This window comes from Poecilia reticulata, linkage group LG5 (assembly GCF_000633615.1).
Source record: "Poecilia reticulata strain Guanapo linkage group LG5, Guppy_female_1.0+MT, whole genome shotgun sequence".
NCBI lineage: Eukaryota > Metazoa > Chordata > Actinopteri > Cyprinodontiformes > Poeciliidae > Poecilia > Poecilia reticulata.
In genome coordinates, this window is record NC_024335.1 from 24,124,700 (window position 1) to 24,196,788 (window position 72,089).

General features: G+C 39.3%; 2 protein-coding genes and 1 non-coding gene across 3 annotated transcripts in view; all 3 read left to right on the forward strand.

Annotated features, from left to right (window-relative positions):
- col7a1 (collagen, type VII, alpha 1) overlaps nucleotides 1-3,857 on the forward strand; it is a 76,974-nt gene extending 73,117 nt beyond the window's left edge. The window contains exons 115-119 of the mRNA XM_017305020.1: nucleotides 967-1,050; nucleotides 2,094-2,222; nucleotides 2,475-2,636; nucleotides 2,979-3,161; nucleotides 3,234-3,857. Of these exons, the coding sequence (XP_017160509.1) occupies nucleotides 967-1,050; nucleotides 2,094-2,222; nucleotides 2,475-2,636; nucleotides 2,979-3,161; nucleotides 3,234-3,262 (587 nt within the window). The 3' untranslated portion in view covers nucleotides 3,263-3,857. The remainder of the gene's footprint in view (nucleotides 1-966; nucleotides 1,051-2,093; nucleotides 2,223-2,474; nucleotides 2,637-2,978; nucleotides 3,162-3,233) is intronic.
- Nucleotides 3,858-23,609: 19,752 nt separating this feature from the next.
- LOC103465231 (probable G-protein coupled receptor 22) lies at nucleotides 23,610-46,195 on the forward strand. Its single transcript, XM_008409867.2, has 2 exons — nucleotides 23,610-24,061; nucleotides 41,688-46,195. The coding sequence occupies exon 2, from the start codon at nucleotides 41,813-41,815 to the stop codon at nucleotides 43,499-43,501; it is 1,689 nt and encodes a 562-aa protein (XP_008408089.1). The 5' UTR covers nucleotides 23,610-24,061; nucleotides 41,688-41,812; the 3' UTR covers nucleotides 43,502-46,195.
- Nucleotides 46,196-49,987: 3,792 nt separating this feature from the next.
- trnaf-gaa (transfer RNA phenylalanine (anticodon GAA)) lies at nucleotides 49,988-50,060 on the forward strand. The gene has a single exon. It is a non-coding gene; the product is annotated as a tRNA-Phe (tRNA).
- Nucleotides 50,061-72,089: the final 22,029 nt, after the last annotated feature.

Below are 72,089 nucleotides of genomic sequence, written 5' to 3' on the forward strand. Positions count from 1 at the left end.
GGATTGTTCATAGGTCGTATGGATGAATGTTATGCAGCAGGACTTGAAAGTTTATAAACTCTTTGGATGTTTCTGTCTTTTTGCATAAATGGGATTCAGAACCAGATTTTTTCTGAAAGTCGAATAAAAAGGATCAAATGAAGTTGAAATGATCCAAAAGACAAAAGTTCTGCTTTTGCTGTATGCGTTATATCATATGAAGAAATGCTGAAAGTTAAATGTTTGCAGTAATTGCTGATTACCTTGGAGGAATTATAGAACAGCTTTTCTTCTCTTTACTTCATTTCTTGCAGCGAGATTTCTTTTGGGTTAAGGTCAGAACTTTAACTTGGCCAGTACAACAAATAAAACTCATGTATATATTTTAAACCCCACATAGAAGACACAAGTGACAAAAAGTAAAATGATTCATGTGCAGTGAAAGATCCCCAAACCATTTCACTTGCTACAAATGACATATCAAATTTAACCTTATATCCATATTTAGACTATTTCTTCTCTTATTTAGCAGCTGTTTGTTTGCGTGTTTTTCATGTCATTTTATTTTATTTTGACTAAGTAATAGTCAGCATTTTTCAGCTTTATAAAGTGTTCTTTTGCATCATTCAGAAATCTGCTTCATTCTGCTGTTTAATTATGAGAAGGGAACTTCAGGAGGCTCTAAATTCAACGTTAAATCAGCTAAAATCGAGAGGATGAAACGGCATGAATAAAATTTCTGCATTTAATTTTTGAGGTCATGAAAATGTAAGAATAATGGGTCTCCTAATTATGCAAAAAAAAATAAATGCAAAGATTACCTAAACTTTCAAGCATCGGTGCTGCCAAAATGTTTCTTTCTTCTTGTTTCCTCATTTTATTTTTCCTTTTCTTGTCTGTGTCACCTACCTGGCCTCTCTCGCTCTCCGGATCATCTTTTTGCTCCTTTGCACCCATGTTCCTCTCCCTCCTGCCCGGCTCTCTCAGGTTCAGGCCCTGACACTCGGTCCCAGCCCACACTCAGGGCTCGACCTACGACAGAGCAAGAACTGGTACTGAACGGTGAGAAGGGTGAGTCTTTGTCCCACGGCTCTGCAGCTGACTTTAGTCCGTTTGTCTGTTCGTTATTAACAAACATGCAAAACCTGGTGGCGAAACACGTGGAGACCTCTGAGAACTGGGTGGTTTTCTGAGCTAGAAAACAGAGGACTCCACTTTTGACCCAGAATGTATTTGTCACGTTATGTGAAGACAAATACAAGAGTACGGTTTACCGACTGTTCTGACCTCACAGTGCCGACAGAGCAATTTAAAAGCTCTGATTAAAAAAAATAAATGCATAAAAAAACAACTAAAAAGAATCCAATATTCATGTTACACAAGCAGCAAAGTTTCCACTTGAATTTAAGGCAGTGATGGCCACAATGAAAGTCCTGTTTTCACTGAACTTGTTCTTCTCAGCTTTGCCACATTACTTTGATAGTTTGAGCCTTTCATTTATTCAGAAAGCTCCAATTTAAACAAACTCCCTGGTGAGCAGCACTTAACTGTGCTTCTTTAAGTTTCTTTGACCTTTAATCAAGAACTCCAGATCAAGTTTACTAAACACAATCAGTTCAAAGAGTCTGATGCAATGATTTAAAGGGAATGTAAGACAAAACTACACACCTTTCAGAACTTCCTTTTGCAAATACCCTTTACTACTGTGTTAGAATAAACTGTCTTAAATGAAGCCTTCAGTTAGATGACTTGATAAGCTGTAAACAAAACATATTAGTAACATAGAAACATGAAGTAACATTACATGTTACTTATCAAAAGTAAACAAAATAAGCAAACACCAATTCCAGTATAAGATGTAGGCCAATGATTGACTAAATTAATGTTTTTTTAACAAGTAATGGTCATCAAGTTTAGTTTCATGTTTCTGAGAATAAGTCTTGAGACTCAATTAAGAGTCTGGAAACGGACTCCGCCGTGGAACACTTGAAAGGCTCAGAACACACACTCTGTTGGCACTGCAAGTCATCATTACTCTTCACTCTGTCTGAGGGCTGGAGAGTTTCAGAGTCAGATGAAGGATTTTGATCAGTGTGATGCCACTCCTGTGTCAGGCCGGGAGCTGCGTGTGGTGGTAAACACCAACGACCCCGAATACGAGCACATCTACTCCATCGAGGCCCTGGACGGCCCCATGGACGACATGCTCTACTTCTCCACAGAGTCTGCCAATCTCACTGAAGGTACTCTACGTTTAATAAAGTTTTGTTATTTGTGAGTCAAGTTAAAATGTATGCCTTTAATTCAGTTTGAGACAGTTTACCATGTCTTCCTAAATGTCTTTGTTTCTGCAGCTGTGCAACGTCAATCATGACGTTGTCTCCATGACTTTCAGTTTTCCATTAGGATGCTTTTGCTCTTAGAATCACTGAAATGTTGGCACGTCTTTGTTTTCTGTCTCTGTAAATCTTTTCTGTCTCTGATTCCATCACCAGGCGAGGATTTTAAAACAAAAGCTGCCAAAGCCGATTCGAGCAAATCAAGCGGCGCTGCCGGGGCTCACAAAACAGCCGCCAGTCAGAAACAAGCAGAAGTCCCACCTCTGGCCGCAGACAAGTCCAGATCAGTCAGGCCCAAGAGGGCTGTGCAACAGGAAGGTAAAGCAATTCATATTATTTTTCATTTTGGGGACAAATTCAGGGTGAATTTTGCTGTCCATGTCTGATGTTTGGTCCTGTTTTTATCTTGCAGTAGGCAAGTTGTGCTTGTTAGTGACAACTAACAAGCACTTTCTAATAGTTATTCACATGAAGTAATTGATTTCATTCATGCATCCAGGTAGCAAAAAAAAAAAAAAGCAGCATCCCGTGCCTGCTTGTCTCAAACCCCCTCGCTTTCACTGCTCTTCTTCCTCTATTCCATTTTACCAGCACCGCGCTCATCCCTCGCTCTGTTGCCATTCATTCATGCACACTTTTTTACACGCGTGTGTTCTGCAGGTCCGACAGACCTCTGTCTGCTGCCCATGGACGAGGGCAGCTGTCAGAAGTACACTCTGCGTTGGTATTTTAACAGCCAGGTTCGAGCCTGCAGGCCTTTCATCTACAGCGGCTGCAAAGGAAACGACAACCGCTTCCTTCACCTGGAGGAGTGTGAGCAGGCCTGCCTCCGGGAGACCGAAGGTACATGAAGGAACAAACTGTTATTAGTCGAATATTAAGGGTCAGGATCTAATTAGGGCTGTGTTTTTGCAGATTCTCAACCCGTACAGACGACACGGTGATTGTGGCTACCTTCTCCTCCACCACAAGAATGTTTTTAAAGCTCATTATGTTTCAGATGTCAGTAGGTCTTTGTTTATTTATTGCCTCTTTACACCCAGTGGGACTTTACACTGTTTTTCAAAGGGCCGCGTTTCTTCCAAGTGGATATTTAGCGAAACAGAATCATTTTTTCAGTATAATATCAAATCCTTATTTGTCATTCTGACACCGAAAATGTGTCTTTGTCAATTTTTAAGACTTCACCACCGCAGAGCTAGTTCTCTCAATTAAACATTGCCGCCGCATTAAGGTGTTTTGGGACCGTCAGTTCACGTACTTCACTGCCAGTAAGACTAATAGGTGCAAATTAAGCAAGGACAAAGGCAAACAACTCAGCTCTCCTTACAGACTAGAGATTAACAAGACAAAGTTTTACAAGTAATTTAAGTTTGTTGATTTTCTTTTTTTTCCCCCATGTCTTCATTATCTTTTAATTCACTTTTGGACCAGTGGATTCTGGTCTTTGTGGCCCTGACACTGTTTCACTTTTTTTTTTTTTACCTTTCAAAAGTATTCACATCCCTTTGAACATTTTGCACATTTTGTCATGTTTAAGCCAAAATCTTTAATATATTCTGTTAGGATTTTATGTAATGAATGAACACAAAGTAGTACATAATTGTAAAATGGAAAGAACATGAGGCAGGGTTTTAATGTTTTATTTTATTTTATTTTATTTTTTTTTCAAAATTACATTTTTGACTTGACTTGGTCTTCAATCCCAGCTGCATGTTTCTTGGGGTATGTCTCTGCCAGTTTTGCTAGATGAATTTTTCTCCTCATCCCTGTTTCCAAATTATCTCAAGCTCAGCCAAATTGGATGTAGAGCATCCAATGTTTTTTAAATCTGGCCATACATACTCTGACTCTGGGCCATTCTATCAAATAGATGCTCTGGCTCCATATATAGGGGGGGGGGTTGTCTGTTGCATCAACCTTTGCCCCAATTTCCAGCCTTTTACAGCCTCTAAAAGCTCAATTATCCTGTATTCATCTCCTTACACTCTGACCAGCCTCCCCGTCGCCGCAGAAGAAAATTATCCTCACATTGTTTTAGGCATATGACCACCAGTTTTTCACAAGCAATCCTATCAGGAGCAACTTTCTTTTTGCTTCAATAGAGGACCGATTTATGAAGAGCACTGCTAATCGTCTTGTCAACAGATTCTTCTACCTGAGCTTAAAGTCTCTTCAGCTCCTCCAGAGTTACCGTGTGCCTCTTGGCTGTGTCTCTGAATAGTAGCAGTCCAGTTGGAAACAGTTTTAGAACCAGTTTAATCCAGTTTTAAATTTCCTCACAAATCGTCGCCGGCATGTGGTCCTTGGTCTTCACGATGCTGTTTGTTTTCCGTTGGTCACTAACAAACATCTGAAACCTTCACAACTTTATTTAAGGTGAGATTAAATTACACACACACAGGCAAACTCTAGAGGACTTCATAAAACAATCAGCTGCACTGGATTTACTTAAGAGAGTCAAGAGTAAATGGGACTCAATGCAAATGTGCACCACACTTAGATTTGAATTAAAAAAGACTAAATAATGTGAAGTCTGTGGTTGTAATGTGGAAAAATGTTAAAAAATTCAGTTGCTATGGAAGAATTTGCAGAGCACCATATGAATCAGGCATGATGGAGAACGCAGTCGGAGAAAAGTTGTGAATTCAGGAACAAAAAGTGAAATAGGTTGAATTTTTTCTGAAATTATCAAACTATTTGCTGATTTTGTAGATAAGACATTTGTGGGTATAATTTTCTAAATTTGCATCCTTTGAGACATTTAAAGATGAGAAAAATGCAATACATTTATTTTTCAACAATGAGGTTGATACAATTGAATAGCAAATATTACCCTGTAATTTTAATTGTGTTAAGTGAAAAGTTTTTATCTCTTAAAGTTTTGTTCCATTTAGCTCCTCCCAAGAAAATCGAAAGGTGTTTTTTATACATTATGCCTTAATTTAATCCTTTTATCTTTGAATTGCGCTAACTAAAAGTAAAGTTATTTTATTGATTTTCTCAATAAAATCTTTTTTTAACTTAGTTTTTTGAGTTTAGTATTCCAGGGTTAGCAAAAGGCTTTCCACCACCTCATTTAACTTTGAAAGCTACAGCATCAAATTGTTCTTACTGTAAATGTCCAAAATGTACCTAGTTTATTTTCATAATACTATCCGACTTAAGTTGTGTGCAGTTTTCTATTGCGTTCGTGATATGGTACTTATAAGAACTCCGATAACTTCAGTACGGCTTTAGTAATAACCGTCTGGGTCCAAGTTTGGAGAGCTTGTGTGCAAATTACATGTATTTTCTTCACATTTATTTTTTATCCAGGGACCAATATATGAGGTTTGTCATCTGCTGTACATTGTTTATTTTTCAGAGTTTTAAATGCAGATTCTCCAGATGCATAAAAATCTAAATTGAACCAGACTGATGCACCGACACATACTCTCTATGTAAAAAAAAAAAACAACAAAAAAAAAAAAAAACAGATGAGCAGGACCAAAATACCCTCCGGTTCGTCACACCAAAATAACTATGCAAGCATGACTATGTTGTTCTGGGTATCGTGTTAACGTCTGTTTTTAAAAATGAAGTATCAAGCACAGTAATTTGTTGTATGTATTGGTGTGTTCATTATTTTGGGGGAAAGTTGTGTCTATTTTCATGACTGCATGTTTACCTGCCAGAGAAAAGGTGCTATTTTTAAAGGTATTTTTATACTGTATGTTGAAGGTGTGAGCTTGTATTTTTGTGGTTTGTCGGTGTTTAACTATGTATTTCTAATAAAGCAAATGCTTCAGTGGTACTGGTGTCAGTTCTGTTCATCCTCTGTTACAGATGTTTTTGAACAGGTGGAAACGTTTCATTAACAAATCAGCACCTTGAGAATTAGCTTGAAACTGAAATCTGACGAAACGGCGACATTGACGAGATCATTTCTCAGTGGAGAATTTGAGGAGATAAAAAAAGAAAATTACGAGTGCGAGTGCAGGAGTGTGACTTATTAGTCGTTGTAATTTCATCAGCAGATTTTATTAATGAGCAGATTTTACGGCTGTCAGCCACGACTCCTCCTCCTCCTCCAGTGTTTGTCTTTGCTCCCTGCCCTCGCCTGATTTCCCCTGGTTCGTGACACACTCGCTCCGTATCTGCTTCGTCTGACTTCATCAGACCTCATGCAACTTTATCAACTCCTTCACCTCAGCCTGAATTTATGTCTTATCAAAGTCATCTCATCAGGTGCGGGCGGTGGTTATATTGGGTAGGACAGGACTGGAGTGCAGGGAGAGAGATGTAACATGTCAGGATGAAGAGGTGGAAAAGCCTCCCAACGCGAATGACAAGATTGAGTTAAAAAGGTCTGAGAACTGTGGGAATGTGTGGGATGGGAAATATTTGCACTTTGTAATGGGCCTCTGTTACTCAACATTGTTTTTGGTTGTTTTTTTTTGCCTTGGTTTTACTGTAAAGGGACCTATTTCACTTCCTTTTAAACTGGAGTTTCAGACCCCTGCTGTAGAGGCTAGATTTATACAAATGGTCCAATTTAACAAAATGCTAAACGATATCAAGAGAATGCAATGGGATCTTAAGTGTTTCATTCAGTGTTTGATTATGTGAGAACTTACTCTGTTATCATAGAGTAGGCATCAATTTTAAGCTGCCAGTTCTTTTATTAGAAAATAGATGTAGGTGGATAGTTATCCCTAAACAGCTGAGCTGAAACTCTGTTATTTTCTTCACGTGGACATATGTAAAATAAGGAACACTGGCGTCAACCCTGAATTACAGATGATTACTAAAGATTTCACTTCTTCTTGCTTAGATATTTTGTCTTGGCAAACAAGCTGCTGATTGTCTCCAGATGGCTGCGACAAAGCTCTCAACGAGAACAAATTGCAGAACACTCCTCCTTGTTCATCATCTCTTCTTCGTTGCTTTTACAATTAAAAGCTTTCATGTGTACTTACGGCCAGATCTGGACCTATTAGTGATTGCTTTGAGTGCCTTCCCATGGTTTTTCCATACAGTGGAATGGCAGATTTTCAATTCTTCTGAGATCTCTTTTAAATCCCGTCCCAGACTCGTAAGCTGCTACAGTTTTCTTTGTGAAAGCCTCGGATATCTCTTTAGATCCCAGCAAGGTGTTTGCTCTCTCTTTAAAAGTCGTACACCAAGCGAAATGTGTTGTGCTTAAATGGGGAAAACCTTCATCAAAACGCTGAGTAACGAGGCTTTAATCATGAGCACCTGTGTGTAACTTTAGTCATTTTAAATGGGAATAAGTGAGGGGTTGTCCTAATTTATTCCTCAGAAAAATTGCATCCTTTAAAAAGAAAATCTATAAAAAGGATGTTCTCTTATTGTATTTGCTTATTTATCTGACTTGAATTTTTCAGGTTTAAGAGGATATTGTATATTTATGTGATTTAAATGTTATGTAACCACACAGGCCATCCTCTTTTTTTTATTGTTTATTGTGCAGCATGTCATAAGTGCAGGGTAATCATTTCAATTTACCTTTTACCCAATGTCTTAAAATGATTTTTATATTTAAAGCACCAGCACCCTACAATGACATGTCTCCATCTACTAAAGCCTAGTCAATCTGACGTTTATAGATCTGCTGGAGTGAAAAGAAAATGAGAAGCTACCGCATGTTTAAATTTGCACATAATCTGACGTCTCACTTTATTTCGGTCTGTAAATCTCCTCATATACTGTGTGCTCTCTGCCGTGTATTTCCGTCCGCCTCTTTGTACGTATGGATGTGTGAGATTGTTCGCTGGTACAGATACATTTCGCATGTTCTAAAAATAGCAGCCATCACTGATTTCAGCAGCCGTAACAGCCGGCTTTATGCAATCCACTAAAGCCTTTTGAGCTGTCTCACAAGTCTTTAAAAGGACATATAAAGATGGTAGGTGCATGTCTGTGTCTGCATAAACACTTGGGTGGGAGGGTGTGTGTAGGAGACTGATTACTAATGTGTGTCTCTGTGGATAGGAAGGGGGGGAGGTAATAACCTTATCTAATTTGGTTTACACTTCTCCACCGGTTAGGAAGGGCTTTCACTGTGACATGCACAGCCATGACATTTTTGTGTCCTCCACATACTAATACTGCTCTTGGTGCAACTTCACAATTTAATTTTGTGTCACTGCATAAATCTACTAATTTGTATTGATGGCTGTATGTTCTAAAATGATGAGATAAAAGTTTGATAGCATGATGCCAAACAGTGAAGGTTTCTGCAGATTTTCTCTGACCAAATTTCCCTCTTCTATGCTCTGACCAGATTTCTTGATTAGAAATAAGTGTCAAAAAAAATGACTGTATTGAGATCAGGGTTTAAACGTAGAATCTTAAAGTACTGGTGGATGGATGAATGGACAGTAATACTAAGGTTTTTGTGATTTACCTACAAGCAAAAACGTCTGGAAATACAAAGATTTTCCAAAGTTTTCTGGCTTAGAAAATCAAATTACGCAAACATTCAACACAAGTTTTGACTTGGTCCAAATTTTCTTCCCAAAACATCTTCGATCGAGACAAATTAAGACTCCATTCTGGTGTGAGCTTGCTTCCTACAGAGACCGTCGTCCCCAGTCAGACTGGCAAGCTTCTCTGAACTTCCAACTTTTTAAACATATTTACATGCAGTTTTCATCCACCTACTCTTCCTGCTGAGATGGAGAGACTGCATATTCACCACATGCTGTTATTAGCAGGGGAGTGATTAATCTACAGAAATATCTTTTTTTTGGGGGGGTGGGGGGGTGACAAAAGTCACAGCGGCATATTGAACTGGCAAGTTTAAACTTTACCAAAATGCTTTGTACAATTACTTACACTCATAATTTACTGTTAGTGGCCATAATATTATGTCTGCATGAGGTATCTAAACTTACTATAAAAGCAGTAATTCTCCTCGGACTTTTCCACATTTTGCCTAAATACAAATAAAAACATTTATGTATTTCATTGCTCTTTCAAGAGGACTGCATGTTCAGTAACAGTGTGCCATAAAACTTGTAGGGGATACAGAAAATGTGAAAAATGATCATCTAATCAGTTGTGACCAATATTAAACTTCTGGCATGCAATTCCCACATCACCCTGAATGCACCATTACCATAGTGATACCCATGGTGGCTGCAGCTTCATGCTGTGGAGACGCTTTTCCTCATGAAATCTGAATAGGTCTGTATGCCATTTAGTTCAAAGTTTAGTTTGTAGTAAAAACCTTTCAAAACTACATAATTTTGCACTAAATGGTGTTGGTCAAACACATAGAATCCACTAAAAATACATTGAGGTTTGTTGTTGTAACGTCCAAAAGTAGAGGAACATTTAAGGAGTCAGAACACTTCACTGAAAATCATTGAAAGATGAAATATAACAAGAAATAAGTGGCGGTTTACTTATTTTTGATGCACAGTGCCTGCAATCCACCTCAGTCCTTCTGCACGTGTGCAGCAGTTCTTGTAGAGAACAATCATGCGCACGCTGTGAGGACAATAGTCTCTCCCTCTGCCTGTATGGGGCCAGAGCTGCTCTTCACACTCTTTCTTGGATACAAACTATGCAGAAACACGTCCAGGAGTTGTTCATTTTTTTCCTCTTCAGTGACCTTGACTGTTGAGGCCTCCGGGGTCTTGAGTTGGCGCAGAGCTGCGTTGGTAGAAGCTCGCCAACAGAGAGGAGCAAGCCAACTTCTCCCTCTCTCCATCACTCCTCTCACTTCAACTCTTGCTCTTTTTTTTGCCACCCACTTCCATCCACAAGTACAAAGGCTGTTGCTATAGTGATGAAACATGTCAGAATGTGCTCTGTCTCACTTTTATCCATTTTCAGATGATCCATATTACTTGTGTCTTGTGGTTGAGTCAGATGCGTGCAAAATGCTGCTCATATTCAAAAAGTGCAGGAAGTGGTTGTGTTTTAGTTCAGCTCAGGTAGTTTGACACTCGGTGTGTCTCCTCTGTCATTATATTGCGAAGCATCAGTTGAGGGCAAATATTAGGGAATTTTAGAGCAAAAGTCCATGGAAACCTTCTCATTGCATCAAGTTACTTCAGCTACAGCCATGTTTTCTTACATGGACCTGATAAAGTCCAACCATCAAGTACAAATGAAAGGTAGCAAAACTGCATTTAATGTTCATTTGTTTGGCACATTAAAGCAAACTAGAAGCCAGTTCAAAGAGCTTTGTATAATAAAAACCTAACATAATAACCAATTCTGGTTGAGGACAGCAAACAATCAATAATGTTTTTCAAGTGCATTTTTTAATTTGAAATGCATTTTCTTTTTCAAATCAGAATTATTAAGAATAATTATTATTAAGTCTAGCATTAATCAATGTTTTTATTAGTCAAAGGAAACTAAACTTTCGCCATGATTTAAAGAAACTCAGTGTTTCAGCTGCTTTGCAGTTTTCTGAAGGTTAGCTCCTGATTAGAGGAGCATAAAAACTGAATCCATGTTTGGTTTGGAGAACCAGATAACCTGAAAACCAGAAAAAACAGAATGACTTTCAATCACACTTATTAGTACTTTTAGACATTAGTGTTGCCTTTCAATTTAAAGCAGTAGGGTGGATTATGTAAACTTAATTATTTTGTTCAAATAGGTTATTCTAGCAAGAGGTCAATACATTGTCTGTGGTTTGTGGAGGTTTTACACAGTAGATCTCAAAGGTCTACAGACCTCAGTTAAAATGGTAAATGAAATATAAAACATATTAAAAAAATTAGTTGTAATAACTTTGATTTAGATTTACAAGTGTTCACTCCCTCAAACTAAAACTTCACTAAAGCACCTCTTGAGTTCACATCTACCATCTATTTCTATTAACCGGTAATAAAGCTCTTTTACCCCAGTAAGATTTTTTCAGATTTTTTGTTCCTGTTTGTAGAGAACGAAAATGTTAAACAAAGATGTCACAATGAATAAAAAGCATCTCATTGTTCAGATCTGTCAGTCAGTGGAAGAATACAAAAAATACATTGTCCATTGTCTATAGCTGCTTGTCAAAGCTGCACTGAGGGGAGCTGGTGCCCATCTCCAGGGACGCACCGTGGAAAGGACACCAGTTCATCACAAAGGAAGCACAGAGATACACAAACAATATGCACACTGAGGGAGGATTGAGGGAGGAAGCTGCTCAGGTTGTTTTGCTTGAGAATAAAATTAACAGTTCGATCAATAACAGGTTCTGATCCTGAAGCAGCAAACCAGGCCCACCTCACACCACCGCCGCCAGGCGTGCTGTCGATATGATGCTTTGCTTTTCTAAAATATTTTTGCTAAATTCTAGGGGGTTATTTCACTCCGAATATGAGACAAGTCTCCATGTCCTTTTATGTCAGCACTATGTCAACCATTCTATTTCTTATTGTTGAGTCATAAATATTAACATTGAATGAGGCAAGTAAGACCTACAGTGCTTTCAATTTTGCTTAATCCTTTCTAACTTTTTTGGATGGCTGATTAGTAGGATATTAGAATATGTTTTTTGGCTGACCGTTCTTGGGACATATCATTACTGTTCCACGTTTTCTCCATATATAGATAGCAGGTCTTATTTTAATCTGCTATTCAAGGTTTTTGATTATTTGCTGTGCCAAAAACAATGCAAAAAAGTGGCAAACATTTTGAACAGTATTGGGCTTGTATGTATACTTTTAATCTTGTGAGAATTGCAAAAAAATAAAAAATAAAATCCACAGTAAATTCAAAGTTGTCAGCCCACATTTTTTAAGTTAGTTTATTTATTAAAGTTGTTTGCTATATAATAATTCCCAAACCACTAAAGCAGCTGATCAAATGCATCATCCTGAAGTGAGTATCTGATTCGTCGTGACGATGAGAGTATCTAAACCTCCGACTGGCGCTGTCCTTTTGTGCGATGAGAAAAGTTTGATAAATGAATAAAAACATGCACTTCAGTGACAGAGCTCACTGCTCACAGCAGGGTCCTCTACTGCTGTGACCCCTTGTTTGACCCTTCTTTTATCTCCCCGGGTTTCAAGGTGCAGACTGAACATCAGAGGTTCTTTCTTCCCTATAAGTCCTTCATTTGAGGACCTTCACTTTGCCAGTCTAGGCATTTTATTCGGTGTACAGATCTTAGGTTACCCTCTGCTGCTCTTGGCTTTACCGACACGTTTCACAGAAAACACTTCACGTCAGAACAGGAACTGCACACAGTCTTGCCTTTGTTCACATATTGATTTATTGATAAGTCCGAAACCTTCGAATGCAGTCCATGTAAGAGCAGATGACAATGACTGCACAGACTCAAACCTATAGGAATAATGTAAAATCTTCAATTAAAACTGTGTGTTTTTTGGGTTGTGGGAAAACTGAGGGAGAAAACGAATTATGCATGAAGACAGCATCCATATTAATGTGTGACACATTTGTGCTTAATGATTTGATCTGAATTTGAGAAAGAAAATGCTAATTGAAGGTCAGACAGGAACACTGCCTTTTTGTCTCCAACATACTAATAGTCCTCACTTTTGTTGTCTTCTCTCCAGTTGATCTTTAGCATGGCAAAAGAGCAACCAAGGTGTTGTTTACTCTGTTAATTTATCCTCTCCCAAATGACTCAGCCTTTTTTTTCTCTGTCACAGCTGTGATGAGCTTGGAGCATCTGTGAGCCAAAGTGCCTCAGCATTATTCCAAAGTTTCCCTCGGGAAACCTCAGCGTTTCAAAATTTCTCATCTCTTCCTGCCGTTATCCAGGTGACCATATTCTGCTTTGGCTCTGGTTCAAGCCTCTGATGGTCCGATATATTTTTCGTAGGTTTTGAGCACCCTCTCTCCATTAATCTCCCCTTCCCATCTTTTACTTCCCTCTTTCATCTCTCTCCCCTCCAGTGAACCACTTTCCTCAATTGACTCAAAGCAAATCTGTAATCTATAATTTTGCAGCTGACTAGGAAGCAAAGAGTGTCAGAAAATGTTAGTCAGTGAGACAGTTGGGGAGATAGAAATGTGATAAGATCTTATGAGGCATTAGGAACTGATGCAGCACCCTGACCTGCCTTCCTGAGGGCAAGATGCATCTTATGATCCTCTTGCAAAGTGGAGGACTTTTTAACTTTAACATTATATATGGCAACCATTTGAACAAAAAGGGCTACAATGGCACTTTAATATGTTTAAGTCTCCAAAGAATTACTTTTTACACACAGTAGCTGAGCTGGGCTGTGTGCATGTAGAGTCTGGAAACAAGAAAACTGACCTTTACATGTACGTATTTAATATGTTGATACAACTGAATATGGCTTATTGAATAACAAATGTATTAAAAAGAAAATATTAACTGCAAAAATCTTTTAATAAGAAGAAATAAAAAGATGCTGTGAAACATTATTCACCATGCTTTAATTTCACTAATGTTCATGTGACGTTTCCAATCAGGTTAATCGAAGTGCTTTACAGGAAAATAAACAAAGTCAAGAAGATCAATAAAAATTTAATGAAAAATAATCCTTGAGGGAAAATTTATGGGTAAAAAGTCCTTCTTGATTTAAACGAGTTCACAATTTTTGCACGGCTCAGATTTTCAGGGAGTTTCTTCCAGAGCTGATTGTTAAAATTTACACACGAGTCCTCATGGCAGGTTGCTTGAATACTTTTTCAGTTTTATCCTAATTCTCTCATGCATTGAGTATAATTGAGCACCGATCTTTAACCCTGTCTGTAGTGTCGCCGTCGTGAGGTTTTTCCTGTGTCTGTGTAGTTTGTATTCCTTCCAGCTGAGCTGGTGATTCTCTACAGGAGGACGGAGCCGAGCAGGCTGCAGCTGGCGCACCTGATTCCCGTCAGACTCATCAGACAGCCTGAGTGCCAACCTGCTGTGATAGTTCCAAGTCAAATTACCTCTGAGATCTTACTTTGTGTGCTTACCGGGCGACGGCGTCTCCCAGAAGAAATCTTCTGAGCTTCTCCTTGGTTTCTTTTAAGAAGGAGGCTTTTCAAGATGCATCAGACATTCCTCATTCATACTCACCTTGAAAACCTGCCACAAAGTGCCGTCTCTCAAACCGATTGTCTTCTACCTTGCCTTGGAGTACAGTGAAAAACATTTTCCTCCCTACTAAAAATACTCATCTCTTTCAATACAATACATGACTCTTGGTGCCTCTCTGGAGCAAGAAGTTAAGACATTGTAAAGTTAAGTATGAACATTTTTTCTTGAAAAGATCAAATTCATTCTGTTGCATTTCTGGTAACTGTATTTGGATCAAAAATGTGTCTTAAATCATGTCATCAGATTTTAAGAACAAGTTTACTGAATAAATGTGGTGACAACAAAATATACAATTGTCATCAGCATGATTATAAGAGATTATGTAATAAATATGTGATCTGAAGTAGGCGGAAGCACACTAAGATTGACCCGATAATGGAGCCTTGAGGGATCCCACATTTGAGTTTTGTTTGGTCAGACTTTTAATTATTTTTTGACTCAAACTGGTCTCTCTAAACCAATTAACTTCCACAATCTCAATCAACGATAAGATCAATTGTGCCAAGCACAGTTATGTTATGGAGCTACATAATCCGGTTCAGTCTGTTACAGAGTAGTTGGCGTGTAGAAAATAATCGACTGGACAAAATGCCCCGGAAGAAGATTTCAACTGAATCCCAGTTTGTAGTGAACAGGAAATAAAACCACGAAGGTGTGAAACAACTTAACTCCTCCAGCCTTGGTGCTCAGTAATACCAGCCCAGTCCCACTGAGACAGACTCGGTTTGTTGATTTATTTCGATCTTGTCAGAGATATCTGAATGTAGCCGGACCTCACATTTCAGCTCGATGTTTAATAGTTTACCAGCTTTTATCTTCATCTCACTTCTATGTTATTTCCCCGTAATGTCTGAAGCTAGAAATCTTTAATATAACTCGGTATTCCCCTAATCGTCATTTGCGTTGTTGTTCCGTGGGATCGCTGCCTGAATGAATAATTATCTCTCTACCTGCTACCTATCCTCACACAACCACTACTGCTTCTTTTGCAATGGCCTATTGATTGAATAAAATGTGCCCAGCTTCAAAAGCTCCCTGTGAACAAAAATTGTGACAATGCTACATTTCAACGTCGTAACACAGATAAAGGTGTGACAGTGACTGACGTTTATTTACCATTTATTCGAAGTGGAGGTTGTGAGGAAGGACAGGAAATTATATCCATCCCGTCTGTGCAGATGGATGTGTGTGTGTGTGTGAGCTGTCTGAAGGGATGCATCAGTTTGGATAACTGAGGTCTTGTCCTGATTTAGTACATAATGTCTGACAGGTTTCAAGCAATATCTCCACCCGGGATCAAATGACAACCTCAACTTCTATAAAACGTTGCAAATGACTTGATAGTGGCCTGCTACGATAACAGCTCAGAATGTATGAAAGGAAGGACTATTACTGCTGCACAGAAGGAGTCGAGTGTATCTCAGTGGGCATATGGGACAGGACTGACAGGCTGTGCGTCAGGGTGAGGAACAACCAGTGAAGGTATGGAGACGGGACCATGCATGTCAGACAGGAGAGCCTCAGAGGAAGTGGTCAGAAAAGAGAGTCGGGGTGTGGAGGCAGAGGAGGAGGGTAGAAGTGTCAGGTCAGTGCACGTGGTTCATCTTTCATCCATCATGCAGCCCCTTTGTGGTTCAATCAAACCACACATGGCTTGACTGAGTTTGACTGCAGGTGCACAGGTGAATGTGTATTCATGCAGACATCTGCACCGACTTGTGCACACACTTTTTATGCTTTATTTTATTTTATGTTGCGACATCCAGCTCTGGTGTGTTTCATTTGGATTCTCATATTAAGGACACAGAAATGGCAGAAAAGTTATCCACGTCTTTCTGAAATTTTTAGTAAATGTGAGCTTGTAGAACATGGTGGTCATTTGTTTTCTGCCTCTTGAAGTTTGTACTTTGTAAAAATTTGTATCTATTTGGGGAAGTCTCTGCCAGATTTTAAAATGGAAAGACGAGACTGGAAGAGCCAATTTTTCCTTGCAGAAAAGTTCAATCTCAATCAAACAGGATGGATGCCATCTATGAACAGTAAGGATTTTTTAAGCTTTACAGCTTTTCAGTAATGGAGCTTGGACTTTCTCCTTTCAAGATGTAACTCTACCCACATTTTGACTCTTTCAACCATCTTCTCTGTCCCTGCAGGAGAAAAAAAAACATTCCCATGACATGATACTGCCACAGTGTCACATCATGTGGATTACGTGTCATGCACAGTGTGTTGCTGTGTTCAGTCTTGGTCTCCTCTGACCACATCGCCTTCTTTTACAAGTTTCCTGTGTTTTCTACATGGCATGTGGCAAATGGGACTTGTAGCTATCTTTCAATAATGGCTATTTTTGCCACTCTTTAATGTTTTTTTTTTTTTGTGTGTGGATTTGGTGCATTCATGAATAATAGCTCAAATGAGTGAAGCTCTATAGTCTCCCACCTGAACTCTGAATCTCTGCTCCTCCTGCTCTTCTGATCAGTGTGCTCCTTGCCTCTTGGGATTTTGTGTTAAAATCCCTGCCTGATTTAAATTCCCCAGTAACTTCATCCCTGACCTGTCTGCTGTGTTTCTCAGTCTTCATGATGCTGTTTGTTCTATAATGTTCTTCGCAGAAGGGATGGATTATACTGAGACTAAATTACGAACAAGTAGACCGAATAGCTGGATAAAGAAAAGCATATGTACTCCATACTTTTCAGATTTTTATGTTTAAAAAAGCAAACATTTAAACTATGTATTTCCCATCCTTTTTTCTGTTAAAGTAAACAATATTGAAGTTTGTGTCTTTAACGTGATGAAATATGGAAGAGCTCTACTCTTGCATTGAACATCCACTGAGCCATATTTCTTATTTATTAACCCTGGATATGGAAATTGATGTGCACATTTACAACGGGGAAAATGTTTTAAATTGCTGTACTTTGTGTAAATTAGAGCAAAAACACTTATTTCCAAAGCCTGCCTTTGGGGAGACACTGGGTATGGCAAAAATTGTTCTGTAGCCCATACTGTGTGCAGTGATAAAACTCATTTCACAGGCCATTAGACTTATTTGAAAAGCAGCAACCAGACTCTCAGTGAGGCACAATGTGTCAAGAAAATTATAGTTTACAGTATACCCCCAAATACCAGCTAAAGATGATTGGCCGGCTGTGGCGGGTCATGTGGGTTCTGTCAGCGTGTGACCTGCTGTGCGGGTCCAGGGCTACTTCCTGGGCACGCTAATGAGGGGGTAAATCAAGCTGTCAGTCCACCCCCCCTGAGCAAAGCTACCATGATGTTATACAAATACACCTCAGAGGTGGCATTTACTGAACTACCTCTTTGTGCCAACTCTTTGTGCTGGCAAAAGGTAAATTTGTTCACCTTCATTCATAATGCAGGGTGGTAATTGGCTGGAGCATCGATCAAAGAGCAGAGTCTACCCTTTTTTTTTCTATGAGCTTGGCCTCTCTCCCTCTGTACTTTTTTTTTTCCTTCTCCATCTTTCTCTTCACTTTTCTTTACTGGCTGCCCTTCTCACTCCGCCTCACTGATAATCCTCTCCATCTGCCCCATACCCCTGGCTCAGCATTTACTTTGCTCAAACCTGGTCCCAAGGTCGTTTTATCATGCAACAGTGGCTTCACAAAGAGTTTTTTCTCTCCCTCAAGCATTTTCCCCCCCCTAATCAGGATGTGATTATTTGTAATAGCATCCAGTGCATTCACCTATTAGGGTACAGATTTGCAAAGTCATCTTTTTTCTTTCTTTTTTTTTTTTTGCTGTATTAGTTTCAACTTCTCAGTTTCTTTCGTTGCATCAAATCCCTCCCAGCAGCTTCATTCATTGGGATTCAGTGGATGACAAATCCCTGCCTTTACTCTGTGGTTTTTATTGCTTCCTCATCTCTCAGGTATATCTGATCAATCTCGCCTCTTGTTTTCTCAAGTGCCTTTCATTTGAGCAGGAAGTGGCTCTGAGTCAGTGTTGGTGACATGGTGGAAATGTTGTGACATTTTAATTTGTGCTGCCTCTCTTTTTATGGGACGCTGCATTTGGTGATCTTTCCTGTCTGCCTGTAATAAGGTCAGCTTGTGTCCACGGCATGTCACAGTCAAGGGCACACACCCGGGAGTATGTGAATATAAATCACTACTAAAACGCAGCTCAATTATAATGTCTATGAACTATGCTCGGAGTGAATATAAAAATATGTTTCTAAACCTGAAAGGTGGCAATTGTTCCTGTGGTCGGAGCTCTAGATGTTTTATAAGGAGGCAACATTTACATAAAGTGTAATTGCAATTTATGTTCAGGTTGTTTTTTTTTAGCAATAAGGACCACAAACATTCATTTTTTTATTAGATAAATATTTGCAGATTGTTTTTTATGATTATGAAGTGTCATTCAGTTATGACACAACATGCATTAAAAGTGTCAACTTTGCATTAATCTGTAAATAATGGCACTTTTAATGCAAAATTGCATTAAAAGTCCAATAAAATGGTCAATGGACAAAGTCTCATTATTAACCGAATGAAACTTCATAGTGATTGTAAACATTCATGAAAACTCCTTCATCTTCATGCCGTGTTTATAAGAGTGTTATGTCAGACTTATGCTCACCCTGTCAAATAAAGTGTTGACGTATAATCGTAAAATCAATGACAAGCTACTGGTGCCTTATGAAACTATTCATACTAATTGAATCTTTCGACATTTTGTCATGTTTACGACCAAACACTTTAGTGGATTTAACTAGTATTTTATATGATGAACCAACAAAAAGCTGCGCATACTTCTGATGTTGTAGAAAAAGAATAAATGGCATTCACCATGTCGCTGAAAAGTGTGACTTGACTCAGATCCGAGCAAATTGTGCAGCATTTGAGTAAAATGCATCACGAGCATCACTTGTTGGTAAAGTGTTTTGATTATACTTACTTTCTGTTGAGGGAAATCAAGCACCATTTAATGACAGTTAATTATATGAATAGTGTTGGAAAATATCACTTGAGTGACCGTCAGAAGTTGGCCTGAGTAATTTCAAATAAGCTGCAAATTCATTATCTTCTTCCCGTCTGCATAGTCAGTCTGTACATCTCATACAGAACAAAGTCTTTCTGAAGCCTCAGCCCAAGCACTTTTCCTGCATCCTTTTCAAACCATCTTTCAACCCAGCTCTCCACCACAGCTCCTCCTTTCCTGAATGCTTCTGACTTAATTTACGTCATGTCTGCGGCCGCTGATGCTGATTTGTTCTGTCTCTTAAGGGGTTTTTGCTGCTGCTCTCTCTGCCTCAGGCAATCTACAACTGCAGGTAGAAAAAGCAGAGAGTTTTCAGGACTTATGCGTGTCCTAAAATACAAAATGCAGTCATTACTACAATTGCAGTTGTCAGTTTTAGTTTTGACCGAAATAATATCGATTCCAAACGAGGCTTGATACCCGTCCACAGGGGTCATTGTTTAGACTATGGAGCCACCAAATGAAGGAAGCCAACGCCAGCTGCTTGTATCATCTCATTCTTTAGTTCGTAATTCTTAATTTATGGCCGTGACCATAACAGGTGAGAGTTGGAAAGAAGATGAACCGGGAAATTGAGTTTGAACTTTTAGCTCAGCTCTTTTTTTCACCCCAACAGACTGAAGCAGCAGACGTGTGAATACAAAGAAGGGCCCAATCCTCCTGTCCACTCCACACATTTTTCCCACCATCACTCATAAAATGCTCAAAGGCGCATGCGAGTAAAAGTAAATGGGTGAGAGGCAATGCACACAGGACGACAGTCAGAGACAGATGCAAGCATGCATGCACACATCCATATCTAACCTAATTAACTTACACATGTTTTTGGATGAGCTGCACAGAAGCACAGGTGTTGACACTGTTGTTTCTGATGGAGTCCGGATGTTCTCCCTGTGAACAAACAGCCCATAAAACATAACTGTTGAGTTAATTGGTTCCTCTAAATTGTCTCTGGGTGTGAGCTTGTGTGTGTACTTTTTTTGTTGTTGTTGTTGACCTGTGATGTACTGATGACATGTTCAGAGTATAACTTCACCTCTTGGCCAAGTGATTGTTGGAATATATGCTGCAGCCCCACCAGCAAGATGAGAGAGAAGAAAATGCATGCATGTTTTTTGGACTGTGGGAAACAACCTGAGTACCAGGAGAAGAACACCAGCATACGGAGTGAGAACATGCAAACTCAGCACAGTAAGATGAAACATTTTTACTGCAGCACAACATCTCTCAGATGACTGTCACGCTGAAATCCACATTTCAGCATCTAAAATGTACACATTTGTCAGTGTGAATGACATAAATAACTCAAATGTTTCGCATTCACACTGCTGGTGAATCGTGATTATACTGTGGATGGTTTACATTAGTCCGCTGGTAAATAAAAGATCAAATCCAGAGTAGAAGAAGAATTTGATGCTTTTGACGATACCTTTAGGAAAAAAAAGTCGTTCTCCATCAGTAGTGACATTTGCAGAGTTATTAGCGAATTATGACCTTTTGTAGAGTCGCCACATAAATGAATAAGGCTGCTTGCAGCTTGGTTAAAGATTTTTTATTTTATTTTTTTTTCGATCCTGAAAATAAACAGAGAAACTTTGACAGGCTGAGATGTTTTCAGGGCAGCTACAATGTCTTTATTTTTGGTAGAAAACCTCTTTATGGAAACGCATCACAGATAAATGTCATAGTTTGATATCAGCTTTTACAATCAAAAGGGAAAAGGCATTCTTTTTAGTCCTATCTTTCTGTTGACATTTAACAACTACATGATACGAGATCTTGCGCAAAGGGGGAACAGACATGTCACTCTCAGTTGACAGAGTCACGTGTTGGGTTTTGAGCTTCTTGACAGAAAACCCTGCGGTTCAGCTATTGCTGCGCCACCTTCACCCACAGTTACAAGCTGCAGGTTGATGCCCCATCTGTTCCCCTTTGAGTGAATTGCAGTAAATATTTCAAATCTGTAAAATGGATCAGCTGGAGGCTTTTATCAGAAGTCGGAGAAAGTGGATGGTACAAAAAAAAAAAAGCGGCAAATATAGTAAATGCATGCCAAAAGATATTTTCCTTAAAATGAGAAGCAATCTAAATCCACACTGAAGGATCTCTTTGCATGCACTGCAGTATTCGGTTGTGCAGTTCAGATGCAAGGGTTTGTCCATACCAGGCTAAGAAACAGGCACACATTACGATATTTATGTATTTTCAATTTCTTTTAAGTGTCGTGTGTGCATGTTTGTATGCGTTTCTGCATTTTTCCCTCCTTGGCTAAGAGGCGCAGGCATATGGCACGTGGGTGTTTGGCAGATGCTCCTAATCACAGGCTAGCTTTGCATTTGTATGTGACTGTTTTCACGAGATTCAGATCCGTAGCAAGGGCAATGGGCTGCTGTAGTGTTTGCTGGAGTAAAAAAAAAAAAAATTAGAAAAGATGCAGCTGGGGGGTCTCTGCAGGGTGCCCTCAATGTCTTGTGAAATATGTGGTGTAGTGAAAGACAAGAAGTGGAAAAACGGGGAACACATTTTCAATGAGGAGGTGGGCCGTGAGGAGGGTCGGGGGGGGGAAAGAGTTGCAAAGAATGACTGAATTACCTTTTAAACTGATGGGCTTAAAGTGGTGTGTGTGGGGGTGTGCGTGTGTGTGCGTGTGTGTGTGTGTGTGTGTGTGAACATCCTCAGATTAAAACTTTGTTGAAGCACCTTTTGATTTGATTTCAGAATTTAAACTGCAAAAGACTTAAACTCTAGAGAATCTGTTAAGCCAGAAATAGTTTTTTTTGGGGGTGGGATTTATTCACTAAGTTGCATCCTTGACTGATGCCATGATTTAAATCTTTAAAGGAATAATGTATTAGCCATGGGAAAGATAGATATAGATAAACAGACAGACGTCAATGACTTGATGAAATGTGCAACAACAGAACTACTAAAACTGGATGTTTTTTTTTCCCCAAGAAGGGAGAATCGGAACAGAAAATGGTGATTGTTGCTGCCAAGACACAGTCAGCCACACTGCGAGATCTACAGGAATTTCTGCCAAGTACATTTTGTATATGTGGGAAGAGACTCCGTTTTCTCTATTTGTCTAGACTGAGACTGTGAAGCAGAATCCTTTTCTTTCAAAGGAATCACCTGGGTTTGACTCAAACCTCCTGGTTCGAAAGGAACCAAACTTGAACTTTGAGCAGCAAGTCCAAGAGATTTCTCTGGTAAAGAAAAAAAAACATGCACAGCAATATAATTTTTCCCAGGACCACAAACAATCCAAGGACGTCCTTGTTTTAAATCGTCAGCAACATAATGAACACATTTCTCCAAGTCGAGACAAAAATAAATGATTCTGACTTGTGGTAATTCACGTATGCTCAAGTGTATTCTGAATTCACTCAGTTTGCTTCTGGAGCCATTAAATGTTTGTTGTTCAAGGTTACATGTTGTTGTTTATTAGCATGAAAAGGTCAAACACAAGCGTCAGACGAAATCAAAAGCTTTCTGGAACATTTGCACGTAAAAAAAACGGCTGCAGTTTTCTATCAGACTTTGTGAAAACAAGACTTTTAAATGCAGCCCAATTACTTGTTTTTGTCTGATTTATAATTTTTTTTATTTTGACTGCTGATGAGGGAGTTTGAGGCTCCTGCTCTCATCAGAGAGCCTTCTATCTTTATCCTTCTCCCTCACATTATCTCACACATTCAGATGGACATTTAAGTCTCTCCAAAGAGGAAAATCAACGTGAGCAGCACTGGCAGGGACGTCTTATTTATTGTGCTACAAGGTCACAAATTCAACAGCCAGTGACCTTGACACATCTCCTGACAGAGTGCTCAGCAGAGTGAAAAATGCTCCTTAGCTTCGTAAGCACGGCTCGGGACCTGTGAATCTGTTCAGCTAGCGGCTTCACAGGAAATCCCTACGTGTTGCAGCAAATGTGAAACGGGTCTTAAAGTCTCCCCCCCCCAAAGTGGAGGGGCGCCGATCATAAAACCAAGCCCCTTATATCCAGTCATGTCTTCCTCTGAGGGAGATCAAGCAAGTGTGCGTAATGCGTTTTAGGGCAAAGATGGAAGGAGGCGCAGTTGGGAAATCTCACTGAATTACAAAACGCGCGTTCACCCTTGAGGAATTTCAGGTCGTCCTTGTGAAACGCTACCCATGCACACCACCAACCCCTCCACCCACACCTCCTCCTCCTGCCTCCCTGTCTCCTCCTCCCCTCCCAACAAACCCCACTTCTCTCCATCCTCTCTGCCTGCCCTCCCCTCCCCGTGCGGATCGCCGTATTGGTCGCTGGGATGGAGCGACTGCGCTCCAGCGTGCCGTTAGCGCACGATCATGCCTGCGGCCGGTCCGTGTATGGGATGCTGTGCAAGTCCGCGGCTTGCGAGAGGGACAGGTGTTGGGGTGCCGTGTTTAAAGAAACGCTTCAAAAACAGGGGGAATTAGTGGGTTAGTGAGCGGACGGCAACACTGTAGCGGCTGTAGCGCTCTGCATCTGCAGGCGCGGAGGGTTTCCCCCCCTCCCGCTGTAATATTTATGACAAAACGGAGGCGAAATATTCCGGTCACGTTTTTGGCTGACAGCCGGCTGTCCTGGAGAGCGCTGGAGTGGATCGAGGGTCCAGTGCTGGAGAAGGCGCAGCGCACCGACACCTGCAGTACGATGTAAAGGGAATTCCCACGAACAAAACTGGTAAGTTTAACACTTTGTCTTTGCCACTTCTTCTCATGAGACAAATTTTCTCTCTCTCTCTTTCTCTGTCTCTCTCTCTATTATAAGCAACATTAATCCGCTTAAGGCTACTGCAATTTTTTCTTTACATAAAGTCTTATCGTCATTCTGATATGCAAATATGCATTTTGCACATTTGAACTGGGAAACTATGTGAAAGATTCAATGTTATAAAATAGCCACTGTAAGGACAATTCTGTGTAATTTGACACAAACAGTTGCGGGGAGACCTATGCAACTGTTGGGACTGCGAACGAGGGGAAGCAACAACATAATCAACAGACTTTCAATGAGGCCTTTAATAACCTCGCTTTCATTTACAGACGAAACAATTAATTGGTTTGCCAAAAAACTCTGAGAAAATAGGGACATTTCCAAAAAAAAAACGTCTTTTGGACATATCCACAAGTAAAGGTACAAAGGGTCCATTTCCAGCATCCTTTAGTTTCATGCATTCGCTACGCGACGCTTACCATGGTCGTGGTTCCTCTGATCGTTTTAATTGCAGCGTCTCCATCAGCGTGTTTTCATGTTCGATGTTTTTGGGCTCATGAAAGTGCTCGGCCCTGCACCTCTGTGGCTGTAGTTGAGCTAATATAGCACATGAGATCAAGACTTCACTGTAGTTATGTACCTGTAACAGTAAAGTCAGCGCCAGAGGCTGTTCGTGCAGAAATGCTGCCCCATTTTTGCACACAGAATATAGTGGGTATGCAAAAGGAACTTTTTCTTTCTGTTTTGTAGAAACTCAGATGTACATATATATTTTTAACAAATATAAAGCTATATTTTTATGGCAATCTCAATACGAGATGATGCTCATTCTGAAAAGCTCAAAATGCTCATCTTTGTTGTGTTTCAGACGATCAGATGGAGTCCAGATTTCTTAAAAACACCAGCGAATGTTACTTGCTGTTGAATTTGGAACCTCAAATCAGAATCCAACTTCCACATCATTAAACAATCCATTGACTGGACGTCACTAAAAGCAAAGCATGGCAAAAACTACCATTTTGTTCAGCCCCAAATGATGGATCACTTTTTCCCATGCTCTGATGTCACCCTCTAACAGGTTGACACCCTGGGTTGTGTGCCAGATTGCCTATGTTAATGGCCACCACTGTTCAGTGTCACTGCAGAATGTATTATAAGTTTCCTTTTAATGGTGTTCGTAGCTGTTCTGAGGCAAAAGCAGAGTATGCAGCTTCCCCTGTATGAGGGCCTTGTGCATAATTGAAATCTCATTTGAATGTTTGACAAATGTGCCAGATGTGGAATAAATGTCATGAAATCTTTTATTTGACATTTACATTAACACTCCTGCTGTGAGGGTCACAGTACATACAATAGTGATCAGTTTTTATGTTGCAGTTTGGGACGTTAACAATAAAATTGGCCCCTACTTGTAATGAAGTCACTTTGTTGTCCAAAAACTGCCAGACCAAATAAGTACATTACAGGAATAAATCAATTTACTGAACATAACTTTGCACTGAGACAAAATGTGTGGGATAAATAAATCAGAGTGGTATAGTTATAAACAAATAGCATCTAATAAATAAATAAACATTGCATCCCAGGACTAATTAACACATAAATAATATGAAGATAGATATTCTGCCACAGAGTTAATTTACAAAATGTATTATTTAATGGGCTGACAGATTAACTATAAAACGAGAGAGGTTACATGCAGAAAGCTAAAACATTTAAACATAAACAATAGAAGCGGCTTGATTCGTTTGTGGTTTTACCGAAGGTAGACATCCCATTCTTATCAGGACTTCCTTCAACCTCAAGTCGTATCCTTAGAAATTATTTTAGATACCAAAAGCTGTGTTGAAATCTTTCATTTATGTTGTGTTTCTTGCTCTGCAGCTCTGTATTATTATTTTGTTTGTTTTGCACTTGGTCTCCACTGCCTTTCTTATCTGCTGCAGAATGGTTTAATACAGATCTTGTAGTGTAGGTTGTACAATAACAACAAGTTTGGTCTGCAGTGTTTTGTGAAGCGCATCCCACTGCAGAGAAACGTCGCACCTGCAAAGCTAGGTCATATAAAGTGAATAAATTGCTTTAGTTTTCATACCTCGGCCTTTTAAAATCCAGTGATTTAGTTTAGATCTTGAGAAACATAATTTTTACTAGCAAGTCTTTTATGCATCTATTGTTCATACCTGCTTATTCTTGCTGGAGGGTTTTCTCCAGCAGCCATTGGGCACTGTGATACAATACGTTTTGGACTGTAAGAGGAAGCTGGAGTACCCAGAGAGGATAGATTGACACCCGGCTGGAGTTTAGCTCCAAGACAACAGTGCCATTAACTGCTGCAGCCTATAAAGAACTTCAAACCAAACTATAACTGTGAAAATCGATTCTTTGCATTGTATTTTTTATTTTTTTTGCTAGATGGTGGAGTACATACTAGCAGTTCTAAGAAATATTGTGCCATGTATGATCATTAATTATTTATAGAAGGACCGGAGGCAATGTCACAATGTTTGTGTGAGAAAAAGAGCAGGCAGCGCTACACAGCTCCGCAGTTAAGTAGGATTTCACTAATATTTCAAAACAAAGACGAGAATATTTGAATTCATGTTTTTACTTTTTTTAAGGCTTAGCAAAAATCTGTATGAGTAGTGAGATCACTGTATCTCACTAAGATTGCCAACATTTTCTAGTCCAGCCTGTCCGGCGACAGAGAGAGTTTGTGTTTATTCTCACTTAATTTCTGAACAACTTGGTGTCAATTAAAATGGCTCTTAGTCTCATTTATTCTGTTACAACTTCCACACTAGAAAAATGTGGTTATTATGACCTGATTTCATTTGTATGGTGTCTCAGTTGATTGGAAAACAATCTGTTTTATACCACACAGCTGCCAGCAGGACCACTCAATCTAAGAACTGTACAGTACCACTTAGAAGTAAATTTTTATTACAGTTGCATATTATCATCATCAACATTTATTTCTTGTAATTTAATTTTTTTTTTTTTTAAATCAACCGATTCCAGTAACTAGCTAACGTCTTGGTATGTACCGAGTACAAACATTCAAAACTCTGACATTGTGATTAAGAATATCTGAAGGTGTTGATCCGCACTGAGATACGTCCCAATGTTTTTCCCATTCTCACTCTCATTAGAGGGTTAGCCCGTGTGTTTGCTTTGCATATGGGTCATTGTATGTTTGCATCTAAAAATGTATTTATAGACGAGCTTTGATGCCGCTGGTGGGGGGAAATATTCCGCCACATGCGTGTCACTCTCTTACTAAAAGCGGCAGCACAGTTGAGGGAAGCTGTCACATTTGGTTTTGGCGCGGTGAGAAACAGGAGTACTGTACCTCTGATGTGACGTGCTGATTGAGAGGTCTTATTTACTTTTTCAGATGACAATGTCAAGACGGTTGTCAGGGAATTTTTTAGGATTCCAGCGTGAAAAGCATGCAAGGTTCTCCAAATAATCCTGCATGCACTTTGACTGAAAATGTGATATAAAAAATGTATTCTTTCTTTTACATTTTTGCATCGTTTTTCTTATCATCTTTCCAGTTTTCTGAGGCTCTTAACCACTTAGAAGATAGGTTAGGTAAAGTTAGAGGACATTAGTGTAGAAACTGCATCATGAAGAACAAGGAACAAAGTGGACAGGTCAGGGATAAGAGCTTAAGAGTTACATTAACTAAGAGGCCAGGCAAGGAGAGTATTAATCAAAGAAGCACCCAAGATTCATGGTAACCAAGGGGCTGCAGGTTACCATGAACCTGCAGCTTCACCCTCTTGGTGGAGCTGCAGAAATCCACAGCTCAGGTGGGAGAATCTGTTGGCTTGTCAACTATTGGGAATGCACCCGATACTTCTGGCCTCTGTTAAAATGTCACAATTTCTGCATTACTGACTGAAAAACCATAAGAAGTCCCCTCTAAAGTTTACCACAAGTCATATAAAAAACACAACAAACACCATGGAAAAAGATGTTCTCACCAGAGATGACCAAAATTTAGCTTTTTGGCCTACATACAAAAACGTAGTGTGATGGAAGAAAACCGATAACAATCTGACACACAGCATCCCCATCATGAAACATGGTGGTGGCAGCATCATGCTTTCAGCAGGACGGGTAGTCTGGTCAGATTGGACGCTCTGTAGTAACGGTAAATTGTTGAAGAAAATGTGCTAGAAGCAAAAGTCCTGAGTCTGATGTGTAGATTCAGCCTCTGGGAGGATGCAGAGAGAGATGCAACAAAGTGTAGCTTGTAAATTGACCACATTTTAAAACATTTAGGGGTTTTTAGTCTTTTTGCATGCACTCTTGGTTTTTTTTGTCGAGATTTAAACTTAAATGCATCCTCCTCTTTTCTTAAAACGTGGTAATAAAGTAGCACGATAACAATCCACCCTAGGATAGAATAGAAAAGTAAAAACTCAATCAGCCACAGTAATTGACTTGTCTGCAGATGTATTGATTACTGATGACGGAAGAAGCCCGTTCCTCTTTACATTGTTCACTGTGTGAAATGACTTGACCCTTAACTTTATTTTCAAACCCAGCACAGTAAATACTAGTGTTGCTTTCAAATTTGCATCAGCAGAGGAAAGCAAAAATCTCAAAGCAGATCTTCCCTCTAGATGGGATATAAAAGAATAAGGGTGATGGTGAGAGTAGTGCTCGGGAAGAGCAGACAGAGGGAGGATACAATGCATCATTAGAAGAGCAGAAAACTGGAGTAGTCATGAGAGGAAAGCGGTAATAAGAGAGGAAGGAGAAAACATGCGCAGGAAAACCTGCATCCACTTTCCTGGCCATGTTCTAGATATGATCTTAATATTTCAACATGCACATTGTGATGCTGCTCAGTCACCTGCTGCAAAAGTGGCAAACTGACAGCCATAAGATGAATACAAATGTGAACCTAATTTATGTTACGCCTCCTGGAGTGTTTCATTTAAAAGTCCCTTCCTGCAGAATTAAAAAAAAAAAAGAATCCCTCGGTGCTATTTGTGCACAATCATGTCCCGCACATGTTGTTCACCCCCTCAGAGTTAAAGTTAAACCCCTCACCTGCCATTATGTAATAATATGATAGTTGATGGCCCTGCAGTGAAGCTCTCGTCTCCTGGCCAATGATGTCCTGTCTACGGGAGATAAATGGCATTAATTGAGATCTAATTGCCCTCCAGAGTCAAATAGCTTAATCATTTCAACCTGATACTGACTACTTCTGCATTCTCTCATCTTTTTTCTTTTCATCAGCTCAATTTTCTCCATTGCTCTTTTTGATTGGCCATAAAACATCTTTCTCCCAAACCTCTTTATCTGCTAAAACTGAGTCATTCGTAGACGTCGGGTGTGAGCGCGTTCCAGAAATCTGGTGCATAGAGATTCTCCTTTTCTCTGCAGACTCTGAATGAAAACAGTGTCTAATTAATTTTAAGCTGAAGGTTAGCTCTGCATGAGCCCAAAACTGTCCTGATTACCATTGATTTTTCTTTTTCTATCTGTGCAACAGAGTTACTAGTCGAGTCAGAGTTAATGCTTGGAGTTTTCTCTGTTGTGCCGTGGCGTGACGATCCCATCGGGCCCTTCTGTTTGCCCGTGCACAAACATGAAACAGTGCTACACGTATTCCTGCGGATGATTTGACACAACTCCACTAATCTACCACTCAAATGAGCCGAGAAAAGCAGTAATCTGCTGAGAGGGTTCTGTTGAAAATCAATACGTTTAGAAAGAGTCTTTGTTTACAACATGGGCTGCACAGAACACAATTACACAGCTTCATCTTTATATAAACCAATTTAAGACAACTGCTTTCCGCTTTTGCTATCCAAGTTGTCAGAAAGAACTTCAATTTTGCTCTCTCCTGAATTTGGCCAGAGGCATAAGCAAACTAAGGGGCAACTCAGACCTGCAGGGGCTTCAAAGGCCACTGAATTTTAACACTGACGGTCAAAACTTGCTATTTTCTTCTTCTCTGCAGCTGTCATGTTTTGTAGCAGTATTCTAACAAAACAAAAAAAACGTTATCATTAAGCAATTCTCACATGTACAAAAGAAAAGCTTCACAGTCTCGTCGTTTCACGCCATCTATCTATGAGTCGACCTGGAAAATATTTGTAAAAAGCCATGAAGCAAATGTCGATTTTTATTTCAGGTGCATGAACTTACAGAAAACGTAGGAAAATCCAAACTTTAGTTATGAACCATTTCTAAAAATTAAGATTGCTTTTGATCTCAGTTTTTTTGAGGGCCACCATGGCGAAAAATCTCCTAAGCTCACTGTTAGACCTACTATTTTTAAGAAGTACGTGGGCTTTTTCCTGCCCTTGCATCTAAAACAAACATGTAGAGAGGATTCTGGTGAATTCTACTGGGAATTTAAATTTGTGTGCTTTTCTGCAATGAGACCAACCCAGAGGTTTTCTGCAGCAAACACTCCAGGAGAGTTTGGTGGTCAGGGAAGGGTAAATATTTGCCTACTGCTAAGTATGGTGGAGGATCTGTGATGCTGCGATCCTGCTTCTCTTTAGCAAACCCTGAGAGCCTTGTTAGAGTCCAGGACATTATGGGTTATTGAAAATAAAACCCTGTGCTGTAAATAAAATAAAGTTCTCATTGGGATATTCAAAATGTTATTAATCCAAAGCATTTTTGCCAAATCGATCAATCAATCACCAGACACAAACTCAACTTTCATCCTTAGCCATCTCAGCCCTCAGACCTAAATCTATTGGAAAGCTGTAGGATGAGCTGAAGAGGAGACAGTGTAACAGAGGATCCAGGACTTTGGATAATGTAGAAAGATTGTTTGAAAAGGAATCGTCAAAGATTCCTCTGTACGCTCCAACGTAATGAAACGTTGTCGGAGGAGACTAAGTATAGTCCTTGACCAAAAGGGGCTTGTAGTATAAAGTACTGCCGGCAGAGTGAAAATAACAACCAATGGGAAGAGCTTTTGTCCACTTACTGAAAAAAATTACTTACTGTTGGATTGCTGTATATTTTTCATAGTGAGATAATGCAGTTGCAATAAAAGATGAATAGACTTGCAGGTTTTTTTGTTGTTGTTGTCGTTGTGTTGCAGTGGACTTAGCTCCGTTATCTAATTTTTAAAATCTTAGCCTGTCATTCCATGCAACAGTTATGTTTGTTGCCAGCTGCAGCATAAAAAAACGACACAATAGAACTAACCATGATCATTTTTATTAGCAAAGGAATCTAAACTGACTGAGCAGCTTAGCATTCCCAGTTGTAAGAAACCCAGAAAAGCAGCAAAAAGTTGAGAAATGTCTCCTGCTTTTCTCTTATATTTTCTCTTATCTTTAAAACTTTCATTGGGGGATTCGTGTTAAAAAAAACAAACAATTTAGCAAATTGGTTTGATAAAAAAACACATTATTGATCAGGACTTTATTGTCGAGGAGAGAAAAGTAAAGTTTCCCCGTTATCTGCTCCCATCCCTTGTCTGTGGGATACTTCCAGTGATTGTGTCTGCGTGCGCTCAGTGCAGCGTATGTGCTCAGGTCAAAGCTACTGCCAGGTGTTGCCATCCAGCTGCTGGTTCACTGCTGTGTCACAAGAGAACCATTAAAACTGTGGCAGCCCTCTCTATGTGAAGCGACTATTTATTCACAGCATTCCAGCACAAAGCAAATCAACACAGGTGGGAAGCGGTACACAGGCCATTTCGCTCTGATGATTGCATCCAGACAATTAATTTACCTCCTAATAGAAAGTGCTATTTGATTTAATTCAGAGTTTAGTAAGGCCACAGCTTGTAAGGAGTTTGACATGGATAGATGGTGGCAGACGTCTCTAATCCAGAACAAATGCGTGTAAAAATAAAAATGTTATTTAGTGGTTTAAAAACAAACACAATGGATGCTGATTTATCCCTCCAGTTTATTCTGCTTCTTTTTTTGTCTTACATCTACACTAATCGTTGCTATTTTCTACAATACTATGCCATTTTAGACATCATTTATCTTCATTTCACAAGCTTTCGCTCCGGGATTTCTTTTTTGTTTCAAAGAGCGGTGATTGCATGACAGCCTTGATGAGTGCATATTGATGGGACATGCGTTTAATAGCAAAATGATGTAGCCAGGACGTCACTGGTGGATGGAGGGTGCAGAGGGGTGTCTATAAAAATGGCAGAGCTAAATTAGATCCACTGAACACACTGTCAGGTGGTAATGATGCCTCATGCTGGTTCAAAGCTGTCTAGGGAGCAATGTTTCTATTTCTATGCATAGCCATGCCGGCTGTAGTAATTAACCTGTCCATTGCTTCTTTACTGATGTTCTGGTTTTGCATCTGCCTGTCAGAATAAAACATACAAGCATGCAGCTATGAATAGCATTGTAAGAAAACAATTGATGCCTTTAAGGTACAAGTTTTATGAAAAATTAGAGATATTTTGAGAAATGAGCAGCTGAGTGGCTTTCAGTCTGACTTGCTGCTCAGAAACTCAGATATCCAATTTTTTCTGATCGGTGAAAGCACCACAGTGAGCACCACCTGACTGCTGACTATAACGCTCTTTGGTGTAGAGGTTGTTACCCAGTGAAGAAGGTAACAACCTCTTGTTACATTCATAACCATGGCAAAACATTCACACCTTTTAACAAAAAAAAACTGATTTGTATTAAAACCAATACAATTTCTGAGGTGTTTGATTTAGTTTGGCATTTTCTTTTTGGTTTAACTTTCTGTTTGGTCTTTTATTCAGTTGAAGTCTGATCATGTTGTCAACATAAGTTTTTTTTTTTTTTTTTTTTTTGTAAATGCAGCGTCCAGGGTTTCTTCCTTTGAAGCACCTTGTTGATACTGAAAATAATAATAAAAAAAGAGTCATGTCACTTCCTTCTCCTTTGTACAGCCATGTTTCCTCTTTGAGAATGTCCGAATTGAATTAGTCAAAAACCCTCTGGGTTGTTCAATGCAATAAAAGCACTGAGTAAGCAATTTGTTTTATAGTTATCACTTATTTAAATATTGTTGCAGCAAAAGTAAGCAGATGTAAAATGTGGCAGCTGATCTCTGATTTGTTGTCAAGATACCAAAGTCTGTCACTTCAAGCACCTACACTAAAGTAAACATAACTTCATCAAATTTTCAAGTGCTCTTTTATTTAATATTCCTAATTTATTTCATAGTTTTTTATTCATGAACTAATATGTCAACTTTATACATTACAGTATCTAACTTGGTCCAAAAACACAGGAATGGTTTAATAAAAATTCCTACACAGTAAAGTAACTTCTGCAATTCATCCACGTAGTGAGAGTGAGAATTTCCTTAGATAACAGGAAGGTTTACATATAACAGATTTTAGTTATGGTGCTTGTCGGATTTGGAAAGTTGACAGTCTTTGTTAAAACCTCAGTCTTAAAGGGAACACACATAAATAATTATGTTTTTGAGACTTTAACCTTGCTAACTTTTCTAAGCGCTGATTAAAGAAGCTAAAGACAGTCTAAATGTCAATCCTGTAATCATTTTGCTTTTTTTTTTTTTGTCTTTGCAACATGTTTCCTTACATGGCGGCCTAGTTCCTTCTTAATTGAGCGTTCAGGGAGAAACTACAAAACATCATTTACTTCTCTTCTTAAATCTGCTCATATCTACTTGAGGACACAACTGAGTCAGCTTAAATTGCTACAGGCAGCACAAAGATTTTTTTTAAAACCCAGAGATCATAATCAGCCGCAAATTTCTGATTGGTTCAGGTCTATTAAAGATCCCTGTGGGAAGTGACATGAACATATTGCAAAGTCTCAAACCTCAAAGCCATATGCTGGTTTCTAAATAAATGGTGAAAAGGGAAGGCAAAAGGGTGCAAGTGGGACTGTTCAAAAGAGAGATGGATTGTGGCGGTGAGCAGGGAACAAACATTCCTCTCCACTGAGCACACGACTCGGCATCCATCTGCGCACCCCTAAGCCTTCCTTCCATCCATCATTCCCTCATTGCACCTTCATCTTGTTTTATCTGTGCCCACTCCAACCTCCAATCCCGGCTCTTCCTAACTTGTCTCGCGGGGATAAGTGTGGATGGGGATTTGGCCATTTCCTGAGCACAAAACATGTCGTTCACCTCGAAAAGCAATCCATCTTGTGTTGGATCTGCAGGGAGCAGGCATGCAGGGAGCGAGTGCAGAGGGGCGGGAGGTGGGTGGCTGTGTGGGTGAATGGCAGCTACCAGTAGCATTGTGAAATCCGTGTCGCTGGCGGGATCAGCAGGATTTCTTATAGCGCATGTGAAAACTTTGCAGTGCTAACGGTTGTTTGGCCTCATGAATAGTAGCAGGGAAGGTGTTGAGCTGGAACATGTGACGAGCCGTCTGAGCTCGTCTGCTTGTCACATTTTGAGCAGCCGCACTGCTGAGAATCAACAGCAGGTCTTGATCTGAAAAACATTAGATGAAGATGTTGTTGCTCTTACTGAGCCCGGTCTGCCGCTCGCATTTCCAGGCTGGTTTGTTGGACGTCTGCCAGGGATGAAGGCTGCCCAGCTGGGGGGCCGCTCAGCGTTAGCGCTGTGAGATGAATGGGGCTGGAGAAATTAAGGCTTTGATCAATTGTTTCACTGCGGACTTTAGGAATACCTAAAACAGCCATGAGTCAGCGCTCTGTGTAAACCATCAACCTCTTTGCTTTCTCCCTGTTTTTTTCTCCTTCCCTCAAGTCAGACTTCTTCTGATTTGGCTCGCCTCCGTCTCTCCTCTGCGTCCCTTTCTTTCCCAAATGTCATCTCTGGGTGACAGTGCCGTAGTATCAAAGAGCAAAGCCTTCTCATCTTTTTGTTCTGACATATCACAGCTTTACAAGAAAAGGGAGGCAATTTTCCACAGACATTAGGCTGAAGAAGCCATAAAACCGCTGATGTACTTCTGTCTTTACAGCCAATGTCCTGTTAGGAAAGGGACGAAAACAGCTATATAAACACTGAATCATTTGAGCCAATTCTACATATTTATGTGGTTGTTAAAGTTTGTCTGTTGCTGTTGGGATGATTAGTTGAATGGCTCAGTAAAGATTGATGGTGTGCATGAAAGTACTACATGATCTGGGATGTGACCCAGCTTCAAAATGATTAACTTCTGTTGTTGATCCAAATCCAGGCTCTCCATGTTCATCCCTGGAGTCTGGGAATACTCTTGTTGTCCTCACCTAAACACTCCTGACAATTTCCATCCATCAGGTTAACCTAAGAGCAGAGATTTACCATTAGAAAGTAGATGACTTTGTATGCAGTGATGTGCAAAAGTATTCCTACCCCTTTTTTCTTTTTTCTTTTTTTTTTTTTCTACCATGACAATCTCAAACTTTGGTTTATTGGACAGATTTTGTATGTGGAAAACCAATAAGTGGTGCATTTAAAAAATATTTAAGTGTAAAGAAAAATCAAAAGTCTGGGATGCATTTGTATTCAGCCTACTCTATTATGATCCCCAACACTTCATAAGTCACAGAATTTGTAATTAGCTGTGTGTATTTTAATCTAGTTTTTTAGGGGACATTATAGAAAATTGCATCTTAATGACCAAGAAACACACTTGAAAGGCTAGAAATAAAGTTGTAGATTCACTTAAATCAAAAGTGGCGAAACTTTGGACAAACTTTTGAACAGCCCTGAGAACAATGTTCAAAATGATGAAGAGTCAGGTGGTCTGGTAAAGTTGGAATGCAGATGAACTTTTTGTCCCACAATCAGACAAAAAACCACATCACCCTCTACCTGTCCCCTCCCTCCCATCAAACACACACTACCCAAACTCCCACTCCAATGTGAGCCCCAAAGCTGGGAGAGACATTTAAAAATGTAATTACAGCAAAAGTTGGTTCCTGCAAAGTATTGGCTCACAAAGATATTTAAATTGTGGTCATAACACAAAATGTGCAAAAATTTAAAGGGTGTGGGTACTTCAAAGTTTTGCAAGATACTGAAACTCTGAAACTCTGAAAGGGCTTTACTTGAAAAGGAAGAAGGATTTCTGAGCACACGTATCTTTATACCTCTCAGGTCACAATTGAGTAATTAGCACCTTGTTGCAAACCTTACACACTGAAATCACGGTCCTGTCTAGACTGCCGAGACGAAAGTCTGAGCGTGCTCTCTTGAAAAGTGAAGTACTTTGAAAAGCAGCAGGCGGAAACATCGATAGGTGGTAACAGCTCAACAGACAGTGCTTACAACAAAATATTTCATAAGGCCTCTCTGCTTCGTTACAGAAGAGAAAGACTCTTTGGTAACACTATTTGAAGGGGTGTGGATAAGACTGACATGACACTGTCATAAACATGACAAAACATCTGTCATGAACATAAAAAAGTCTTTATGAATGTTTGACAGTTGTCATGAAGTGTCATTCGGTAAATAATGACACTTAATACAAAGTTGCTCTAAAAGTTGCATTAAAAGTCCATTAAAAATGCCAACTTTGCATGATTTTGTAAATTATGATAATTTAATGAAAAGTTGGCATTTTTAATGGATGAATGTTTATCAGAAAGGTGCTGATCATAAATTGTTGCTTCGTGTAAGGGCAAGTTTACCTCTGCTGACCAAGGTGTAATTAAGGAAATAAATGACACACAACAAAAGAGAGTTTGACCAAAGATGCAAGTTTTATTTTGAAATGTTATTTTTCTGATGCACATTATTTTTTCTTAGCATTGTCTTTATATAAAGCTGTGCTGCTGTGTTGTTATCTTTGGCATTATATTCACTGGAGGACCTAATCCTCTCATTTACCCTTGCTCCGTAATGTTTGTTATTCTACCAAGCAGTGGAAGTATGTCAAAAAGCTCCTCGCACGGCATTGTGTTAGGAGCTACCTGAACAAAAGTGGGTTTTTCTGTTTGTCTTTTGGCTCAGAGGACGTAATCAAGCCTCGAGCAGGAAACGTATTGTCTGACTCAGGAGTGCAAATTAAACACAGGCATGGCTTGTGTGTAGGGGTGTGCAGGGCGAACACAATCCTGCCAGAGAAAAGAAAGCAAAAAGAAGCAGGCTGAACTTTTCACACTTGAACACACAATCTGCTTTAGTGTTTACCCCCGTTATATTGTGAAAAGAAGCTCGACAACTTGTCATCTCCTGCTGGACACCTATAATAACCCTGGCAGCAGGGTGCTGGGCTCTGCCAGCTCGTTGTTTTAGACCAAATCACAGAATCCTCACTAAATCAGACACCAAATGTGATGGAGAAAAACAAAAGAGAAAAACATCTGCAAAGTCAAAGTAAAGTCTTTATGCACTGAGCAAACCAGTCAGTATATTTATGCTTTGGACACAGGATGTTAAATGAAGTTGTTTACTGAGGTAATGCCTACATCTATTCACACAAAACCTTAGTCACATTTAAATCTGAGAAGATCCGAGTCTTCTGGAAACATTTCATTTCCTGTTGGGGATGGGCTGGTCGATTCCAGCCCATGTATCCCAGCAAAGCCTCTTCCAGGCTGTCATACATTATTTTAACCTTTACCTGCATGATGGAAACCTCCCTCCTAAAACACAGTATATTTGGATCATAGTTCCGAAAGTAAAAACTTGTTCTGTTCTTGCCTGAAGTCTCTCCTGACCTTTTTCTTTCTCTCTAATGTGAAAATCACAGGCCTGATTGTAATTTACAGCACAGGAGTTTCACCTTGTTTCCAGCAATTTTCTGTTGTCACAACTCACTCTGAAGCGTGCCTTCTTGGGGAACCAACCTCCCTGAAGACAGAGCCTGATTACAACAAGCACACAACAGTAACAAGGCAAACTTGGTTTAAAAAAAAAGAAAGAAAAAAAGAAAGATTTATGAAGGCTACAGAGTAATTTCTGCATCTTTGTTTCCTGCGCAATAGGATTGCAGATTGCAAAATATTAGAATGATACGTTAAATTACCATTGCTATTTAAAGATTTGCCTGAAAGGCACAAAACCTACTGAAGCTCACCGCTCTGTGAACACTTAGATTTTATTGCTCCTCTGTAGAATATTGTGACTTTTCCCGCCTGCCGGTCAGAGTCACAGCTGCTGTTATGAAGGGCATGTGACATTTACTCTTGCTGAAAGCTACCAGACATTTTGTTCATCATTGTTCGAGTTTCTTTGTAGCTCTTATCAGTTTATCAGAGTACTAAGTAGTCTTTATAGCGGCACTCGTTCTCAGACTTTCCCTTTTTGTGAAAGGGTAAAACGGTGTCGGTGAAAGCTGTTCTGTCTGCTCCACCCTGCAAAATCATTGCCTTGTAAACATTTGTCTTGGAAAAAGAATAATAGCGTGAATGTTACAAAGCGTTCAAATCATTTAGATGCACTTGCTACTAATATGACTATAACAATATACTTTTAAGCTCATTCAAATTGGAAAACATTAAACTATTCCAGGATATGGCAATAACTCTAGCTATTTAAAACTTTTATGCTTTATTATGTTTCCCAAAGGAATTTCTTGTGGCAGTTTTTAAATTACAAATCATTGTGTGCTTTCTTCAACCACTCAGTTTTTGCATGAAACACCAAGAAATTAAGAGTATTTCCAAATTCTTGTTTCCTTTAAATGTTGTTTAATCTTTTATAATAAATGAAAATATTCATTTGTATCCATTAGAAGGGAAACCTAACCATTTTCCGTGCTTTTATAGCATATTAGCTTGTTCTTACTATTATCTTATCACCTTATTTTGTTTGCTAACGTGCTAGAATTTGAGTTTTGGCTACGGCTATATTTATTTTTCCTTTGACAAGTATTTAGATGCACTTAGTGGCTCGTTCTAAAAAAAGGACCATCAAAAATATCTAGTGCATGTATCTAATTAATCTTTTTAAGACTTGTAAAACCACATGTCCTATGACTCATGTAAGTGGTAAAATTGCTACTGGCTAGTCACAGTGGGATGTAAACGTGACGTTCTCTTTGTCTAAATTAAATTGTTGAATTGAAATAAACCAATGTTTCTCTTTTTTTATCTGCTCAGGTTGTTCATGTAGATTATAGATTAAAAAAATGTAGTTAAAAAAATTTACAAACGTTTAATGTTTTAAAGTCTTATTGTCAAGGTTGAGTATGGGATGTTAAATTAATAATATCCTCTCAGCTTGATGATGTAGTCTTTTTTATACTGATGGAGGAATATGGATAATGAAATAACATAAAGAAAAAACTTTTTACAATAGTCAAAATGAGACTATGTGACTGGCAGAGGATATGAAAGGGCTGTTTACAGGCTTCTTTTCTTCAGGCTTGTTAAAGTGGCAGATCGATGATGCTTTAAATCAATGTTCCAGCACCACTGCAAACCCCATAAAACCCATTAGTGAATTAAGATAGACCACTGCTCTGCCTTCAGGTCCTTTCCATTTGATGAATGGGAGACGGAAAAAGAAAAAACTGAAATAAAACAAACAAAAAATGGCAAACAAGAAGGTGTGAAAAACAGTGACAGTTAAAGGTAATAGCAAAGACAGGAGGTAAGAATTACTGCTTTTTGATTCAGACACTAAAGTGACCTTTACAAGGCTCCTGGGTTTTCTGCTTCCATAATTCACCCCCGTCCATTTGCCTCGCAAAAACACACAACAGGGTTAGAAATCATCCCCCCAAAAAACAATCCAGATGGGGAGGAATTACTTTGATATTTACCCTTAACCCTAACGAAGCTTTGTTGGAGAGAGTGATATATTTCAAATAGGAACAATGTTTCAGTCATTCTGCTGTAAACTCCTTTAATGCTCATATTTTTGTTAACTTTTATTAGATTGTAACTCATAAACTTTCCATAATACTTGGAATCTTCAGGGTGAAGTTTTTAAACATTTTCCATGTTTTTTTTTAATCTTCAGCTTTTGTGGAGTAAATCCTCCAATCAAAGTGAGGTCCAAGTTTAAGGTAGAATATATTATTAAACCCCTACAAATGTTTGAAAGAAAAGAGTCAAACTGCTGCTATGTATGCATTGTGCAGTGTCATCTGGAATTGTTTTTTCAAGTTTGGAAGGATTTCATTTTGCTTTAAAGAACCTCATTGATTACATGTAAAACTTCACAGCTGTATCTTTATGTAGAGCTTGGCAAAACGTGAAATAGGTCATGAAAATTGGCCAAGAAGAATTGGTCCTTCATTGGTTCATTTGACTAAGTCTCTTTTCCTCTCATCGTTGATGGTTATTGTCCATTCAGTAGTCCAAACACAACAATGCTGCTTGAAACGAGTATAAAATACAAAGATCTTCTCTGCATCAGCTCCCTCTCCATTAGTTTTTAGGATGAATTCTTTCACTTCACGTATTCTTACTTAATTTATAAAGGGGATATTCATGTTTGGTGAGGTTTCTAGATAACAGTTATGTGAATAGTTGCGTTAAATATAAAGTCCACCTCAGTTGGAATAGCCGATGAAATTGAAATTGGAGAAGCGAGAAAGGCAATCCACTCAAAATCAGCTGATGCTAATTCACATGAACAGCACTGGCAGTCGAAACACACATGACAATCAGTCCAGGGGAGATTGAGGTTCATGGTCTGGAAAAACACCTTAAAGAATAATATCGGTTTAATATCTCACATCTACAGGGTAGATTATTGTTATCTCTTCCGTGATGAACAAAGCTTACACTAAGCGTAACAACCTGTGTCAGTCATTAAACTGGAGCGAGAACAGAGTGGGAAGACATAAAATAGATGTATGAGAAAAGAATAAAAGGGATTTGTGGAGGGGGCACAGCAGTCAAGCAAGTCTGTTTCTGATAGCATTGTTTATGTGGTACTGTCTGTGGATCATTGATCCATTTGTCTTCATTGCGTCTCCATGTGTGAACTATTAGCAGCTGCAGTCCTTTGTTGGATCTTCTGTGTGGATAAAAAATGCACCATCTCCCTGACAGTCCAAAAATGTCCCTGCCTCCTCTGTTTATACTGCCGGATACTGACAGTAGCTGGGGGATGTGCTTACCAGAGCTACGAAGCAATAGCTGTTGTCACAGGCTCGGTTGTCGGTGCTGTGAGAACAAGCAGCCATAGTTAACATGTACTATGTCACTGACCTGTCAGCACTACGGATAAGCGGCTTGAATCCAGAATATTTGACAAAGCTTTAGCCTGCATGTATAGTTTCTGACCCACATAATGTATGCTGTGCAAGAATGAGTCAAGCATCCACCCACTCACTCTCTAAAGAAAGGGTTATCTTTTGCAGCAGAATCCACTGTGGTATGTGAATTAAGAGAAAAATGAGCATTGGGGTTTGTTGAAATACGAACGGGTAGGGACTTTTTCATCAATGCACAACAAAACGCGCTGAGGCCTGCATGTAAGCTACATCTTGTTCCAGAACGTCTGTAGATTATTACCACTGCAACAACAGCAGCCCTGTAAGAGATCATGGGACATACACAATAACTTCAGCTGCATGACTTCAAAAGAGCCCCAGCATCACAATCACACTCCACGTGTCAACTTGTAAATCACGACATGTTTGACTTACACTTGTAACAGTGTTATTTTTTAAAATAAACATGAAGCGCTGCTGGATCACTTTCTGTCCCTTGCTAACTTCCTTTCTGTGTATCTTCTCTGTTTTGTTTTGCAGCTACAGCCTCAGATCTGGTTATTATCTCCAACACTGCCTCATCTGAGCCAGAGCGAAAGGAAACACAGACCATGGTCAGGTTTGGCGGCTGCTGTTGCTATGCATGAAGGACCGCTGTGGTGTCAATGGAGACCGAAGGCTATCGTGACCTCCTGGAGACCAGCGATGGTCAGGGGGTAGGCCTGCTGGACGGAGGGGGAGAGGTGGGTGTGGAGGAAGGCTGGAACACACCCTATCCCGTCGGTTTCCAGGTGTCGTTGACCACTGTCCTCGTACTGGAACTCGTGTTGGGCTTCAGCAGCAACTTGACAGTACTTGTCCTCTACTGTGCTCAGTCCAACCTGGTGGATTCAGTCAGCAACCTCGTGACAGTCAACCTCCATGTGCTGGACATTCTGGTCTGCGTGCTCTGCTTGCCGTTGACTGTCGCTGTGATCCTGGTACCGGCAAATGAAAGTGGACTCAGCAGCCTGGCCACACTTTGCTGCTTCCATGAAGCTTGTGTCACATTTACAAGTGTTGCTACAGCAGTCAACGTATTGGTGATCAGTTTGGACAGATACGACATCTCAGTGCGTCCAGCCAGTCGCCTGCTGACGCCTAGGCGTGCTGCGTTACTCCTGACAGCAGTGTGGGCCGTCTCTCTGGCTGTTTTCTTCCTACCCTTCCTTGAAGGGGACTTCTTCTCTTCATCGGCTGAGGATGCTGAGGACGAGGAGCTCGAAAGGCAGAGCAATGACTCGGAACTCAACACTGGGCATACTCCCATTTTTTCTTCCATCCCTCCTTCTTTATTACCCTCCACTCCGCCCTCCTCTCCTCCGCACCACCTGCCACCAGTATGGCAAAACAGGACACTGCTGTGTGTTGGAGGGCAAGGGTATTACACGGGTATGGCAATGTATTATCACTTGTTACTCCAAGTACCCTGCTTCTTCATAGCTGTGGCAGTCATGCTTTTCACCTACTCCAGGATTCTGCAAGCCCTCAACATCCGCATTGGCTCCCACATGATGAGGAACACACGGTCAAAGGACTCCACCTGCAGGATACGCTGCAGGAGGCAGAAGAAGAAGGAACTCAGCCTGCCAACAGAAACGGTGTCCTCTAACCAAAATCAAAACCTCAGTCACCCTCCACTAATCCCCTCTGCTACCCCTACTCCAACATCACCTCCACCATTGTCTTCCATGCCTCCGGGGATGTCAGATAGTGGGGCCACAATAACTACTGTGAGCACTGCTGCAACCACCCCTATTGCGACCACCCCAGCGACCCCAGCTTCTCCAACTCCCCCTTCGGCGTCAGCTCGAACCCATGCCACCACACCTCTGCCCGCCTCGTCCATGGGTGTACAGGCCTCAGTTTCGGCTATCATCGCTTTGAGAAGGGCAGTACGCAGGCACAGGGACAGACGAGAACGTCAGCGTCGCGTCCTGAAGATGTCCCTAATCATCATATCAACCTTCATGGGCTGCTGGGCCCCTCTGTCTGCAGTCAACGTTCTGATCCTTTGCATGGGCCCCAGTGACGGCCTGGTTGAGCTGCGTCTGTGCTTTTTGGCCATGGCTTACGGGACGACCATCTTTCACCCTCTGCTTTATGCTTTCACCAGGCAGAAACTGCGGCGTGCCCTCAAAACACGCGTAAAGAAAAGGGTAGTATCGCTCCTGCAAGTAGACCCAGCTCCCAGCGGGGGGACTGTGATTCATAACTCTTGGGTCGAGGGAGGAGGCCAGAGAAAAGGTCGCAAGTCACGGGTGGAGGCTAGTGATGGCACTGATAGATGCCTCACGGAGGCAGTCAGAGAATGAGGCTGCTCTTCGAAGAGCAGTTGCATGTCTGAGAGTGCTGTTTGAGTTTAACCAACTATATGGACCTTACTAAGCTGATGGAGATGGATTGCTTGTACATTTGTGAGTGGGCGTGAGGACAAATGAGCAGCATATAGTTTACAAGGATCAGAACAGACACTTTGTCCTCCAGTGTTCGGCAGATGTGGAAAGAGGAGAGCCTCAAGCTTTTACGAGAGCCATCTTTTCGCTCTCCTTACATAAGCCCTTACAAATCCACCACTGCCAGTAGGCAAACATTATAACAAACCTTGACCTGACTACTCTGATTGCTAGTGTGATCCCTTTATGTAACGTAAGGGTTAAATATCTGCAAAGACAAACAAATCAGTATTGCTCCTCCGTGCACTATTACCTGCATGTGCATGTACATATGCACAGTTTAACACACATCACACACACACGCACTTAACGCACATAATATAGTCACTATCTGTGAAAGCACACAAGTATCTACCTGCACACATGTTCTCAGTGACATTAATACTTCTGAAAGACCTTTATTTTTGTTTTCATTATTTTCATGCCTTAATTGAGTTATTTGTATATTGTCATGGTGCTGAATGTCCAGCTGTATGTTTACAACAATGTTATCAACACAGAATGAAAGTATTTGCATCAAGTGCAAAAAGTATAGCAAAGTACTGCGGCAGTCAGGGATAACATTATGACCAGATGAAGTTAATTACTCTGATTATCTCCTCGTTGCGGTACCTGCTAATTCTGGAAGACATTTACGTAGTCTATATGAAAAGACAAATATCCATTCTTGCTCACTGTCTGAGGTTAAATCAGACAAAACTATTTGTGTTTTTTCCTTTCTTTTTTTTTACTGCTTTTTGAATTCATCAGATTTAAATTCCTGTCCCGTCTTGAAGGAAGGGTATTGTGAACTTTCCAGGCATATGGAGACAAAATTGGAAAGCATAAGGTTTTGAGTGAATTTAAAGAGGACTAAATTGCAATTGCTAAATGAAGGGGTTGTTGTAAGCGTTGTTGTTGTTTTCTTTATGTATCCAAAGTGGACCATGACTTTTGACTCTTAGACTTTGACACCTTTGCTGCATGTCTTCTCCCTCTGTTGATATCCTGTCTGATTATTGTCAATAATGACCACCAGTGAAACAAAATCTGCAGAAGAAAATGATGAAGAGAAGATAACATTCAAAAGGGTCGCCATGGCTGTGTGATTCAAATGGATCACTAAGCTATTGTTCGTTCTGATACAAAAGCTGTATATACCAATCAGGGTACCCGTCCTGGTCATAATGTTATGTCTGGGTGTAAATGATTAAAAGCGTAGAAACATAAAGTTTACATACTCTAATAAAAATTACCAGGAAAAAGCAAAAGAAAGAAATGAAGAAAAAAAAACAATCAGATTCTAGTTTAATTGTAGGTTAGCAGCAGTTTTTAGAAAAATGTGTACAAAATATAGTTGAAAGGCATGTTTCTATTTTTTTTTTTTTTCAGATGAGTTTTAATGGTTATGATGAAGGAGGGTTGTGTGATTGCATCAGTATGTTTGCACATTTGTAAACACTGGGTAAATGAAGACATATCTGTGTTTTAGCCAATGAATATGTGCAATAAAACACATGTAAAGCAATGACCCCCCACCCCACCTAGGGTGTGAACAAAGAGAATGCTTTGTTTTCTTTTTTCTATACGTTATAAAGTTGTTGGAAAAGGACAAAAGGAAGGGGGCTTTTTCGTCTTCTTTTTTCAAAGAGGAGGTTGCTGAATATTAAACATATATAAATAAATATGTGGGGCGTTTTTGTAACTATATGTATATGAAAATTCACTGTAACACCATTGTAACAGCATCACTACAGTTTCAAAGAGGGAATTTAAGGGCAATACTTTGTGAAATATTTCATTAAAACTGTCTGTGAAGCCAGTGCAGATTAACAGCATAAAGACGAGGAACCAAACCAATGACCTCTAACATGGGACGTCTCCTCATGTTATCTCTTAGTTGCTCTGGACGGCAGCTTTGAGGGAGCATTTTAAATGATGACAAACAGAAACAGCCTCTGGACTAAGACCTGAACACGTCACACAATATAGTCTCTCTTTCTCCTCAGGGCTTTGTGTATCATTTTCAAACTCGCTTGACAAAAAAAAAAGATAACAGCAAGCAGCCCTCAGTCAGGTGTTGTGATATGAGTGTTAGAGTAGGTTGCGGTTTTTGTCACCAAGAAGATAGAGTTGATAGAGTTCACTTGAAACTTTGTATGAACTGAAGACTTGGAGGGCTCCTATGGCTTTGGGCTTTATTCTCCTTCCACCCCACCCTTTTTACACTACTTGTGAGCCAAACAGGAAGACAATAACTCTTGTGTATCCATGTACATTTTTCAGGGATGTAAATATTTAAGTGTTTGTTTTCTGTTTTAGTCAGAAATCCCTTTTCCTTTTATCACGATCATCTGCCGGACAGAAAATCAGTCGTTGTGAAAAACTCTTAATGAGCAGGAGAGCTGTAAAGAAGAAATATGTACGTGTAGTTGTGTTAATAATGTATGTGTGTACACTGTAATTTACATTTATGACCATGTGTATAGAGAAATATTAGTATTGTAAAAGATTTATAATATGTGCTATTGTATAGAAAATAACTAAATCTGTATTAAAAAGGTCTATCTCAGTTTACTGTGTCCATCGGTGTATGTTTAACATCCATATCAGAGCTGCAGCTCATAGTATGGTACCATTTGTAAAGTTGCACAGTAAAAATTTAACAGCAATTTAAACTTTTTTTTTCTTTACAGAAATGGATTTATACAATAATGGAAAAAAGCTCTGCTTGCAGATGAACTTGCAAATAACACAGGAAACGATGTAGTGTCCCTGGCTGGCCTGTAGGAGGCAGTGGACCATGTGCTTATTGGACAGTGAACATGATTAGTAGCCTGTAATCCATGCATCTTCCTGTTCCATAATGAGCATATTTGGTTTTAACACTCAGCAGCAGCAACACAGATAAACATGGAGGTTGACCACTGTTGTTGTTGAGCTGTCCATGGTTGAAAGAAGATCATTTTGAAATGTTTGGGTTTACACAAACATTAATTCGAATCTTGTTTCTAAAGGTTTCACTCTAGGTCCTGTTGTCAAACCTGTGCATTTAAAACACAAAGATTTTCTGTCTTCAAAGTTCAGCGTGTTGATTTCCCCAGACCTCGGTTGTAATAGTTATTTAAATTGGTATCATCTTTTTATTGTCTTAAACCAGTCTGCCAACACTCATCTGACAACAGACGACCCCTCTGCATGCTGACCTACAACCACTCCAGCAGACAGTCACTTTCATGGCCACCCACTTAAAAACATCCAGAATCTTGTCATGAATACTGTTTCCATAAAAAACTGTGAAAGAATAAGTTCCTTTCTGGAGTTCAGTGAATTACAAAGGGACACCGTGGTGGATGCCAGCTGTGCAATAAGTCCAGGCATGAAATTCCCTCACTATTAAATATTTCACGGTCAATTCTTAGAAGTATTATAACACAGAGCACAGTCACTGGATGCAGAGGCATTTAGTGGCAAAGGATCTTTAACTTTCTGCAGACTCAAAGGTTGCAAATCTCCAAACCTCATGTGATCCTCAGTTCAACGGGGTGACATCACCAGGCACTATGCAGAGTTAGATACAAAGAGTCAGATGCAGCGATGTAAAGCACAAACCTAAAGCAGTAGAGAAATGTTCACTGTCGTGGCAAGTCATAATCCATCAGAGTATCCAATATGCCACTCTGGGTTTACAGTAACGGTTCCCTAAAGAATAAATCTTACCTGTCTGACATTCTGTGGCAATTTCATGCTCCCAACTTTGTGGGAACAGTATGGGGATTTCCCAACCAGCACACAAAGCAAGGTCCGTGAGAACAAAGGTTTGGAAGTTTAGTTATAAAGAAATTGACTTGCCTGCAGGTCAACTTAATAAAGAACCTGTGGGATTAGAGTCAGTCCATCCCGTTCCTATATCAGTGTCTGACCGTTCAAATATTCAAAAATTCTCACAAGCACACTTCTAAACTTCTTCCAAAACGAATTAAAACTGTATTTTCTGACATAATATAAAAGTTTATTCAAAACTTTCTAGCAAAGTATTTTTTTCCATTATGCAGATAGATTGTCATAAAAATTCCTCAAAAGACATGTATCATTGAATTTAATTATACACTATTGTCCATAAACTTTCCATTACACCCTATTGCAGTTTTATTTAATGGATTTGCATAAGTTTACTGTAGACAATGGGTCAAGAATAGAAAATGGCTTTAAGTCACTGCCTGTCAAAGTCAGTATTCTTTCACAAAGTCTTCCTGGTTGACATGTAGGAAACATCCTCTATGAGATTTCCTACCTGAAACAGTTAGGTATGACACATCCAAAACTACAAACAGGCAAAATTACCTGCAATGATGATACATGTCCCTTCTGAAACATGACATGATGGAGTCAAATATTTTGCCCTCAAGATTTGCCGTTATGATTTTATTTGAGGTTCTTAATTTATTCAATCTTCAGTCTACAGAACAATTATTTATATATATAACTTTTTTTTTAATTAGCAGCACATATACAGCTCTAGCATTGTCATGGTAGTGTAAAAAAATAAGCAGATGTTCTCTAACATAACAAATAAGAAAAATGTTAAATATTTCTAACCTTAAAAAACTGGGGGTCATTTTTCTAGCATGCAAGGCTTAGAGACAGATAATTTAAGAAAACACATTTATAAAAGTCAGCTTTTGTTTGTGTATAAAAACATTAAGAGCTGACTGCATAATCCATAAATGAATGACTGAAGAACGATAATCATGTCACTCTCGTTATGTCTGAGAGTTTTTGACATAACAGCAGCTGAAATGTGCAACTGGGGTTAATTATAATTACAGTTTGAACCAGAGCTTATTCTCTAGAGCATATGGTTTAAATCCTCTCCTTTTTCAGCCAACACTTGCTTTTTTTTTTTTTTTTTTTTTTTTTTTTTTTTTACATTTTCTATCTTTACCCCCATTTCTTCTGATCTCTAAATTTAGAAACTCCGTCCCAGATACGGGCGATATTTTAGTGATGATGGCAGAGAACCTTCACTTTTGTGTGACAATCATCACTGCTAATGAAGATGAAACATGCTAGTAAGGTAAGCATCTGTGGAAGCAGCTTTTGATCCTGACAAATCTGGTGATGCATGTGTGCGTGTAATTGATTGCTCTCTGTCTTACTGATTTGTGCATCTGGTCAAAACTGTCGATCCTTCCAACCTGCTTGATAATCTCATCAGCCACCCCTCATACCCCTCATCTTTCACTCTCTGATTCTCTTCCAGTGGCCCTCCCTCTCTTTATGCTGCCGGTCTGCATCTCTCTCATCTCTTATCCGCACTCGGGCCTTCCAGAACAAAAAGTGAGGAACAGCTGCAGTGTCTGTGAAGGAAGGAAAGTCACCTTGGAGGGGATGGGGGGGGATGACAAGAGGAACAAAAATGTGAGCGAGAGAATGAGGCAATATGGAGGGGAGATTACCAGGGAAAAGAGAGAAGAGAGGCATAGAAGCTGGCACAGAGACATCATATGACTAATAAAGGGACAGCACTGCATCACTGCAGAACGCAGTCAGAAAAAATAAAAAAGGCAAACGCCAAGCCCAGAATGCTAATATTATCAAGCTTTTTTTTTTTTATCAAGATTTTTTTTTTGTAAAAACGTCTGCATATTTGGGTGTCTTTCAAGAATATGCACTGGAAGTCAGAGGTACACCGAGACTAAAGGCTGCTGCCATTTTCAGTCACTGCCTGAGCTATTGGTAGCGAATACAAAAAACTAACCAGAAGGTTTCAGAACAGGAATAACTACTCAGTGTTATTATTTTAAATGATAACAGTCATAGATTATTTTTTTTTTAATCTCTTAAAGAACTGATTTTACTTATTGCTATTTCAGTGTTGACATGAAATGTAGTCAATGTAAGAATTTAATGCTTACTGTAGTACAAAATAGTGTTAGTCACTGATCTGGTAACATCATGGCTACCTGTCTAATAGTGTGTAGTTTATTCAATGGCTGGACTCTACCAGACCCAATGGTATCTGGGACCATGACTTGTAATCTACTGACAGGGTTTGCTAGTGAAAAAGTATGACTATTATTCCCACAAAGTACTTTGAAACAACTGACTTTTACTTTATGTTTTTCTCGATAGCGGTGTGGCGCCATCTTGTGTCCCAAAGCCCTTCAAGCAGAATTAAAACTCAATCGTATCTACTTTTGCCTTATTTATCACAACATCTATTATTGCGTAGCAGATAACTTTAATGTTATATTCTCTGGGCCTCGCCTATGGCAACTGTCTATCAACAACCGAAATTCAAGACGCAACACTTATTGGGCTTATAGAATAATCACACCAGCACTGCCCTTTGCAGAACGTGCGGCCGAAATAGCTCAGTTGGGAGAGCGTTAGACTGAAGATCTAAAGGTCCCTGGTTCGATCCCGGGTTTCGGCAGTACGACGGGGACAACACATTTTGTGAGTTACTGATTCCCAAATGCTTAATATGCTTTACGCCATGATTATCTTAGATGTTATTATAATTTTCCTGGTGAATATCTGGCAGAAACAAATAAAACAAAATAAACAAAACGTTTTTGAAAATAACTAAACAAAGAATAGTGTCCAGCTTCTCTCTTTTTTTCTTTCGCTTTATAATTTGTTTCTGTACCACCGGTTTGTAAGTAATACCTGTGGGGAAATGTTGGCTCTTTTACAATAAAATGAAACTAATTTGCAGAACTTCCACCAGGGGGCAGTGTAGTTCAATAAATCAGTCAACAACAGCGTTTTCGTTAAAAGGAACAAGAAATTCGTGGAGCTCCTATGAAATATTTGGGGAGACATTTCCCCTTTTAATGTGGAGGAACTTGGCATAGTAAAAGCTATAGTTAGAACAACAATAAACAAAACCGAAAATTCAAGGCAGAGTGCACGGTGCTTGCTGTATACAAGTTTATCTGTTTAACTTAAAGAATGTGGGTAATAATGAAAAAGTTTCAAACATTATTCCAAAATTTAGTGATGACATTATCTTATTCTTGTACGGATAAGAGAGAACGTTTTCAGCTTTTTGCACATGTACTGAAGAAACGACTGTGATAACACCAAGCAAACAGTCAGGAGTTATTAAATAATGCTACTTCTAAAATACGCAAAAGAAACTCTATTTTATTTTTACATAAAACACATTTTGCTGTTGTTGTGGTTTTAAGCAACAAGACAAAACAAACTGTTTCAGGTAACTTGAGTAAATGGAATACATTAAAATTTTAGAACCATAACCCTTCTAAATATAAAAACTAAATTAATCATAATCAGTCTGAATGTTGTTTTTCCTCTTTTCACAAAATATTATTTGTAGACATTCGCCTCTTAAAAGCAGAATATGGGTACTGTGTGGGTAATCTTGAGCAGAGTCTCAACCAGACAGTGTCCTGGAATTTTAAAAATTACTTTTTCATTGGAAATAATAAGAATGGATGTGTGGCAGCGTGATGGAAACTCAGAAAAAGGAAAGATAATATTTCAGAGCTCTATGGAAACAACATTTACTTGTGAAAAACACATTTTGCCCCAGGATAAAGACAGAGTTGGAATCTAGGGAAAGGAACAAGCCAAACTTAAATAAACATGACACACTATACTTGAGGGCTGTTTGTGAGCATAAAGTTCATCAGGTACGGAAATGCTTTCCTTTGCTGTGGGTTGTGCATTTTATGTGGCCTTTATCAGTACAAACCATCTGCTTAAATGTTTATTGTTCAAAGTCAGCAACGGCTGTCTTAACTATTACTGCTACAGGTTTAGTCATGATAATTAGCGTTAGCTGCAACTAGACCTTTCACAATAAACAACAAATCAATTAATCACATGATAAATTAAAACAAGCTCAATTGTTTTCATTTGCATGATTTATTGTTTTTCTCTTTTCTGTTTCTGTTTACCAAAAACTGGATGATAAAATTCTCAACTAGCGCTTTTTTTAGAGGACAATTTTGTCTACACAGACATGATAATTCATTTTATTTATTGTTTCTGTGGTTTTGCTAATGTACTTGTTTTCTTTTGGATATTTAAAGTTTCTTCCAGTTCCAGTGTTAAATGTTCATTAGAATTTAAAGTTCATTGATGTCTGAGAATGTGTTTTTGCATTATTACGCCATCACCCTTAAATTACTTGAAAATAGTCTCGAAACAACAATATTATCATTTATCACAATAACGTCTGAGATGATTTAATGTTCAGCAAAAAATTTTATCATGAAAGGCTTAGCTGTAACCAATGTTTTCCCTGTGTCTAAACCAAATGAAAAAGTGTTTGCTGATACTGTCTAACTAAATTAAATAATATTATCTTCCCTTTCCTCGTCTGCATGTGCTAAAAACCAACAGTTAGTTAAAAAGTTTGAATGACACGAAAGACTGTCTACTGAGAGCAGCGTTTTGAAAACTTTTGCTGCAGTTGAGTTTAGCCATTAAGGTGTTAAAAAAAACTGATTATGTAGAGAAAAATCTGAACTGCACAACCTCTGTGTTTCTATCTCCTCTAAAGTCGGCCATGTTCGAAAGAACTTCCTCAGAACATGAGAAGAACAAAGAACCTCTAATCTGAATGTCACCAAAATTTTAGTTTCGAAAAGCTAAAAGTAGAGTAATTTAAGTGAGAAGTTCCAAACTTCCTCTTCATTCTGCATGCATTGTTAAATGATTGTCATCAGAAAACTTTGAGAAATAAATGAAGGAAACTGCAACAACCCACGATTTATTTTAGTTACACGGCTTTTAGCAGCGAAGCTGTGTAGCTTAACAGCTGTACATTTGTTGTTAGTATATTGTGGAAAAAGCAGGCAGTTTAACTACAGCAACTGTTTACCCCAGTCACTGTAAAGCACCTGCACACCTATCCAAGCTGCTTTATTCAATTTTATGGATTTTTATCTGTTATTCCTCCTGCTCTTAGTTTTTTGTTCCTGAAATCTTCAGCTCAGCCTCTGTAAACTCTTAGCGGCTGTATGTGTTTTTCAGCTTGAACGACAATAACAACTCCTCATCCTGAGTCGTTCTTTCACTCTTTTGTTGATAGTATAAATTTGCCTTCCCTTGTGTGCAAAACTAATAGGTCATCCTGTGGCCGCAGTGACTTTTATTTGAAGTCTTTTAAAAGTAATAAATAGCATGTCACTATTTCAATGTTCAGTAAATCTTTGATTGCATTTCTGATATCTGATTCAGAGTTGTTTTAAGAACTAATTCAATTTTGTGTAAAAGCGTCTGAAACATGATTTTTCTTAAAACGAAATGATTCTAATTTAATCAACAAAGTCACGCTGCGTTACATAACATGCCATCAGTATTATTTACTATCAGAGGCAACCTGACTATGCATCCCTCAGAGTGTGTTGGGTTTGCATGATTTGCACACGTCTCCATTTTCCTTCTGTTAATACACATATTTTGACCTTTGTGCAGTTTAATGATTCACTTTGCTTTTATTGTCTGCATGTTTTCCAGACAGGTTCTGTACCTGTCATAGTTGTTTTTTGATGACTCGACTCTCCAGTTTATTTCTACACACCTTTTCCTTGGAGGACTGAACCCAGTGTCTTCTTATCAAGACACATGATAGGTTTACTTTGTGAGTGTGTGTGTGTGTGTGTGTGTGTGTGTGTGTGTGTGTGTGTGTGTGTGNTGTGTGTGTGTGTGCGTGCGTGCGTGCGTGCGTGCGTGCGTGTGTGTGTGTGTGTGTGGGTGTGTGTGCGTGCGTGCGTGCGTGTGTGTGTGTGTTTGAGATAGAAGAAGGGCTGAATACGGGTTCTGTGTGCTCATAGCTGTTATGTAAGAGTCCTTTGGTTCCAATCAGACTATATCTGAACCCCATGACATGATGTAGAGCACAGACTGTTCAAAGATTTCAAACATGCCTGCACACAAATACCAATAGCTTAATGTTTGTCCTTGCATTTGATTAAACTTTTACTGTTGTTTTCACTATCTGCATTGGAAGGTCAGGTGTCATCATCTAATCAGATATTAGAGGAAATAAAATAAAATAATGATAAAATTACCTCAGTGACGACTTATTCCTTCATAAAAACACAGAGGAAGGCATCCTGCAGACTAAACAAACCACTACGATGAGATAAAATATACCAAACTTTAGCAAACTAAACTTAACTTCCCTACACAACATCAATAAACTATGTAATTCTTTCTATTCCTGAAATATGTCATGACAGTTTTTGTTATAATTAACATATTCACACGCTTTTTAAATATAAATATTTCTTTCCAATGAAAGACTAATGCTGTTAAAACTTTCTCAAAGATAAAAATGCTGCATGCTCTTTGAACTTGACATGAAATATGTTATCAACCAGCATGGAGGTTGCACATCTAGAACGGTGAGGGGATTGCTTACGGTATTAGCACAAGCAATCTGCAGCGTCCAACAGTCAGTCAAAACAATGACTAAACCAGGCAAACATGATGACACCTTGACGCGTTGGAAAACTTGAGTCTGTGGTCATGCGTGAGAGGCCTGCAGATCAGATTGTGCAACCGAACAGAAGTAAAACAGCAACTTATAACAACAAAGTTCAGAAGCGACCTTCGGTGCCACCTTCTAAAGCCACTAACAACATTTCTTTAACCCACTGCTCGGTCATGTCTCTGATGACTTTTAGATTTCAGTAGAGGGTTGCAGTGTGGGACAGTTTATCGACTCAAATTCTAGTGTTTTATTTTAGACTTCGTGCAAACAAATGCCTTGGCACCAGCTCAACTTATGAACACTGATTTGAACAACAGCTGGTGCATTTCAATGTTTCCCTTTCCCCCGTTCTGACCTTTGGTAGGTACTTTATGAAGAGCCAGGCAAACAGTAGCTCCACATGCCTGTCCCAAGCAGATTTATTACCACTATCTGGTGATATTAAAAATGTTTCTGATTATAGTTAACAACAATGTTAATAAATTCAGCCGGAAGTAGCGATTTTAAGTGCAGCTGTGTGCATTGAGAAGACAGATGAAATGAAAACAAATAGGAAAGATGAGATGGAGTGAGTCTGCGGTATTCCTGTAAAAATCTGATATTTTACTGATGTTAGAGTTGTTATTGTTTTTGTCTTGGATTATACTGAGCAAAAGAGAAACTTACTAATATTTTAAGAATGATTCATTTCTACTCATTGTTGATTTATATGAGCCCACAAACGGCTGCTGAAGGAAGTGGTTTTATTCTCCGGCCCAACAAAGACTTGGTGCCAGAATAAAGGCCGTTTTATGGTGCCAGAGTCGGTGCTTTCAGAAAACATTGTTGCTAAGCAAACAAGGGTTCAACATCGGAACCGGTGTGGTGGAAAAACTCCCACAGTGGTCCAATGTTGACACCAGTGGGTACCAATGGATAAGAGAGGGGGGAAAAGACATTATGTAAGAGGTTCAGCTACCCGAGAGACCCAGCGTAAAGGGAGAATCAGCGTTTTTTGATGCAAGTATTATAGGACCACTGGGTTCTGAAACCGGGCCATTCATTCCTCATATTCAGCTTTTTTTGCTCCCATAAGTACACAGATACCGATCAATGCCCTTAATAAATTAGAATATATTAATTTCTAAAATATATGAGAAAAGTTGTTTTAATTAATTATTTCAAAAAAAGTGAAGCCCTGTTTTTTCTGAGTAATGGATTGATTACACACATTTAACAGTAAATGAAAACCCTGAGAACATTAGACTGCTACATAGTACCACTAAAAAACAACATGACCAAAATAAGGTTTAGTCAAACGTGATGAAATACGGCTGAGTTGCCACTTGTCCAGTCAGACAACAAAAGCTAGGAGATTGCAAAAGAACCCAGATCAACTTTTAAAGTACTGAAAGCTGGGCTTGCCTCCGTTAATGTCAGAACCAGGAAGATCTGCAAGTTAGTGCTGGAACCATGAGTTTTACTCTCTGTCAGAAGATCCAGAAGGAAAATGTCCGCCCATCAGTTTGTGACCTCTGAAAACCTCCTGCCACTAAGAAAATCAAACAAGGTTTTTGGAGAGTATGGACTTCAGTCCGGGTAAGATAAATTATATTTCACACAGGGCCTACGTATTTCCTTTAATCAGGGCTTTTTTTTTGTCTGATAATAAAATGTTTGATAACAGAGGAAAATAGAATAAATCTGAAAGAGCAAAAATTATTTTTCTCATCACTGTAGTTTATGTGTTTGATCTTTGTACTTTCCTGGTTTAATTGCACTTGCTTTTTGTTGTGAAACTCATCTCTCATTGTTTTATGGTTATGCTTCCTGTCCACCTCCCACTCAGTTTCTGTTACCCATCACCCATCTGTGTTTTGTTAAGACATTTCTTTAGCCAATATAAATGCCACCGGGTCTCTCTTGTTCTTTTTTCAAATCTTCTTCAAAGTTTTATCCTGTTTGTTTCAGGTGAAGTTTAGTTCCAGATTTGCCCCACTTCCACAGTATTTTTAGATTTCTGTTTTCAGAAACCAGGGTTTTGACTGGCTGACTGAGCCAACATGATGTTTGTTTTATTCCTTGTTATCTTGCCCACGAGCCTCCAGCTGGTTTCCAACATCAACACACAACATAAAAAAACATTTTTACTATTCTGCTGCATGTTGACTTCTGTCCTGAACACTAACAGGAAGGCTGGTTAATCCAACAGATTGTCTTCTAGAGGAACATAAAGCACAGGGCAAAGCAGAAATTACTTTCTGTGAATGCAGAAGCTGAATTTTGGGGATTTTATTTTTTTAGTTTTTGCCAAACAACATGGCATGTTGCGTGCGTTTCCCTGAGAGCACAGACATAAAGCAGTCAGTAAAACGTTATCATCATCACGGCCTATAAAACAGTAACTCAGATGTCCACAGTGACTAGCACACAAAGAGGACAATTCAAAGTAAAACTGCTTTACAGCATCTGTGTTATGAAAAGGATAGTTCATTACTATTATAACTCTATTTATTCAACCCATGCTAGTTTAAAACTCTAAATAAATTGGGGGTTTTCCCACTAAATCTGAAACAGCTATTTGTGGGTTTGATCTCAGTGGTTCTTCAATTCTTCTTCAGTCAGACAGGATGAAGAGCAACTCTGAACATTAATTTTACAAGTCCTGCCAGAAATGCTGAGTCAGATTTAGCTCTGGACTTTGACCGAGTCCTTCTGTCACATGGACACATTTTGACTTATCTGTTGTAGCTCTGGCTCCACATTTAGGGACATGAAGGGTAAAAATCCAGCCCAATCTCAAAACTCTTCCAGGTTTTCTTCCTGAGTTGTCCTGGATTCACATCTGACCATACGCTCATCAACTCTCATTAGCTTTTCTGAAAGCAATCCCCACAATATGATGTTGCTACCAAAATATGTTGCCTGGGTGTGATCAGGATGATGTATAGTGCTGGTTGTTTGTGGCACTTTCTAGGTGTGGTTTCTGCTCTGAAAGCACGCATTCTTCTACGTATTAACCCCAACAAATAGCAGGGGATTACTGCATAATGTTTGCATGGTGTGATCCTGAATTGGCCTCATCAGTATTTGCTGTGAAAAGTTTAATAACTGGCCTACAAAATCAAAGACTTATCCAATTCAATCTCTACCTTTTCACATGGACATGGCACTGAAAATCTCCACAAGAAGAAAGTTCTGCCTGGTCTGGAATGCAGTGGCACCATTTATGTAATAACTTTTTTTCTTTTTTCTTTTTAACATTGTGTCTATAAATAGGGGATTGCACTGACACACATACCAAGACTATTTTATGAACGCCCACTGATAAGAACCAGGTTATTAATGTACCTTTGCTCATTCCTTTTCATTCAGTCTGCAGGATGCAGGGACTTTACTGATGTCCATAAAAGTAGTTTTCAGAAAAAAAAAGCCCCTCACCTGCTTGCTCTGAGTCAGAAATGCGGCTCCGCTGCAGCGCCAGCTTCACACAAACTTTGTTTTACTTCTCTGATCAGACCTCTAAAACACTGACTCAAAGCGTTTAACCTCCCCCGTGGCTCAAAATAGGATGGTGATAAGTTGGAATGAGCGTCACTCGCGGCCTAACCTCAGTATAAATGGCCGCATCTAAAAATGAGTTCATAATGAGCTTTTTAGCAAGTGTTAAAAGGATGCACACGTGTCATCCTCTCACGTGTTGGGGTCCTCCCTGGTTTCCCAAATACTCATCAGTCCATCTGCAAGCTGGGTGCTACTGCATCGATAACGGACCGGGTCAGTTGTTCTGAATCAATCGCAGTGGTGTAGGTCATTATAGCAGAGTGATTGATCTCTACCACTATGACGTCTGTGCTGATGCGCTCGCTTTGTCTCAATGTGACATTGGTGGGTTGCTCAATTCACAGTCAAAACGGTGCAAGCTGCTCTCACATTGTTACCTCAGAATAATTACAATCCCATTTCTGAGATTGTCGGCACTTTTTAAAAACCTGAACGTGAACAACTCCGTCTCATTGCTTATCAAAAATCTGGAAAACCTGTAACTAGAACAAATGCTAGAAATGTCCATCTAATTTACACTTGCATATATTTGTGCTTTTATAACAATGATTGTGGCATCTTCAGATGTTTAGAAATGGTAGCAAAATATGAGCCAGGCTTGTTGAGGTTGGCGATTCTCTACCTGATACTGTGGCTAGGGTTAGGGTTAGGGTTTGATTTTCCCATGATGTCACAGGCTTGCTATTATTTAACTGAAATGCCATAAAGAACATTTAGCAAGCAGAAATCATTTTGGTTGGTTATGTCCAAACATAGTCTAATTTAAAGCGATGACGTAAGGGTTGTGACATTTTTTATACAAGGTAGACTCGGCTTTGACAATATATTGGCTGACCTATTTAGACACATGGCATAGAAAAATATACAAGTTTGAAAATTATAATGCAACATGCATCATGTTGTCAAATGTGTCAACGATCATATTACAGCAATCTGAATGGGCTGAATAACTTCAATATTTGCTTTTTGAAGACATTCAAACTCCCTTGTGAAAGAGGATATAAGTGCTCTTGAATCTGGAAAAAAAAGAATGTTTACTTGGTAATTTTTCACCATTGTAATTCAACAAGTTAAGGGTGACAACTTATAAAAGACTATACTGAAATATGTCACGCATAAGGATTTTCGAGTTGCAGAAATTCAGAAAACGTTCCTCTGGTTTTGTCACATCCAAGACTTTTAAACAAATAACGCTAAGCTTTAAATAAACGTGCTGTGTACCATCTGGGTGGGAAATTCCACAACAAAAGAGCTCTGCTATCCCTTTAGTATGTCACAAAGAGCAATTCAGGCAGAAAATACAAAGATTATATATTGATGCATTTTCCAAAAATCCATCATGTGCAGAAAAAACACCCAGAATAAAAGATAACCGTTTCCATAAAAATGTAATTGTTTTGTTTTCACATGCTATTTGAATGAGAATGCAAACATATGTTCCTTAAACATGGAGGAATAATGTGAGGGACGTTCTGTAGTGTTTGTAGAGTCAGTGGCTGCCTGAACAGAGCAGCACTTTTAAATTGCTGCAGTGCTTTTTTCTGCTCCTTCTGAGGCACGTGATGATGGATGCACGTTTGTACAGGTTTCCACATCTATTACTCCATCACCTCGCCCTTCCAGAATTCAATCCCCTTCTCTCCTCATTTATCATTTCTCTCTTTTTGCTTTTTCCATTATTTACACTACCAGTGGATGATAGACATTTAAAAAAAATCTTTTGACATTTACTAGTTGTTTTTATTTCCCTCTATGATCTCCATGTAAACTTCATCATTGTTTAATGACGCAGCTTCACACCTACCCCTGTCCCTGCCTCTGTTTTCCCACTGCTCCTGCGATATCTGCTCCATTCACAGAGCCAACGTCTTACTCCCACGCTGTATTGACAACCTCCCCATCATCGATTACTCCGTTCGGGCACATTCTGTGTTTTCATTCGCTCCCTCCTCTCTGCACCTGCGCCGTGCTCTCCACCGCCCCCCCTCTGTTTGCTGCAGTGTGGAATTTTCCGAGTGCTGCAGTGCTGAGGCTCGAAGTGATGCTGGAAAGGGAGATTAAAAGGAAGGAGGCAACGTGAGTGCTGTTTGAGACGTGTGGAAAAAAAAAAGAGACTGAGCCATTGAGGGGAAGGATCCATCACCTCATTTCTTGCTCGTATGTTAGTGGAAAAATACTAGATGGATAAAATTGATGCAAAAGAAGACGAGTTGGAGATCATCTTTTTTCCTCTTACTGAAGAGGAAAGACTCATGTTATTTAAAACATAAGGTCCATCCATCCATCCATCCATCCATCCATCCATCCATCCATCCATCCATCCATCCATCCATCCATCCATCCATCCATTTTCTTTACACCCTTATCCCTTAGTGGGGTCGGGAGGGCTGCTGGTTAAAACATAAGGTAATAAAGTAAAATATAATAAACATGGATAGAGAAACACAGCTGGAGGAGTTGAGGAGCATAAAAGAAGTGAAAGCATCTGACTTTTACATACATATGTTTTAAACTAATCTATTCACACTCATCGTTTGTATATATTTTTTGTTTTCCTAAATTTTATTACATTTTCTATCTCTACATTTAGCAAGTAAAAATATATTTGATCATTTGAGCCACAAAAAAGAACAAACTTAAAAGTTTTACTACATATAACACTAGATTTAATGTAAATTTTACTGTTCACACTGTAAACCTTTCTGTTTTTATTATTGTACTGTGGGTTTAAGTTACACTGGAATTACATAAGAAAACCACAATAAATTACAAAAATTATAACCTATATGTATGATAACCTAAAATATGGGGTCAGGTGTTCAGCAGCTGCAGGTTGTGCATTAATGTTCAGACGAATATCTAGATAAGTGGTTAAGGATGAGTCGTATTCATTGCAGGGTTTGACGAATATATCTGTAGATACAATCAAGTCACAGTCAGACGCTGCAGCATCTTTGCTGTGAAAGTGGAGGAGGTGATTGCAAATGTGTTAATGACATTCTGTGAGTGTGACGCCGGCGCAACAATGAGTGTCTGTGGTAATAGGTGCGATCCGGGGACGTCCTCAGGGTACATTTTGCTCCGTTTGGGTCGGGTCACTGTGGATAATCATGAGACTGATGGAGACAAGAACCGGAAGGGGAAGGCGTGTGAGCGATCTCACACCATGGATGTTTCCCTGTGTCAAGAGTGATGACAAGAACATGACATAATGTATCGTAAGGGTTATTTTCACATTTCTATTACTCATCCACTTGCATAAAAGGGGACACATCAGAGTTTTTCCTGATTTATACTTGAGACATTTAATTGTTTTAGATGTTCAGTAAGTCAACAAACAAAAACACGTGGAATTCAGATTTCCACAGAATTAAGCACAAAAAACAATTATTGTTGCTTTATTCACCACAGTGAATGCTGTAATGTTTGATTTCTCTAATGTTTGATTTACTGTTTAGAACATGATAGGGCATGTAAAATAGAATTAGACGGTAACAATACAGCAGTAGGCCTTGCTAGACTTTGTATTTCACAGCTTCTCAAGATTTGCCCTCAGTTTCTGCATCAGCCATGATGATGGATGTTTATTCAAGTTGAAGAACCAGCAGCGTGCTGGAGCCACATGCCTCCTGGAAACCAACAGCGAAGCTACTTTGTAGGTTATTATTTTTTTCTCTATCATTAATGGTGGAGGTAAACAGTTATATGGAGATATTTGGCATAGTTGCAAACAGAGAAACATTAAAAAAAAGAATGTTAAATTTTGATAAGCCAAACATGCAAAAAATGTAACTGAAAATATATTTTATGATCATTCCGCAATATAAAAAAAATCTATCAAAAGTTAAATTTAGCAATATAAATAAGATACTTGTATAAATAGGAAGTAGTTCAATAGACACAACAAACAACAAGTTTGTGGATCTATTTATAAGTTTGTTTGCACAACAGGTCGATGCTGAACTTGCTGTTGCCTTCTTGTGGCATGGAGCAAGGGTCGGCTTGCAGTGGTTTCTTAGAACAGCTGACTTTGATTTATGGCAACAGAAACGTACATGTGTGGCAATTAAAATTGTGCAGGCTCTCTGCAAGAGTTAGAGCCATAGGGTAATTATTCCTTGTACAACTCTTCACAAACATGCATGCCATAAAGTGCGACAGCAGGAAAACATTTTTTAAGAAGACTTGCTTTATATCAGCATCTATGTACTGTTATCCTTCTTCAATAAAGTTTGATACTGAATTTTTGTCAAGGTTGAAGAAAATTGTGGCAAATTCCTTATGTAATGAATCATTGCTACAACCAGTCCAAAATCCTGCAGAGCACATGAGAAACGCACTACTGTCTGACCAGAGGGGATTTTGGGTTTAGATAGTGTACTCAGCACTGAACAAAATTCAAACCAGCACCAAAATCACATTTCTGCATTAATTCTTAAACAAAACGTATTATATATTCCATCCATCCATCCATCCATCCATCCATCCATCCATCCATCCATCCATCCATCCATCCATCCATCCATCCATCCATCCATCCATCCATCCATCCNTCCATCCATCCATCCATCCATCCATCCATCCATCCATCCATCCATCCATCCATCCATCCATCCATCCATCCATCCATCCATCCATCCATCCATCCGTATCTTTTTGCACCAGTGCACCCATTATAACTGCTGATGTGTTTCAGCAACTGTTCAACATCAAACTCAAAAGAGAAGAAATCACTCTGGTGCAGCTGCGGCTGCAGTAAAATTGCTACAAATAACAACAGACCTAAATTTAAATGTTTAATGTAATAATTAAAACATTTAAAAGAGCAGAACTATAATAAACTCAGCAGGACGATAAGAAACGTTTGTATTTTAGTACCATTCACAGTAAGCTGCATGATAAAATATCTCAATGAAAAAACTTGAAATCAAGGGCTAATGAACTGCTCCAAAGTTTTGAGTGTGAGATTAAGCTACTTCTACTTAAGGCTTTGTTACACAGCTGGGTTGCGGTTCTATATTAGTTGAAAGGTTTACTGTCAAATACTAATGAGCTTGGAAATAGGAATTAAGCAGAACCAAAACTAGTTATGAACATCCATCGAGTTGGCTGAAAATGTAAAAACAAAGCAACCATTTGCATTCATTTACAGTAATTATTCACAATAAGAATCCAAAATCATGTCTACAAAACAAAATACTAATTGATCACTTCACTTACAGGGGCAAAAAGTCTGATGTTTTTCTTCAGTTCATCATTAGTTTAATGATGTAGCAGTTCAGCTTCAACAGGGCCTTCAATGGAAAGATGGCGTGCTGAGCAACACTGCATATAAATGGACCTCCATCATCAGACAGAAGAAACATTGATCACTGAAGTGTGACATGTACAAGGTCTGTACACATTACCCATCATGGCTTTGTGGAAGAGGAGTTTCCAACACTCCCCCCTGAAACCTTTCGCTGCTCTCTTTCTGTCACTTTCTGATGCCAAAGGAAACTGGACCCTGTGAGCCTCTCTGGCAGGAGGGGTTTTATTGGAATCCCTTTAAGGTCTGGGATCTAGGCCAAAGTAGGCCAATGGAGCAGGTCCTGCTCATCTGTCCTCACGAGTAAAAACTTTGTGCAAACTCTAAAAGCAAACTAATTGGGGAAAGAAAAAATATCCCCAAAGGTTGTGCTGCAGGTCGTGGTGCGATCAGCTTCAAGCTTTTGACATAAAATGCTGTGTATTCTTTCCTGTAGATCTGCTGTGCATGTACTGGTTATTCAGCCTGTCTGAATCAATTTGTCCTGAGGAATAATCCCGGGGTTGCATAACCCTGGACCCCCAGGCCCACCGTTACAACCACCAGTGGTAAATCCCAGAGATCAAGAAACGGATCAGACAGAGTACACAAAAGGCCAATGGATAGAATGAATGAAACAGAAGAAGCAGGGGATGTAAAGCTGTTTCTGGCAGGCAGCAAAAGGGCAGCTGGTCCTTTGCTTTGAGGACCCGGCATGGATGGGAGCTTTGAGACTGCAGACAAAGCTCGCTGCCAGTAAAGACAGTGGCTTTAGCTGTGGCAGCAAATGCCAACACAAACTCCCGATGAACAGCGTGACCATTTAACTTGTCTTGTAAGGAGCACTGGAGTGGCACAGCCTGTGCAAACAAGTCAGCTTAGGAGGTAATTATGTCAGCAGAAAGCACGCTGCTAACATAATGCAATGTATCAGATGAGAAGTTTTTTAAGCTTGCCACCTACACACCTCCATAAATGATCACATGGTTGGAAGAACAGCTGAAGCAATTTTAGTTGGACAGGAAGACAGATAAATTAGAGTGTGCTAAAAGACAAGAATAGATACATTTAGCCAAGGGAACATATGGAATTGAGACTGAATCCTCAGGGGCCTGAAGTCACTTTATTTCCACAGCTCTTTAACATATCTTCTGTCAATATAGTCATTAAATATCTACTGAGCACCAGGATAGAAACAGTTGCCTAAGAGTACTAAGATCTCAGCAAATAGAAATGTACTGTATGTTTGGGAAATACTTGCAAATTTCACGTAATGACTTGCCTTCCAGTGCTGGTTATGAAACAGACAACATGGCTCTTTGCTCAGCAAACAACCAAAGAAATCCATCAGTTCCTCCCTGAACAAATGCATAGCTTTGTAACGTGTCCAATCTTTAGACCAGGTTCCTCATCCCAAGTCCCCGAGGAACGGGGTCCTGCCATTTCTAGAACTGTCTCTGGTCCCACGCTGAATGAAATGGCTGAATTGCCTCCTCAGTATTCAGTCCAGTCATGAAAAGTCCTGCTAATGACTTCGTTATTTGACTCAGATGTGTTGAAGCAGAGACACATCAAAAACTTGCAGGACACTTGCCCGAGAGGACTGGATTTGAAGACAACTACTGCAGATATTTGAAAAGCAAAGTGAGTGACCAGTCTGCTCTGTAAAGAAGGTTTTCTCTTTCACAGGAAATGAAAGGTGTATTATTTTCATCATGTGGATGCCTCAACTGCATGAAAGAGCATCTAAAAAAAGTCTGAAAATCACATTGTATGTAATTATTTAGCTTTTTATTGCATGAAATGCGTATTTAATTACCTGGAAACCAGCATTAATTCTGACTCTCACAGACCTTTTACTTCATCTTTAAGAAGTCATCCTATTCTCTAGTCTGGCCATTGCCTTTCTGTGCAATTCCACTTGATTCTCATCTCCCTCCAGTGCTCCGTTTGGGATTTCTCCCATAAAGCTCGATTTGTTTGGCCGAATTTCAACCAAGATAATTAGCGAACAGAAGGAAAAGTTGTGAACGATGATGTTGATCTTCTGTGATGTTTTGTAATTGTAGTTTGCCTGTAGTTTTAGCATTGACGCTGTTCAGTCTGTGTTGGCCATGCCTCCAAATATTGAATTAACATTAACAACCATCTTGTTTGGTTCGGCACTTCTGTCTTGGTAGTGGAAGATGGTTGTATACAATATCCGGTAAGCTTCATAGTGTCGAACTGTCACATTACATGTGTCAGGGCCAAATGTTAGTGATTGGGTATTGAAACTTCAACAGAGTCCACACCTCCAGTAATCAATTGTTTTCAAACAGTCGAGGGTCCAGATCCTCTGTACAAGGCAACACATAAAACAAGGGGCTGGTTTTTACCACCTATCCTCCACTTTTTACTTGTATTAAATGGTACTGACTGAACCTGTTATATGAATAAAAAGAACCTGCCTGCATGTCAATCAGTCTTCACTCTCCACCATGGGCAAGAACCCAAACGCCATCTAAGAACACCAGTGAAGTGTTAGAAAATGGAAGAAGCAGAAGATGATGTCAATCTCCCTTGAACTATGGCTCCATATAAGATCTTATGTCATGGGAGGACCTGGCCAATTACCTAACAAGAACTGGGACCACAGTCTCAAAGAAGACCAGTCTGAATTAAAATACTCAAGCCACCGAATGTCCAGGCCCGTCTGAAGTTTGCCAATGACCATCTGAGAAGGCACTGGAGAAGGCTGAGTGGTCAGATGAGACCAGAACAGGACATTCTGGTATGAACTCCTCTTGCTGTGTTTGGCAGAAAAAGGATAAGTACATCCCTGTAACTCCATCCAAACCTTGACGCATCAACATGGAAACATCGCGCATTGGTGTGTTTTCCTGCTAAGGACGCAGGACAATTGCGTTGTATTGAGGAGAGTATGGATGGAAACATCTTTGGAGGAAACTGAAAGTCTGAAAAATATTCATATGAAGGAGAATCCCTGCTGAAATGTGTGTAAACCTGATCAAGAACCAATGTTCAACCTGTGTAATTGGGAATATGTATTTCATTCAATACAATCCAAATTAAATATTTTAAAATCACTCAATGTGATTTATAGCTGATTTTACTTAGGTTCCGCTGGAATAGTTAAAGTTTACCCATAAAAATTAAAAACCTCTTATTTTTTAAGAGGAGAAACTTGGAAATTGGTAGTGAATCAAATATTTATTTTCCCCGTAGTGGATCAGGCAAACAACAACAACAACAGGCGCAGCCACTTGTACATCTTGTTCTGTTCAGGCAAAAGCAAACCCATGTTGGGGAGGCAAACGACAACCTGCCTGTCTTCTCTGCCGTGTTAATGGTGATAGATCAGGCAGGAAAGCTCCTCAGAGTGATCCTGACACAACAGCTGAGAAGCTCGGACTTGATATATAAGGGGCTAGGCCGGAGCTGCTAAAGTGGTGGTGTTGCTGACACACCAGCTGCATCAGATACTGAGAACAAAAGTTGAAAACAAAGTGTTCATTTGGGAACAAAGTAGATAATTGAAAGGACGAAATGTGCGGAATAGAGAACGGTCACAAGGTCTACGATTCTTTACAAAGTTAATCACACCCTCTGAACTGTTTTTACAGCTAAAATCTTAAAAGTGTGACCTCTGTTTCCGTTTAGCCCCATTTAATTTGATGGCCCTAAATAACAGAAGTGCACAAGTAAGTTTTATCGGCTTGTTCATATAGATTTGCAACACAGCAAGCTTATCAGAACTAAGATTTTGGAACAAAAGGACATTCAAATATTTGGGAAGAGCAAAAAAAAAAAATAAGAAAAAAGAAAATCTTCATGAAATAAACTGCATAATCCTTTTTTCATCCAATAAGAACATTTGCATCCAAAGAGGCCTGCGGAGAATAGCTCCAGCTCCCTTTTACGTAAATAAGGGGGTCAAAGTGAAATGTCAAACATCCTGCCTCGGGCTCTAGCTTTGGTCACAGCAAATCCCTCAGGACTCTTCATGCATCTTCTCCATATTGTTTTAAAAAGGGACAAATGGATAAAAATCCATCAGAATGAATGAATGTGCACCTTTGCATTATCATCTCCTTAACAGCCATTTGTTCCTCTTTGTTCATTGTCAAGTGTCAGCCGAGAAAAGCTGCAGCAGGATGCAGATTAACCATCACATGCAGCAAATGTAAGCACAGTTTGCTTACGTAAGTCCGGGAAAACATCGGATATGGCCCACTGGCAGCAAATGAAGAGGAAAAGACCACTGAATGTTTCCAGGCCCATCTGAAGAAAAAACTACTTAGCCAAGTCACTGTATCTATATTTTGAGAAAAATATTTGAAATCATTTTTGGAGAGTCTTATGTAAAACTGCATTAGCAGAAACATGAAACATCTAAATGAGCCACGTTGTTCTGTGTGGAAGAAAGTATCACCAGGATTCTGTTACTTTATTTCATGGCAAACAGTATGAACCCTTGATAGAGTTTTCTTTCCTTTTTTTTTTTACATTGCAACTACAAATGTATTTTATTGAGTGCAGGGTTTCCCATAGTGCATTCAAAGCCTGGCGGGCCACCAGGCTTCACTTGTGCCCACACCAGGCTTAGCGTTGTTTATTTATTTTAGTTTTTTTTTTTTTATTATTACCTTTTTTAAAAGACTTTACAGTTGGTGTTTAGGGATTAATCTTCCAGTCTTCCAATAATGCATAAGTATCAAGTGATATTTTCAAATTTCCTGTCAATATTAAACATTTTTTAACTCAAAAACACCACTTGGTCCTGGATGAATGACTGCCCACGCGCCCCGAGCTCCAGCCTTAGCAAGTTTTCTGGGGGAAACCCTGGAGTGTGCATGTAATAGAACAGGAAAAAAAATCAGATTTGCACTTTTTACAAGGTGAGAAAATTAACAATATACTTTTTGTAAGACAAAATCAAATATTGCATTATGGAGAAGGTGCATGTCTAATCATTAGTAATCATTGAGAAAATGCCATCATATCGCCTGGCATGAGCAAAAAACTGGTTAGCATCTAGATTTTTGTACTCTTTCATGGCTGCTCCAGTGTAAGGGAGCATGCACTTCATTTATTCATCTTAACTTCTTCTCCTTGTGTTCTGATACTTGGGTACTACGTAGTAATATAACACCAGGAGAACCTGTGTGTGTGGCTCAGCCAACTCCACTCTGGAGACAATCGATATGTATGTCTTTCAGGGAGAGAAAAGACAGAATGAGCTCAGGGACATAATTATAATGACCCAGTAGATTCTTTTTGAGCTTCCCAAGAGAATTTGATGAAAAAAAAAAATTTGTAAAATGATCTCAACACGTGAGGTTGAGTTGACCCAGGGGGCGACAGTCTTCCTGCTAATTGGGGCAGCTCTGCCGTTAACTCGTGATCTTAGCTGTGATCTTGTTTCAGGGGGAACTCATCAGACCTTTCACTGTCAAAATATATGAGCAGATTTAATGGAGCACACACTGACCCAGCTGGAAACGATGTGCTACCAGCTTCAAGCCAAAACTATAAAACGTTACAACGCAATCTCCTTTACGCTTTCAACAAAGTTGAAAAACAGTCTTACTTCAGTAATATGCTTTAAAAACATAAATATATGATTAACAGTGTACTTTCTTTAGACTTTTATATGACATATTTCAGCATCCTTGGCTCATGGATGGATAAATAGATGAACAGTAAGATTACTAAATTCATATTGCTAAAATAAAGGTTTCAACTTGTTGGAGTTTGTATGTTTAAATTCTAATTAAATGTTCAATTCGATATACTTTTTATCTTCCCTTGGCAAAGACTTTTTTTAAACGTTTACAACTAAATCAGCTTTGATTGCAAATATCTCGCACCAAACAATATAGAAAATACAACCTCTAATTTCATAGAACTTATTTTGCTGATAAAGATGTGTTTTACCTGTTGATTATAATTCCTAAAACATAACTGTATGCATTTAAAAATCATGCTATTGCAATAAAAATAAAATAATTATTTATGCTTTTGAAACATTTTTACCATCCTGCCAACATTTATAGATGTTGCTGCATGCACAGGTGCCTGACACATAAATAATGCTGATGTATTGTTACATTTGTAACCAATACAGTTTAATGTTGATGTGTTTCTCACTGTCTCCAGGAGGCCAGACTTCTTGGCGAACACAGCCAAACATAAGTGCATTCTCAGCCCTCTTCTTGCATTATTTTTTTTTTTTCTACTTCTGCCTTCAAGATCTGTGTAAACAGCCGGTGGGTCTGGTGACATGAAATTAACTACATAAACATACACGGACAGGAGGATGATTGGTAGGGGTGCAGAAATGTGGCTGCTGCACCCAGTGTTTATGAAATCTCAGATCTGCTGAAGCGACATTCCTGCTTTGCTTAATGCACATGGCAAAGACAGCGGTGAAGGCTCTCTCGTTACCACAGGTGTTTAAATAAATGACTCTGTGAATCATCAGACTAGGAACATCGTCGGGCTGCGGCTAAAAGAGCCTCCCCTTCATCAGACGACCTAACGAACTAATAACCATTTATCTTGGAGCCAGCAAATGATACTCAGCACTCTCAGGGCTTTAAATGTAATTTAGTTTTTTGCTGGAGTCAGTGCTGAGTAAGAAGATGTGCACTTGCGCCATGGCAACACTGTTTCTTGCTAAGCTGAGTAACAGGACACAGCTACAACAGGAACACGTTGATCCAGGGGTCAATCCTTGCTGCTTTATTGCAGGCCCCTCTTAACGTAAAGAAGACCCTATTTTTGGAGCGTTCGCCCCGTGGATTGTGTTACACCACTGTGCAAAGTGCGAAACGTTCAAACGCTAACAAGATGAGAGCGGCACCAGTTGCCTCAAAGTCATGCCTCGTGATGCAGCAGCTTTCAGGAAACCTGCTTTCAACATGTTATATTAGTTCAGGATGAAACGCCAAAGGGGAACATGATTTGTATATTTTTATCCTGTCATTGACTTCCTTTAAATTTAGTTTGTGTGTTACTCTGTGGCACAAGCTGTCTCTGTTCCCGCTGATTGGCTTCTTTACGTCGAGTGAACCGAGGTTCTTCAGAGGGACAAGCCGAGATCTGAAAAGAGGAAGCACAACAGGGAGGAGGCTTGCTAAATACAGGAAGTGAGACTATTCTAAGTGTCTGCACCAGACAAAGCTCTCATCCTGTCCCCTGTGCACTCAGAGCATGCAGCAAATTCACTATAACATCAAAAGGTTGTCCCTATTCATTCAGAAAAAAAAATACAAAATTTTGAATTTGGACTGAACACCGAGTTTATAAGTCCAAATGTGAACCATCAATCAGTATAGCCCAAAAAGTCAGTGGAGCTTAAGTAAATTAAGTTTAACAGTTTTAGGGGTTAATGCATCAGCCAACGCAGCACAAGGTGAGTCAACTTAATAAGGAGCAACCTTCAGCCTACTGGAGTTGTATTTGCACTTTCATATTCTGCTATAGTGGCATCCCATCTATCTGATTACAGTATTTCCAACTCTGCTATTCCACATTTTAAAGGATGTTTTAGAAGTTTCAGTTTTGCTGGTCTGAGTTGCTTTCAGGCGCTCCCCACCTGCAGAGCCTGCAGCAAAGCAGAACTTAGATAATAAAGGATCTGGACATGCACTCACAAGCACAACTATTGCATGTATATCCAGAAAGGGTTTTCAACACAAGGGTGAGTAGGCAGGAATTAACAACGCCTGAATCATCATCTGAGGCTCTCACTGAGGTTTTTGTGTAAGACAGCTTAGAAACAAAACTCAGGTGACGTGAGATGAGAGACCACACTGCGTGAACTGATCCTGATGGTGACCACAAGACGTACAGCTTTTCATGATGGGTTGCTGCATAATACCTTGGTTTTATGTAGATGAAAAACTTGCCACCCTCTTTTTATGTTACTAAAAACACAGTAATCTTTGTTGCTTCTGTCAAACGACGCTCCCTTTCTGTCCCAATGCATGGAAAGTCAAAGTCAAGTAAAGACCAAGAAACTTGTGCTAAACAGTTCGGAAGATGGGAAAACTTCATCCTGTACAGCAGCTGTGATTTGTTTATTTTGTATTTTATAGACCATAAATGTGCTTATTATATTTCTACAACTTATAAAGCACTTAGTAAACAGTGGCACTAAAACTAACTTGACTTTGACTAATTCTATCAATTTATACCCAAATTTTGTACACGTATGTCACAGTTTTATTTCCATGTACTAAACAATTAGTTTAATTATCAAGACAGTCCGCTACTTTAAAAAACTACTACGAAAAATATACATTTCTTTGAACTCATATGTAATTAATTTAAATTAATTTGTATAGAACGTTTTGAAGATTTTACTTTATAGTTATCTTCAATGATTAAGGTTCTGATGGGTTATTTAACCCCTTAACTGTGTAATACTGACACTTTATTATTTCATTTGTGTAAATAAAACCATTTTGTGTCTGCTGAACTATCCACTCTAAATCAGCTCAATTTTATTAGTATCTGGGAAATTTTAAAATAAAAAAAAACTATTAAGGTAAAAATAACAACAAAAAAAACTCAAAGTTTTCCCGTAAATTTATTTGTCTTTCATTTACTGAGACCATATTCCCATTGTTTTTGGTACTAATGGTTGTCTTTGTCACTTCATAGTGTTTTAATTTTGGTTGTTAAGAGATATTTTTGACAGTAATGCCCTCTAAAGAAATGTAATTATTTTTAACTGCATTGTTAAAGTGTGTTCTTGCACCTCTAACACTATGATGCCACATAAAATTATGCAACCACATGCACAAGTCCTCAAGCATTTGGTTTTTTTGGGCATGATGTTTTTATGTTATTAACTCCATATGAATCAAACTAAATAAACCAGAGACATATGGAGGTTTTTTTGTGGGTGCCAACACTAACGACAGCAACTGCAAAAACAAAAATAATAACGTCACCTCCGAAATGATCCTGCCAGCAGTCCTGTCCGGTCAACAACTAGAAGTGTTTGGAGAACTCTATTAAACTAAAAATAAGACAAAGAAGTCCCTGAACTGTTGAGAGGATGAAATTGTATATCAAAGACAGATGGTAATAAGTCACATATGTTCCCAAATGCTGGTACCCTGCCGGCATGCCCAGGTAGGCCCCAT

Bases quoted from the DNA above. Each gene is read 5' to 3' on its own strand.
- LOC103465231 (XM_008409867.2), top strand. From the start codon at position 41,813: ATGGAGACCGAAGGCTATCGTGACCTCCTGGAGACCAGCGATGGTCAG.